General features: G+C 43.6%; 2 protein-coding genes and 1 non-coding gene across 12 annotated transcripts in view; all 3 read right to left on the bottom strand.

Moving 5' to 3' along the window:
* Window positions 1-22,131, bottom strand: part of LOC103697929 (Transmembrane amino acid transporter family protein) — a 28,409-nt gene extending 6,278 nt beyond the window's left edge. Inside the window, exons 1-3 of one of the 2 annotated variants that reach the window (XM_088706774.1) lie at window positions 21,993-22,131; window positions 21,539-21,895; window positions 20,518-20,748 (exon numbers count right to left, since the gene is read on the bottom strand). In XM_088706774.1, the coding sequence (XP_088562900.1) occupies window positions 20,518-20,748; window positions 21,539-21,689 (382 nt within the window). In that variant the 5' untranslated portion in view covers window positions 21,690-21,895; window positions 21,993-22,131. Of the gene's footprint in view, window positions 1-20,517; window positions 20,749-21,538; window positions 21,942-21,992 lie in introns of those variants that run through there. The other variant, XM_039118338.2, reaches the window with a different exon arrangement.
* Window positions 11,519-11,627, bottom strand: LOC148700648 (small nucleolar RNA R71). The gene has a single exon (XR_015971608.1). It is a non-coding gene; the product is annotated as a small nucleolar RNA R71 (small nucleolar RNA).
* Window positions 22,132-29,180: 7,049 nt separating the features above from the next.
* Window positions 29,181-50,165, bottom strand: LOC103715368 (OVARIAN TUMOR DOMAIN-containing deubiquitinating enzyme 4-like). Of its 9 annotated transcripts, XR_015971125.2 has the most exons (8): window positions 50,035-50,164; window positions 38,720-38,951; window positions 34,182-34,303; window positions 33,822-33,862; window positions 33,082-33,180; window positions 32,813-32,977; window positions 31,071-32,274; window positions 29,188-30,979 (listed from the first exon to the last, which is right to left on the bottom strand). XR_015971125.2 is itself a non-coding variant. In XM_039118337.2 (7 exons), the coding sequence occupies exons 2-7, from the start codon at window positions 38,750-38,752 to the stop codon at window positions 32,259-32,261; spliced, it is 513 nt and encodes a 170-aa protein (XP_038974265.1). In that variant the 5' UTR covers window positions 38,753-38,951; window positions 50,035-50,164; the 3' UTR covers window positions 29,187-32,258. The 9 variants fall into 9 exon arrangements, 8 of the variants coding, with proteins under 8 accessions (XP_088562899.1, XP_038974265.1, XP_008801193.1 ...); XM_039118337.2 differs by having other exon boundaries at window positions 29,187-32,274; window positions 38,683-38,951; XM_008802971.5 differs by having other exon boundaries at window positions 29,188-32,274.
* Between the last annotated feature and the right edge of the window lie 21,924 nt (window positions 50,166-72,089).

Here is a 72,089-nt window from a genome sequence, read left to right as displayed (position 1 = left end):
ATTAGGTTCCAAAAGAAACCATAATTGCTAATATGCAAGAATCTAAAAGAGTTTGGGTATATAAAATAAAAGCTTAAATTCTATGTTGCAAGCGTGTTCAGTAGCCCATGGAGCAAAAAGATAATGGTACTTGAACAATGAGTACTCTAGACATATAATATGGGATGAATCTTAATTTATTTTCTTTGAAAGAAAAAAAGGAGTGATGATCACCTTTGACGACAACGACAAAGAAAAGATTATTAGAGTTGGTAAAATTTATATCACTCCCTCCATATTTATTGAAAATATTTTGCTTGTAAATTGCCTTAAGTATATTTTTTTAAGTATTAATTAATTATGCGATAAAAATTTTAAAGTTATTATTTTTGAATTATTAATATATTTTGTGTCTAGTTCCAATAATAATAGTAGCTGGGTGAATTTTTTTTCTTTTATGTAGCCGGGTCTCATTAGTAGACACAATATTGAGACGTACATGTAAATCCTGATTCCTGATACAGCGTACACTTCTAACATTGGTTATGGCATGTCTTGCCTGACGTGGCTTTGGTCCCATCAATACCAACCAAAGGGAGGCCGTGACATCTCCTCATTAGTTTAAGTTGTTTCTTCATTTTCACGTCTACGTGGGGACAACTGGAACCTTGGCCACATATGATTGCTATTGTGTCAAATTGCAGCCGTCCCTATTGTCGTGGCGTGGCAGAGGACCATCGAAGTATTGGCGAGGTAGGACCCAGTACCGTGGTCCATGTTAACGTCATAACAGTTGTTCTACGTGATGACCAGATTCCCAGGTTTCCAAGTTCAACAAAGTGCTTGGCCGCTAAAACTTTGACTGTGAATAGGACAGATGGTTAGAAGATTAAAAAAGGAAAGGCAAGGAAAAGATCTTGTGCCTCGTTTGAAGATGGAACTTCCTTTTTGTTTTTATCTCAAAGTAAAACCTAATCGAATCAAATTCTTCTGCCCTCACAGGAGATATTCCTGACTGGAAGAAGTCCGGGATGCCGTGGCGTCCCATTCGTTGGACGTGATGCCGGAATGCCCCCTCAGTTGCCTCTCGTTTCCTCATGAACGCGGAAAGAGGGGATTGGTTTTTAAATGAGGTTGTGCCATGAGGAGATAATCGAGGTATTAGAGAGTCATTAAATTTTGCTTTGTACTAATCATCTCTCCACATGGTATCTATTTATTACACCTCCAAGTCAAAAAAACAAACAAAAAAAAAGAAAGCACTAGGAATCCAAAGACATATTCCACCAAATGCAATAAATACAAAGAAAAGGTCAAACGGTCGTTGTTTGCGCAGAATAAAGAACAAAGATGGATGAATTGAAGCCGTATGACCTAGGTGCATAACATTGGAAACGTTTAGATTGGTAAGAAGGGTCTTACTATACGGATTATCTATATTACAAAAGCAACGGGTAAAGCATTTCTTCGAAAGAGCGGTGCTATGTAACTCAGAAATTTAACTCGAGAAGCCAATCAGCTTGTGTCCAAGTATTGCTTTTTGTGAATCACAACATGACATCAATATAAAAGTGCTATGGGGCGCTAGTAATGACCTTAAGCTAGTATCTTGATCTTCATCAGTTGATAGGGTTAGTTCAAATTTACAATTGCAGCCTTAAAGATCCTCCCATATAAGCAAGTCCTCTAAGGATGCTTGTTATATGGTACCTTGTAGACAATCCATCTTGGATCGATTAAGAGTATAACCATTTTGAGACCATCAGTCATCACCATAAGAATTAAGAGGAGATATACTCTTGATATAAAAAATAGTGCTCAAACATGATCATGTGGTTAGCTTTGTTTCTAACATTAATTTTTTTTCAAAAGATCTCAAGTTATAGAAGTTGGGTATCCACTAGTTGTGACCATATAGCTGGCTTAAACCATGTCCTTTGATAAGGATCAAATTCAAAATCCTCCAGATTTGGATTCAATTAAGGCATCCTCGGTCAAGGCACGATCTCCTCCATGAGGATCAAATTCAAAATTTAAAATCCTCCAGATTTGGGTTTAGATTTGGTTTCAATTAAGGCATCCTCAATCAAGGCACGATCTCCTCCATGAGGATCAAATTCAAAATTCAAAATTCAAAATTCTCAAGATTTGGATTCGGTTAAAGCATCCTCAGTCAAGGCACAATCTCCTCCCTATTACCCATGATTGTAGGATGTCAAACCAAATCACATTTTTCCATAATTATAGAAATTCTGGTATACATTCCTTGTAAACAATAGTTTTTTCATTTTCAAATGTAATCAACAGATTTACGTTCAGACTATATAAAGCCGAGTCTCTCTACTAAGTTGGCATGAGAGTTTTGCAATATCTTCTTTCTCTTTTATGGTATCAGAGCTTTTCGTGACCACTGTCAATTTTTTTTTTTTCAATGGCCTCCGAAACAACTGCAACCTTCACCACTCCAACCTCCACTATCCCTGTTAATATCCAAAGCTTGGTGACAGTCAAACTCACCAAGGACAATTATCTCTTGTGGAAAGCACAAGTCATCCCCTATTTGCGAGGCCAACGCCTTTATGGCTATGTTGATGGGACCATCTCTTTTCCTCCTATGTATGTGCCCAACCCCATTGCTGCATCGTCTTCCGCTGCACCAAACGAGGTTCTTAATCCAAACTATTGCACCTGGTTTGAACAAGATCAGATTGTTCTGAGTACTTTAGTATCATCATTGTCCGAAAGCATCCTCGCTCATATGGTGGGCATAACCACCGCACACGATGTCTGGATAGCCTTGGAACGAATGTTCTCCTCTCATTCCAAGGCTCGTGTGCTACTGATTCGGGCCCAACTTTCCACCATCAAAAAAGGAAGTCTCTCCATATCTGATTATTTCCAAAAGGTAAAATCTCTCTCCAATACCTTGGCTGCTATTGGACAACCTTTGCAAGACCATGAAATCACCTCTTATCTCCTTGGAGGTCTGGATTCTACCTATGATGCTCTTGTAACCTCTATCACCACACGCACTGATGCAATGCCTTTAGAAGACATGTTTGGCCATTTACTTCACTTCGAACTGAGGCTTGAACAACACAACTCTGCCTTTGACACTATTGTTGGCTCGGTTAATGTGGCCACACGCTATGATAATTCCTATTCTCGTGGAGGTAGATAGGTTTCACAACCGCGCTCATTTTCAAACGACCGTCCTCAACACAACAACAATCGTGGTAGAGGTCGCGGTGGTGGTGGCCGCGGCAGAGGAGGCTCTTCCTCATCCACTCTCGTCCTGTTTGTCAAGTATGTGGAAAGGTTGGACACACGGCAATAAAGTGCTACTATCGTTTTGACCATGCCTATCAAAGTGTTGCACCCAACATGTCTGCCTACTTCATGGCCCAACAATGATCTGCTGACGCAAATTGATATCCCGACACCGGATCTACCAATCACCTTACCAATAATCTCCAAAATTTAAGCATTCATTCCGAGCCTTATGCAGGGGCAAATCAAATTCAAGTGGGAGATGGGACAGGTTTGACTATTGCAAAAATTGGTTCTTCTACACTCAGCTCTCCTTCACACTCTTTTCAACTGTCAAATTTATTATATATTCCTCAGATTCAAAAGAACCTGATTTTTGTGAGCCAATTTACACATGAAAATAATGTCTTCATAGAGTTTCACTCTTCTTATTTTTTGGTGAAGGACGAAGCCACGGGAAACATACTGCTGTGCGGCAAGACTAAGGATGGCTTGTACTCGTTCCCCTCCTATGTGTCTCCTTCCGATTCTTCCCACACCTTTCTCTGTCAATGTGTTCCCCTTGAAACATGGCACTACCGCATGGGACACCCATCCTATCAAACTGTGCAGCATGTTATCTCCAAGTTTTCTCTTCCCGTTTCCTCAAATAAAATTTCTAGTGTTTGCTCGGCATGCCAACAAGGGAAAAGTCATCGTCTTCCCTTCTGTGAGTCTCGGTCAGAGTCTTCTTCTCCTCTTGAGTTAATTTTCTCAGATGTTTGGGGTCCATCCCCTATTATGTCTTCTCATGGAAATAAATACTATGTGTCATTTGTGGATCATTTTAGCAAGTTTGTTTGGCTCTATCCTATTCCCAGTAAATCTAATGTCTTAACTATCTTTCGTTCTTTTCAAAAAATGGTTGAACGATTGTTTGATTGCAAAATAAAATTAGTTCAAACAGATTGGGATGGTGAATATCGCTCTCTCCACAAATTCTTTATAGATATTGGCATTAACCATCACATCACCTGTCCCCATACTTCTCAACAGAATGGCTCTATTGAACGAAAACATCGACATGTTGTCGAAATGGGGTTGTCTCTCTTATCTCATGGTCTTGTTCCTCATGCTTATTGGGATGACGCTTTCCTTATGGCCACATATCTCATCAACCGACTTCCTACATCTCCTCTTGGCACTTCTCCTTTTGAAAAATTGTTTAACAAAACTCCAGATTTTTCTCTTCTCCGTATTTTCGGTTGTGCATGCTACCCATTCCTTCGCCCATTTAACAAACACAAACTTGACTTTCGGTCAAAGCAGTGTGTGTTTATTGGATTTAGCAACAACCATCATGGGTATAAATGCTTAGATCTCACCTCGGGCAAGGTGTATGTTTCTAGGCATGTTATTTTTGATGAGAATCTATTCCCCTTTTCTTATCTAAATTCAACACCCACTCAACCATCTGCTACCACACCAATGACACACCTTTCTTTTCCCATACGCCTACACAACACTCAAACACCCTCCACCTCTATGTTGTCCTCTCTTCCAAACGAGTCCACATCATTGAATGAGACGACGTCGTCTCCTGCTCCTTTGATACGTGTCTCTCCTTCCTGTGACCAGTCTCCCTCCTTTTCCTCTGCATCTCCCACAACATCTGAGTCTTGCCGACAAATCTACATCCTTTGCCTCCTGAATCTACTGTCGTTGCTGATGTTCCCATGCCTCGTTCTCATCCTATGCGGACTCGCTCTCAGAATGATATTGTGAAACCAAAGACATTTACTGATGGCACAGTTCATTATCCTTTGCCCAAAGCTCTTCTTGCTATGAGCACGGTCTCTGAAGATCCCTCTTGTTACACTGAGACAAGTAAGCATGCTAAATGGCGCTCTGCCATGGATGAGGAATTTTCAGCTCTCATGAAAAATGGCACTTGGTCCCTTGTGCCGGCTACCCCAGGTATGAACATTGTGGGTTCTATATGGGTTTACAAAACAAAGAAAAAGTCTGATGGCTTTATGGAGCGTAGGAAGGCTCGGCTGGTTGCCAAAGGGTATCACTAACAACAAGGTATCAACTTTGATGATACTTTCAGTCCTGTGGTTAAACCAACTACCATCCGCTTGGTTCTCAGTATTGCAGTTTCACATCATTGGAAAATTCGCCAAATAGATGTACAGAATGCCTTTCTCCATGGTTTTCTTTTGCAAGATGTTTATATGCGCCAACCAACTGGGTATGTGCATCCTAATTTTTCCAACCACGTCTGCAAATTACACAAAGCTCTCTATGGCTTGAAGCAGGCCCCACGTGCCTGGTACTCTCGTTTGAGTGAGCAGCTCTTGTCTCTTGGATTTGTGAATTCCAGTTCTGATACTTCTCTATTTATCTTCAAACATGGTTTGGTTACTGTATTTGTTCTTCTGTACATGGATGACATTATTATTACCGGGTCTGATGATGCTGCAATTAATAAACTCATTTCTGATTTAAGTTGTGAGTTTGTTGTCAAGGATTTAGGGGATCTCCATTATTTCTTGGGCGTCGAAGTGTTGCGTGTATCTACTGGTCTTCTTCTCTCTCAAAGAAGATACATTTTCAACCTTCTTCAGCGCACTAATATGCTCGACGCCAAGCCGGTCTCCTCACCAATGTCATCCTCTCAACCACTATCCTTGTTTGTCGGGAATTCATTTTCGGATCCTTCTCTTTTTCGTGGCGTCGTGGGTGCACTCCAATATCTCTCTCTCACACGTCCAAATATTTCATTTGCTGTTAACAAGGTTTGTCAATTTATGCACAAACCAACAGATGTTCATTGGATGGCAGTAAAACGCATCAGGTTGGGCTGGATGTCCCGACGATAGAAAATCCACATCAGGTTTTTGCATCTTTTTTGGACACAATCTCATTTCTTGGAGCTGCAAGAAATAGCCCACCATTGCTCGTTCAAGCACGGAGGCTGAATATCGTGCCGTGGCTCATGCTACTGTAGAATCTATTTGGCTCCAATCCTTGCTTCACGAATTTGAAATTTTTCTCCCCACTCGGCCTGTCTTATGGTGCGACAACATAGGGGCAACATACCTCACTGCAAATCCGGTCTTTCATGCTCGCACTAAGCATGTGGAAATCGATTATCACTTTGTTAGAGAGAAAGTTTAGCAAAAATTTTTGGAAGTTCGTTTTATCTCCAACAAAGACCAACTAGCTGATGGTCTCACCAAACCATTGGTCTCGACTCGTTTTGCTCATCTCCGCATCAAGCTCAACGTGATCTCCTCCCCGTTGATCTTGTAGGGGCATGATGAGGATCAAATTCAAAATTCTCCAGATTTGGATTCAATTAAGGCATCCTCGGTCAAGGCATGATCTCCTCCATGAGGATCAAATTCAAAATTTAAAATCCTCCAGATTTGGGTTTAGATATGGTTTCAATTAAGACATCCTCGATCAAGGCACGATCTCCTCCATGAGGATCAAATTCAAAATTCAAAATTCAAAATTCTCAAGATTTGGATTCGGTTAAAGCATCCTCATTCAAGGCACAATCTCCTCCCTATTACCCATGATTGTAGGATGTCAAACCAAATCATATTTTTTCATGATTATAGAAATTCTGGTATACATTCTTTGTAAACAATAGTTTTTCTATTTTCAAATGTAATCAACAGATGTACATTCAGACTATATAAAGCTGAGTCTCTCTACTAAGTTGGCATGAGAGTTTTGCAATATCTTCTTTCTCTTTTATCCTTCATGATGATTCTAGGACTCCACTTCTAAATAGTCTTTTGGTCAATCAGTCTACCAAGCTCCTTTTATGACTTGCCAAATTTTAGTTATATCACAACATGGTATTTAGATATCTCTGAAACTTATGTCTCAATGGAATGTGCCGGTTCATCTTTGAGTTCTTTTTAATTTATCAATTTAATTGTTATTTTACTACCATGATGATTGGAGAAATTAGTTTTAAAATCAAAGAAGTTTTGATAAGAGATTTTTGATCCACACTACCATTTTACAAGTAGTATCTAGAGCAAGTTGTTTGGCCTCTATAGTGCTTCAAGATATATTCATTTGTGTGAAGATTCTTAAGCAATGGTAGCACTGCTGAGAAAAAGAGAATATCTAGTAATAGATTTGATATCAAGAGAATCAATAGTCGATTTAGCATCATTGCAACCCTCAACAAACTTTAACATTATTCGTATGTCTAGTCAATCTTCTGACAATATAAGCAATATCATATCTAGTCCAGCTTTCTATACAGAGAACTAACCCTACAATCTAAGAATATTTAAAATATGATATTGCTTCACCAAGATTTTTCTTGAGATATACACTAGGGTCATAAGGAGTGGATATAAACATCATAATACTCAAATAGCTTGAGCATCGTTTTGATGGAATAAGAAAGGGAGAGAGCTATCTGTCTGTCTGGTGAATTTGATTAACTTCATCTCGAGAATTACAGTGGCATCTTCTAGATCTTTCATGTCTGTTAATGTGCTTACGATGATGTTGGAAGTATTTCTTGGAAATAGCTTTTCGCTTATCAAAATTCTAGAATTTATAACAACAAGATAATATTTTAGATGGAACAAGGAAGTTGCAGATGTCTAATCAAGACGGTTGGTGTTTGCTACAACCTACAAGTGCTTTTTTGCACATAAAACAATATAAAATAGTAATAATTTTTGAAATCTAGTGAGGTTTGTAGAATACAGAACTGATAGAAATTGATTCTACAAGTATCTAATACTTGATTTACGGAGGAATATGTGGAAATGTATTTTCTCAGCATATACAGAGAGAATTAAATTTCTAAATGTAAATCAAAACCTAAGATTACTGATGAGAGTACAAAAGTATGATCTACATACTACTTAAATTAGTATTATTGCCAACGGATAACGATATTATCATTAATTTAATATTATATTTTTGATTGGGTGCAGGTGATCAGAAATCAAAATTACAATGCGCATTTAGTATAAATTGGGCCTAGACAAATGCACAACTTAAACCACATACGCCCAACCTCGTCATGGTCTGATCGAACCCACCATTCATCAAGCACACTTGCACTCGAGGGATATATGACAGCCATCCTAAGGCAACGCGCAATGGGACATCCGAGGGCTTAGATTTATCAAGCCGAGAAGATCCAAAAGGAAGAAAGTGGCCACATTAGCGATCATCCCGTGATCAACGAGTCTCCTCCACGTCGTCCGCTTCTCCCGTGCCTACCAGCCGTCCGCGCATCTCCCTCTCCCGTGATCAATGTCCGGTCCAAGGCCCTGCTACCAGCTTCTGTGATCATCCCCATTCCATGTGCCCAATTTCCTCCTTGATCCTAGCATTCGCGATTCACCCGTTCACGCGTCCATTCCTTCTTCCGCCCGCGATCACTTCCACAGCGTTCGAGCTCGTGATCCCCTTCTTCCGGACCCGCATCAAATCCCCTACAAGCTTCCGTTGCCGTGTCGGCATCCCAGAATACCCAGCCGACTGTGCCGTCCGCCTCTTCCACAGCGTCCGCGATCCCATTCCTTCTTCCGGAGTCCTCGTCTCAGCCGAAGACAGCGCCCAAGATCACCCCCCAGATCCATGATTTGATCTTCCGTTACCATCTTCAGCCAGCGTCCGCTCCTCATCACGCCTCTTCCGCAATCCAAGCACTCTCCCGACGTCACAGCTGGATCCGGCGACCGGGCATCCCGCGGCCAGCTGAGATGGGCATCCCGGACGACATCCTCCTCCCAGCAAAATTCCAGCATCTTTAGTTTGGAAATTTTGGTTTTAATTTGTGAGGAAATCTTGTTTTTGGGGAGGTTTTCATTGTATAAAACAGGGGAGGGGTCGGCTGGGAGGTGGTGCTTCATTCCCCACACACAAACAGGGGAGGAAAAAGAAAGGAGTCGGGAGGAAGAACAGTAGAGGCCTCTGCGATTGGAATAAAAAAAGGAAGAAGAGAGAAACAGGGGATGCCCTGTTTCTGTTATTAAAAAAAAAAAAAGAGTGAGAAAGGGAGAGATGTTGATGTTTGTAATGGTTTGCTAATCCTTTGGCAAAGGGTGATGGATGAATCCTTGTCATGTTGCTTTCATCAAGTATACTCTAAACTTTTATTCTAATTATTTTATATCCATTGGAATGTTTTGAATTCTTGAATATTTATTTATTAAATAGATCTTTTATGGTTTATATATATATTGATGCATGGATTGTTTCGATGTTTGATTTGTCGTAGACGTAACCGGCACGATAAATACTTAGATGTTGAATTCATATTTTCAGATTGTATACTCCATGATTAAAACTATTCTATCTAATTAATCCTTAATCGAGAATCGTTGAGTTTATTTGTTGAAAGTAATATTATCAAGGGAGATTCTGGATCCTTAGCCATCTCCATATTCTTGAACTTTGTTTAATTACCTATTATTCTCTGCTTTTGATTTCTGAAAATCAACTAAAAATTACATCTGAAATTACGCTAATAATACTTACACCGTTCCCTGAGGATTCAACCTCGAACTTCCGAGTTATACTACTTGTGCGACTCTCCTGCACTTGGAAGAGCAATTTTACTTTAGCATCAAGTTTTTGGCGCCGTTGCCGGGGAACGGCTGAGTTATTAGTATAATTTTAGATTTAATTTTTACCTTAGTAGTTAGTATTTTTCTTTTGAAAAAAAAAATTAAATCTTTACTACTATTTTTAATTCCCTGCACAGTCTGCATCAAACTCTGATATCATAGAAATTAGCCGTCTGATTTGACTCAAATTTGGTCAGCTAGTGCAAGACACATTGTTCGATAATCGGCACGGTCTGATTGACATTCTGACATTTTTAAGACCATCAGATTAATACGAAACCTTGCTGCTTTCTATTTTAAATTTTCTGCATTTAATTTTTTGTTAGAATCAAAATTTTATTGTTATCATATCTCATTAACCCTTGTTGCTAATTGAAAATTTAAGAAAAAAAAACTTTAAGAAAAGATCAAGGGTGATTATTCAAAAATTTTTAAAAAAAAGAGAGAAAAAACCTAAAATTTCAAATTTCAAATTTCAGAATTCAAATTTCAAACGTCAACTCATAAAATTTTAAAAAAAAATAAATAATTTGCTTGATCACCTATTCAATGAAATTTAATGTCATGTCATAAAACATTAAAAAAAAAATCTCTTGATTGTTGCATATAGTATAAGGCATTAGCATAAAATATTCTAAGGGCTGAACCCATTTAAAAAGATAAGGTCGGGATTTCATCACTCGTCCTTAGCCCAAAAATTACCCCAGTGCATAAATATCCTAAGCTTAACTAAAATCAACTAGACGTTGGCCCCTAAGGACATTCGAGCTCAATAAGACGAAGACCACCGAAAGTTGCACCAATTTCGCTCTGTGGCTTAGTTGATGTCTAGGCAAGCTTTGTCCCTATAAGGGAGACAGTTCATCTGTTCGAGGCAAGTGGATTTTAAGTGGAACCTTTGCGAACGCATCGTGACCCCTCCACTTATCTGGGAGCTTACCTGGTCAACTCGGTTCATTAGACCGGATTGGAGGCTTAGGTGCCCTCTTCAAACCAGTTAGGAGCTGTCTAGAAATTTAAGAAAAATATTAAAAATTGAGGTGTAATGTTTTGTTGCATGTTTGATTGTAAATAGATTTTCGTTTTAGGGTATCTTTAGTTGGTACTTATATTTATTTTTAAAAAAAAGAGAAAAATATTTTGCATGTTAAAGTGGAATAGGGACGACACCGGTCGATTAAGTCGTACAACTTTAGATCATCCCTTAGGACACATCCCTGAAATTCCTTCGCAGTATCTCACACCTTGTGAGATGGCTGATTTAAATGAAGATGCGGGGAGTCACCACAATCGAAAACGGGAACCCCATGTTATGACTCTAAGACAATACCTACAACCGGCTAGGACTAGTCAGCCTTCATGCATAATTTTTCCTGATAATGTAGGACATTTTGACATCAAACTAAGGGTAATCCAATTGCTGCCCAAGTTTCATGGGTTAGAGTCCGAAAGTCCGTATCTTCATTTAAAGGATTTTGAAGAATTGAGCAATACATTTAGAGTGCCAAACGTCACCGAGGATGTCCTCAAGTTGACATTGTTTCCTTTCTCTCTAAAGGATAAGGCCAAAACATGGCTAAACTCTTTGCGACCTAGATCAATAAGAACTTGGCAAGATATGCAGAGAGAATTTTTAAAGAAGTTCTTCCCCACACAAAGGACCAACTTTTTGAAAAGACATATCAGCAATTTCCAACAAAAAGATAATGAAACATTTTATGAATGTTGGGAAAGATTTAAAGACCTTCTTCTCTCATGCGCTCATCACGGATTCGAAACTTGGAGAACCATTAGCTTCTTTTATGAAGGTTTATCTCCACAGTTGAAACAGTTTGTAGAGACCATGTGCAATGGTAGATTCTTAGAAAAACAACCTGATGAGGCATGGGAGTATTTGGATTCCCTTGCTGAGACTGCCCAACTTTGGGATAACGGGGATAGAAACAACAAGTCTTTGCCTAAGCCTACTAGCTCTGTACAGGGAGGCCTTTACAACCTCAGAACTGAGGATGATCTTCACGCTAAAATGGCAGCCCTCACTATGAAGGTAGAAGAAATTGAGCTTAGGAAGGTTGAGCCTGTCAAGACTATAGAGCTTAGAAACGAGTGTTGTGGTATCTGCGATATGTCGGTTTATACTACTACAGATTGTCCCACCATACCGGCATTCAAAGAAGTCTTGCACAATCAAGCAAATGCTATGAACTCCTACCAAAAGCCTTATAACGATCCATACTTGAATACCTATAACCCTGGTTGGAAGAATCATCCAAATTTTAGGTGGAGAAATGATCATCCTCAACAGTCACACCATTCAGCTCCTCCACCTGCACATCCTACTTTTGCATCACCACCCTCTCAAAAGCCAAATATCGAGGATACCTTGCAATCCATACAAACTTTTCTACAAGGTCAAGCTAATATCAATGCTCAAAATACTCGAAATTTTGAAGACATAAGGAATCAATTGTCAATGTTGACTACCGTCCTAAGTACCCAAGAGAAGGGTAAGCTTCCAGCTCAACCCCAACCTAACCTACAAGTGCACGGTAGTAATAATACGGCTCCTTCTAGTTCGCATACAGAACATGCAAAGAGCATCATGACTTTGCGTAATGGAAAAGTCATTAATCAGACCATCCCATTGAGACCGCAGGTCACTTCTAATTCTGATGCTCCCAACGCCGATGAAAGGAACAAAGAAGAAGTTGAGGTCCCAACTTCTACCGAGAAAGTTGAATATCCTTTTCCTCCACCTTTTCCACAACGGTTAAAGCCGTTGCAAAAGCTCGAACCTAATTCTGAAATTCTTGAGCTTTTTAAGCAAGTAAAGATCAACATACCTCTTCTTGATGCAATTAAACAAGTACCCTCATATGCCAAATTTTTGAAGGACTTGTGTACTGTTAAGCGCCGATTAAATGTTAAGAAGAAGGCATTTTTAACTGAAAATATGAGTGCTATTTTGCAGCACAATATTCTCCCTAAATATAAAGATCCAGGTTGCCCAACCATCTCATGCATCATAGGTGACTTTAGGATAGAGCGAGCATTGTTAGATTTAGGGGCGAGTGTGAATTTGTTGCCATATTCTGTATATGAGCAACTTGGTTTAGGTGAGTTGAAGCCAATCTCCGTCACTTTGCAATTAGCTGACAGGTCAGTTAAAATTCCAAGGGGGATTATCGAGGATGTATTAGTCCAAGTAGACAAGTTCTACTTTTCTGTCGATTTTATTGTATTGGACACACATCCGGCTTCGAACTCACAGTCTCAGATTCCGGTCATTTTAGGACGTCCATTCCTTGCAACTTCTAATGCATTGATTAATTGTAGGAATGGCGTCATGAAGCTTTCTTTTGGTAACATGACCTTAGAACTGAATATTTTTTAATGTGTGCAAACAACCCAATGATCCCAAAGAGAGTAAGGAGGTTGATTGGGTTGAAACCATCGCAGAAGAATATTTGTTAGCTAAAGCAATTAACGACCCATCCAATGATAGCTTAATTGATTAGTGTCCTAATGGAACCGATGATGATGATTTGTCAGTCACACCTATTGTGGATAATTTGGATATCAAGATGGTCACTGGGTGGAGACCAAAAGTAAGGGAATTTGAGAAGTTGTCGCCTCGAGAGGTGAAAATAGTACCATCCCGTGAGCAAGCACCCAAGCTCGAATTGAAACCCTTACCAAAGGAACTTAAGTATGTTTTTCTTGGACCCGAAGACACTTTTCCTATAATCATCTCGTCTGGACTTGATCATACCCAAGAAAGAAAATTAGTTGGTGTTCTAAAAAATCATAAGGGAGCCTTAGGGTGGTCTATTGCCGACTTGAAGGGAATTAGCCCCTTAGTTTGCACGCACCGGATATATTTGGAGGACAATGCCAAAACCACAAGGCAAATGCAACGAAAGTTGAATCCTACAATGAGAGATGTGGTTAAGGCAGAAGTCCTCAAGTTGCTTGACGTGGGTATTATTTATCCAATTTCCGACAGCAAGTGGGTAAGCCCTACTCAAGTCGTTCCTAAGAAGTCGGGTTTGACGGTGGTAGAAAATGAACAAGGTGAACTAGTTCCAACTCGTGTCCCGATGAGTTGGCGCATGTGTGTTGACTACCGAAAGCTGAATTTGGTCACACGAAAGGATCACTTTCCTCTACCCTTCCTAGACCAAGTGTTGGAGAGAGTTGTAGGGTATGATTTCTATTGTTCTCTCGATGGCTATTCGGGATATTATCAAATTGAAATTTCACCAGAAGATCAAGAGAAGACTACCTTCACTTGTCCTTTTGGCACATTTGCTTTCCGACGAATGCCATTCGGGTTGTGTAATGCACCTGCAACATTCCAAAGATGCATGCTCAGCATCTTTGAAGACATGAACGAGAAGTTTTTGGAAGTGTTCATGGATGACTTCTCCATTTTTGGTGACTCATTTGATGATTGCTTGTCACATTTACAAGCAGTCTTAGCTCGATGTATAGAAAAGAATTTGATATTGAATTGGGAGAAATGCCACTTCATGGTACCAAAGGGAATTGTCCTAGGACATATTGTTTCATCGAAGGGCATGGAAGTAGATAGAGCTAAGATTGATTTAATTGCTAAGCTACCTGCACCCAAGACGGTTAGAGATGTTCGATCATTTTTGGGTCACGCCGAATTTTATAGGAGGTTCATCAAGGACTTTAGTGTCATAGCTCGACCATTATGTAACCTCCTATCCCTTGATACACCGTTCAATTGGACTGAAACCTATCAAGAGGCATTCGAAAGGTTGAAGTCTATGCTTAGCACTGCACCCATCGTGCGACTACCTGATTGGTCATTACCTTTTGAGATTATGTGCGACGCTAGCGACTATGCGATAGGAGCTGTCCTAGGACAACGCAAGGATAATAAGCCATATGTCATTTACTATGCAAGCAAAATCTTAAACGATGCTCAAATGAATTACACTACCACCGAGAAGGAATTGCTTGCAGTAGTATTTGCCTTAGATAAATTTCGCTCTTATATCCTTGGTGCTCCTATTGTTATCTTCACGGACCATGCGGCACTAAAATATTTGTTGGATAAGAAAGAGGCCAAACCACGCTTAATACGATGGATACTTCTACTCCAAGAATTTGACATCACTATTAAAGATAAAAAGGGAGTAGAGAATGTGGTTGCGGACCATTTATCACGGCTAGTTTTTCATGATTCAGTGCCACAATTTTCCATCAAGGACTCATTCCCTGAAGAGCAGTTGTTTGCACTTTCTAGTATGCCATGGTATGCAGATATTGTAAATTTTCTTGTTACAAGCCAGATGCCAGAACATTGGGGGTCGACAGATAGAAAAATTTTCTTGCGCGAAGTAAAGAATTATTACTATGACGAACCCTATTTATTTAAATATTGCAACGATCAAATCTTTAGACGATGCATACCGGATCATGATATACAAAGCGTACTCTCTTTCTGCCATACTGATGCTTGTGGTGGACACTTTGCTTCTAAGAAAACCGCCGCAAAGGTCTTGCAATGTGGTTTCTATTGGCCTACTATGTTCAAAGATGCCCACGAGTTCTGCAGGACATGTGATCCATGTCAACGTATTGGAAGTCTAACTCGTAGGCAAATGATGCCTCTTCAACCCATTACTATTATCAAAATTTTCGATTGTTGGGGCATCGATTTTATGGGCCCATTCCCACCGTCTTTTGGATATGAGTACATTTTAGTCGGTGTCGAGTATGTGTCCAAATGGGTAGAAGCTGTCGCTTGTAGGACCAATGATCACAAACTTGTCCTGAAGTTTTTATAAAGAAAATATTTTTTCACGATTTGGGATGCCTAAGGTTATAATTAGTGACGGTGGAAAACACTTTTGTAATAAGCCTTTTGAGATATTATTAAAAAAGTATGGTGTCACCCACAGAGTTGCTACCCCATATCACCCGCAAACTAGTGGCCAAGTAGAATTAGCCAATAGGGAAATCAAGCGTATTTTAGAAAAAAACGGTAAATCCATCACGAAAAGATTGGTCCTTGAAACTATCAGATGCATTATGGGCCTATCGGACTGCATACAAAACCATTCTTGGCATGTCTCCCTACCGGCTAGTCTACGGAAAAGCGTGTCATCTGCCTGTAGAAATAGAACATAAATCGTATTGGGCAATTAGAAAATTGAATTTTGATTTACAAGATGCCGGTCTAGCTAGAAAATTGCAATTGAACAAGCTTAATGAGATTCGCAGAGATGCTTATGACAATGCTAAAATTTGCAAAGAACGAATGAAGATCTTACATGATAAATCAATTTTAAAAAAATCTTTTGAACCTTTGCAAAAAGTTCTTTTATATGATTCCCGCTTACATCTGTTTTCTGGTAAGTTGCGATCGAGATGGACAGGTCCTTACATTATAAAAACTGTTTTTCCACATGGGGCGGTTGAGATTGAGAATCCACGGGATGGTAGAATTTTTAAGGTAAATGGACATAGGTTAAAACCTTTTCTTGAGAATTTTGCAGATGAAGAGGACTCCTTTTCCTTGGGGGAGCCTTCTTATGACTGAGCATGAAGGCAAAGGTATGTGTATATTAGTTAGGATTATTTTTCTAGTTTTGTAGGTTTTATTTTCTGGATATCAACAGCTCAAGGTATTCCTCTTCTCTTCAATATTATTTTCTCTACTGTCTTTCATTATAGCTTTCTTGTATCTATTACATTGAGGACAATGCAATATTTAAGTTGGGGGAGGGAAGTATTTTGATTAAAAAAAAAATTTGCATTCTTTTCTAAGCAAATGCACATGTATTTTCATATTGAGTTTGTGCAACTATTAAGGCAAGGAATACATGCGTACTATGACTGATCAGAGACCTATTATTAGATCCCCGCACATGTATTTAATGATTATAGGAAGGCCTCAGGACTTCACATTTGTTTAATACATTTTTATTAAGCCATATCTGTAAAAGAAGTACGAGTATCCTTGTCCGTATTAAAAGGTTCATGATTTAATTTTCACATAAAGATAGAAGTTGAATACCTTGGCTAGATCACCTAAGTGCCTTATGATCCGACCTTGGTTGACCTATAGTCACGATGCAGTCACATATATAATAAAAATATCTATATGGTTCAGTCTACCATCTCTTTTCTTGCATGATAACCAAAAAAAAAAAAATCCTTATGATGACAAGTCTGGCCTCGTGGCGTAGTCTGGTTCGAGCAATTAAGTCCGAGGGGTGTTTCACCTAATGTCTTGAGCCAACTGGATCAGGGGTCATTGGCTGAAAGCTCGCTATATGGACCGTACTAGAGCCTAATGGGGTTGGACTATTGTAATCGTCATATGTGTTTAAAAATAAAAATAAGCATGAATAGGGTTGGTCGGACTGAACCTAGTGACATGTGGTAATGACTGGTTTGACTCCATTGTGTTGGACCTCTGTGTACCCGGGTTGTTTAGTTGGGATTGATAGCTCTTTCTTTACATGCGAACCATCCTTGACAAATTTAGACAACATGTGATATTCTGAAAATGTGATGGATCAGGTTCTAATAAATTGTAGAAAATATTTGTGGACTTGAGTAGTGCACCTAAAACTCAGGTGGTACCCTGTTGTGGTGGAGGTATTAGTACTCTGAGAAAGTCATGCAACTTTATGCACACTACATAATCATATTTTTCTTGCTTTGATAGTTGCCATGCTAGAAAATATATATCAATTAATTACATGTGTATTAGCTTAGGATTTATTTTTATTAGAATCCCATGTCATATCATTCATGATGTTTGTGGGTAACATCCCTGAAAACTCTCACGAGACAACACTCGTCTACTAGGGTAACCTAAGGGTTTAACGGCTTGTTGCACGTGCTAAGTGTAATCGTGATTCCTACGAAAGTGAGCACTTATCTTAATTTTATGCAATTAGTTCTAATAAAACATCAAAGGATCAACCAACACTTTTTGTACTCTCATGTTGTTGTTTACTCTGAATTGCTAGAGACTAGCAATAAGCTAGTTGGGGGGTGTGATGAGAGTACAAAAGTACGATCTACATACTACTTAAATTAGTATTATTGCCAACGGATAACGATATTATCATTAATTTAATATTATATTTTTGATTGGGTGCAGGTGATCAGAAATCAAAATTACAATGCGTATTTAGTATAAATTGGGCCTAGACAAATGCACAACTTAAACCACATACGCCCAACCTCGTCATGGTCTGATCGAACCCACCATTCATCAAGCACACTTGCACTCGAGGGATATATGACAGCCATCCTAAGGCAATGCGCAATGGGACATCCGAGGGCTTAGATTTATCAAGCCGAGAAGATCCAAAAGGAAGAAAGTGGCCACATTAGCAATCATCCCGTGATCAACGAGTCTCCTCCACGTCGTCCGCTTCTCCCGTGCCTACCAGCCGTCCGCGCATCTCCCTCTCCCGTGATCAATGTCCGGTCCAAGGCCCTGCTACCAGCTTCTGTGATCATCCCCATTCCATGCGCCCAATTTCCTCCTTGATCCTAGCATTCGCGATTCACCCGTTCACACGTCCATTCCTTCTTCCGCCCGCGATCACTTCCACATCGTTCGAGCTCGTGATCCCCTTCTTCCGGACCCGCATCAAATCCCCTACAAGCTTCCGTTGCCGCGTCTGCATCCCAGAATACCCAGCCGACCGTGCCGTCCGCCTCTTCCACAGCGTCCGCGATCCCATTCCTTCTTCCGGAGTCCTCGTCTCAGCCGAAGACAGCGCCCAAGATCACCCCCCGGATCCATGATTTGATCTTCCGTTACCATCTTCAGCCAGCGTCCGCTCCTCATCACGCCTCTTCCACAATCCAAGCACTCTCCCGACGTCACAGCCGGATCCGGCGACTGGGCATCTGTGGCTAGCTGAGATGGGCATCCCGGACGACATCCTCCTCCCAGCAAAATTCCAGCATCTTTAGTTTGGAAATTTTGGTTTTAATTTGTGAGAAAATCTTGTTTTTGGGGAGGTTTTCATTGTATAAAACAGGGGAGGGGTCGGCTGGGAGGTGGTGCTTCATTCCCACACACAAACAGGGGAGGAAGAAGAAAGGAGTCAGGAGGAAGAACAGTGGAGGCCTCTGCGATTGGAATAAAAAAAGGAAGAAGAGAGAAACAGGGGATGCCCTGTTTCTGTTATTAAAAAAAAAAAAAGAGTGAGAAAGGGAGAGATGTTGATGTTTGTAATGGTTTGCTAATCCTTTGGCAAAGGGTGATGGATGAATCCTTGTCATGTTGCTTTCATCAAGTATACTCTAAACTTTTATTCTAATTATTTTATATCCATTGGTATGTTTTGAATTCTTGAATATTTATTTATTAAATAGATCTTTTATGGTTTATATATATATTGATGCATGGATTGTTTCGATGTTTGATTTGTCGTAGACGTAACCGGCACGATAAATACTTAGATGTTGAATTCATATTTTCAGATTGTATACTCCATGATTAAAACTATTCTATCTAATTAATCCTTAATCGAAAATCGTTGAGTTTATTTGTTGAAAGTAATATTATCAAGGGGGATTCCGGATCCCTAGCCATCTCCATATTCTTGAACTTTGTTTAATTACCTATTATTCTCTGCTTTTGATTTCTGAAAATCAACTAAAAATTACATCTGAAATTACGCTAATAATACTTACACCGTTCCCTGAGGATTCGACCTCGGACTTTCGAGTTATACTACTTGTGCGACTCTCCTGCACTTGGGAGAGCAATTTTACTTTAGCATCAATTACAAAAAATTAAACTAACGTGATTTTCAAAAAACATATAAATTGTTTTAACCTAATAATGCTCTTATACTATTTAAGGTAATTCGCAAATAAGTTAGAAAAACAAAAATTTATATAATTAAAATCATGCATAAAAACCAAATATTGATAAATTAAAAAAGTTTCAAAATAATTTAAAAATTAAAATAGAATAGAGTATAACCTAGACTAGAGGCATGTTAGGCATTCTGGTAAGACAACTACTACACATCTCTTACACTTTAATCCTTCCAAGATACAACTAATCGGCGGCTCAGCTAGACTCCTCCCTAGCATAGCACAAGTATGTAGAAGTCGACTTGATTATCTCCTTCAATTACTTGAAAATAATCCTTTCTAAATTAAATAAAATATGGGGATAAATAGTAGCAAAAGAGAGAAAAGTGTAAAGATACGAGATCATTATAGCCAGTCTTCTATAAGCTATCTTAATTAAAAGCCAGTCTGGCTATAAATATTAAATACACGTCCAATGCAGCTGCTCTGGCATACGTTCACACATGTTTCCAGCCAATCAAGCTAGGCGCATGCTGAACAGTCCAAATGCCTATGCATCCAACTAGAGTCCACTAAATGGAGATGTGCTCAATACAGCTCAAGTTGCATTAAATATTCCAACATGGGACTAAAATAAACTAGTTGAGAGTGAAGGCTTTAATTATTAAACTTTTCCAACCAAAAAAATAATATTAAATAATTAAATAAGATCTAATAGGTTGTTTATGCATGGCTATTGTTTGATGCAGTCAAGCTAGAAACTAGGGTAAATTGTCCGCATTCAATCATCTACATTATATATAAATATATATGTGGTGAGACTCATTACCAAGAATATCATTAGCCATGTCCCTGAAACGTAGTTGTCGCCGTCCGAGCTGGGCATGGTGTTCGAGGACCATGGAGAGGAGGTTGTAGGAGTAGAAGGTGACTACAGCTCCCATCACTAGGCAAAGCACACCGGGCGCCCAACCCATCGATGCGAAAGCATACGGCAGACTGAGCAGAGCCGGCGCCACAATTGAAGTCGTCAGATGGTAGCCACAGTGTAACCATGAACCTGTCTCGATTACACATTCGCATAATCATGCATAAGCAATTAAGCATATGTAGCTTATCATGTCAATTGCTTTCTCTAATGGAAAATAGAAAGCAAAATTAAAAATATAAAGCTGAATAGTGCTAAGTGGTGGGAACCCACGGCCACTTAATATTGTTGCTGGTACCACTGTGAATTGGTGATAGCAAAGTGAAAACAACAGCGAAGTGCTTGGTTTGCGTTCGGACAGCATGCCAGAAAGTTGTGTGCGAGGAAAAGGAAATAAGGACAGAGGACATGAAACAAATGAGGATCACTGATATCCATGCTTCTCTCTCTCTCCCTCTCTCTCTCTTAAGAAAAAGAACAGAACCATCATATAGACATCACATAAAGTTATTACATGAAAATTCTGAACCATGAGCTGAGGAAAGAAGGTAATAAAGTGAATAAATAAATAAAATTGACAACGAAGATGGCTCCCTTGCTCTTCTATCTATTGTTTGCCATCCATCTCTAAAAGGATGACAAGTATCATGGAGGACTGGCCAATATCTGTCAAAGACTGATACAGCATAACCCTATGGAATATTCTGGTGGTCTGTAAACAACAAAATTTCCAAGAATCGTAAATTAATTTGATCAGAGAATCCCCGGCAATCATTGTGATGTTTCTTTAATCCAATACTGTTTATTCGCATCAAAAGTATATGCAAAGTTTGCATGCTTGTGGCAAGAAGGTCGAGAAGACAAGCCGAATGCCGAGGGAGTAGAGGAGAAGAAGAATATGATGGTTGGTGAGAATCATCACCTTTGGACTTGAGAACAAAGAGAGCTCCAGCATCGAGCTTTGGGACTCCCGTTTCTTGAGAGTTTCCAGCATTCATATCAGCACCATGATTGATGCGATCGTTCTCAAACTTCTCTCCTGAGCCCATGGAATTGGGAGGCAGTGTTCCCATCTCCTCTCACTCTCTGTAGATAAAGGAAAAGGAAGAGGAAGAGGGGGACCAAATTGTGGAATCTCAACCAGAGAACTAGGAGGGAAGAGCAATAGGAAGAGGGGATATTTTCAGGTCTCTTTCAAAATCTGGATGCGTGCCCGTGGGAAGAAATGAAATAGTGGAGGAGCTTATAATTTTCATTCCTAGCTGGAGTTCCTTTATGCCTGCATTTGAAAAAAAAAAACATGTGATCGCGAGCTTAGAATAACCTCGGTCAAACCGTCGCTGGAGTTGAAAAGAAGGCGAATAAAAGCTACGCACGCAAAGCCGCTTTCATTGGACGTTTTGTCGCGATGTCATCGTATCGTGATAGTTTGATAATCTGGCGGAGGACATCAACGTCAGAATATAGCTGATATTAAGAGAATATATCTCGCTTGTGTATAAAATGTTGTTCTGTAGTATGAGAAGAAGCAAGAGACTTAACTATACCTGTACCTATTTAAAGGCAAATGTCCCGTGTAAATTAATGCCCAAGAGTTCTGGATGGACACGGATAAACGACAATTCCAAAGGCCATGAAACTCGTGGCACCTTTCCTATCAAGGTAATCCAACCATTTATGTTGTTATTTACTACTTTGATCTTCTTCTTCTCAATTAAAGGCCTTTATAGATAATTTGGATTCTTCTTTTTTTATTTTGTGCTGCTAGCTACGAATCTTTCCGCCTTTTAGCTTTGATTTGATTTGAACGAACTACCACTGAATTTAACTTTGTTAATTATTAACTTTCATAATTAAGCCACACCAAAAGAATAGAAAAAAGGAGTAGTGTAACGAGCGTCCGTTTTATTGTGGTTTCTTCATGTATTTTCAGAGATAATAGAAATTTTGCTGCAAGAGAATTTAACAACACATCAATGAGCAACAACGAATAGTGTTTGTAGAACGCAAAGACATGTTGGTCAAGGTGCTTGCCAGCCAACTATTTTAGAATGACATCCGGCAATCCAGATCAGTTGTTGAACTGGAGCCGGTAAGTTGGACTTTTCTTCAAAATGAAGACGGGTGACAATACTGACATACAAATGAAAGCATGGCTGATGGACAAACTATACATAAAATAATAAAACTGACGCTTGTAGAAACGTTAGTTTATTTTCGTATACGATGAAGTTGACAGAGCGGCCAAGGCCGTCAGGGGAACAGTCCAAAAACATCTTTCGCACCAAATTCGGTCGGTAAGTAGTGTGAAGCAGATATTCCAGTGTAAACGCACCGTTCCATTTATACGACCCACGGCAGCACACGATAGCACCCTGCCAAAAAGATGATGCCGTCAGGATTGTACAACGACGTAAATTCAAGTGATTTTCGATTCTTCCTCATCATTTTGTGTCGCTGGTCTGAATCTTTTTTTTCTTTTTTTTATGAACTTTCTTTATTAAAAATTTTGATTTGAAAAAAATTAGCCATTAACTTTCTTAATTATAAATTTACTTAATTAAGCCATTTAAAAAGAACAGATAGAAAAACAGTATGCTGGATGTCTCAGCTTTTATAGAAAATAAAATATCTCTTGATGCATAGCATGAGCCCGAGCATGAGCTGTCCGTAAAGATTGAGTCCTTTTTTTGGTCATGCACCAAATTATATTAGGTCTAAGAGTTTCAGCACCAAAACATATCGGGTCCAAGAGTTCCAGCGCCAAACTACATTGGGTCCAAGAGTTTCAATGCCAAATAACATTGAGTCCATGTGGCGTTAAAGACTCTTAATTTATTAGGAGTCTTGAGTCTAAAATTTTCAGTCCAAAGTTAGGAAGAGTCTTTGATTATTTGTTGGCTTATTGACTTGTTCCAAAAAGGTCTAAATTTAGAATGGAATTAAGGGTGTACATGAAAACTTTTTTTTGTGGCACGGGTGAAGCCCTTATGGGCATGCATAACTAAGAAGTCCAAGTTTATTTGAAGTCTTGTGTGATGAGTCCATTGTCATTTAGGGAGAGTCCTAGCTAATTTAGACTCTAGTTCCATGTGCCATGAAGAGTCCTAGCCGAGTAGGAGTTTCATTTAATTTGTGATTGAATTAGTCAAATATTTGTAAGAGTCCATATTTAGTTGGAGCCCTAAAATTCTGATTGTAAGAGTTCTAATTTTTTCAACCTCTTACTCTGTATAAAGAAAATTTTGAAGAATAAAATTCAGAGAATAAGATTGAATTGAGTTAGAAATTATTTGAGAGTTTTTCTTGTAAGAAGTGAGATGCTTCTTCCCTTAGTGTGATGCCAAGCCAGGGTCGGCCCGAGCAGTCGCCTAAGGCCTCGGGCCAATGACCAAGGAAGCAAAGGCCCCGAGCCAATGACCAAAAGGAAGCAAATGCCCCATATAAAATGGAAACAGGAGCTGGCTACGGGTCGTCCCCCTTGATGAAAGGGACGTGGAGAGAGTTTCGGCCTGCAGAGGGGCAATTTGGAAAGTTGGGGACAGTAGTTTTGTTTTGGGTGGAGAGAAAGAGAGAGGAGGGATTTGGTTGGCTTGATACACGTCTGAAGCCACTCGTATCTTTCATCCCTTCTCTTTTTTGGTTTTGGTCTTGGTCTTGGTTTTCCTTCCCTCACATTACTCCTGATCCAGCTGGGCCATCAGGAAGAAAGATAGGGGGATTGGAGATGGACTTCTTGGAGGGTGGAGATTCTTTTAATTTTCTCCTCTCAGTTTCTTCTTCCCTCTTGGTTGGTAGAGAGAGAAAAGGAGGGAGGTTGGAGATTGAATGGCTGCCGTGCTGTGAGGTTGCAGTTGCTGCTTGGGTACTCGCTTGAAGGGGAGATGGTGGGATGGGACTTTTATTAATTAGATGGAGTGAATTTCCCATAATACCCTACTTTCTCTTATAGAGAGGTCCCTTTCTGGACAAATTCTTTCCTTTACCTTGACCATGAAGTGCCATAGCATAACCTTTTCCTATTTTGCTCTTGCTTGACATGGTAAACATTACTGCCAAGCATTATCTCAGATATTTAATTAGTTTTATGGGCTATTCCTTAGCATAATTACTTTTCCATACCTCCATTCAAAAATTATATTAAACTAAAAAGACTTTTTATCCGTCTTTGTTGCATTCATGTATCTTCCTTGAAATAATGTGCTTGATAGCTATCTATTTTCATATCTTTTTTTAAAATATTTTATATTTATTAAATAAAATTATTATTTAAAAAAATGCCTCATTCAATGAATCCGCCTTAGGTCTCCAAATGTATTGGGCCGCCCCTGTGCCAAGCATTGGTAGAAGTTGGTGAAGGTGAGACTCCTTCTTCACACCAACTCTTAGATTTAAGTTAGCATGAGACTCTTTCACTCAATTCCATAGTTATCTTTCTCTTATCATGCCACATACCTCCTAGAGTCCTAGTTTCGTTAGGATTCTTAAGCCCCTTTCATACCACCAAGTCATCATGCCCAAACCCAATGCCAATTTGGGTCCCAACCAAATCCCATCCACCCACAATCTTTCAAGTACAATCCCCATTTGGCCACACCCCATTGAACACCAAAAGGCCATCTTCATCATCTCCTTTCTTCCACTACAAGGAAGAAACCTTAGCCACCATTAAAAAAAGAGAAGAAAAGAGAGGAAGCTACCGCCATCATCTTCAAGTTCCACCTCCTCCGATTTTCCATCTGCGTCAAGTGGTATCAGAGCGAAGTTCCTAATAAGTGCTTAATAATTTATAATTTAGTTATATTTCCATAGCACTTATCAATGTTTTTAAACTGATAAATACATATTTTACCATGAAATTGAATAAACATTGAATTAAATTTAAATTATGGTAAGAGGTAAATAATTCTTTTCTTAAACCAGATTTTGAACTTGTCTCTCTCTTGATTGCAATCTTTCATGAAAATTACAGGAAAACATATAAGGAGGAGATTGTGTTGACCCGGTTTGGTAACCTAATAGAATTGTAGTCAAGCTAAGGTTATAATTAAATGGATTTTGGTACTGATTCGATCGAAAGTTATAATTAATTTTGTATGGGGTAGAGGTTTGATTAACCCTTTTTATTAGGTCACGGTCCTGTTTTTAGTCTTGTCTGGTTGAGTTCGATCTGAAGCAGCTTAGCAAGAATTAAATTTAAATAACAATGGGCTCAAGGACAAGTCAACCATCATGACCCACCTCAAACCCAAAGTCAATTCCCAACCAATTCCTTACCTGCCTTCATATAAAATTTATAAATTTAAAACAAAAAAAGGGAAAATAATGAATATAATAAAATAAATAAAAATAATTTTGGGGAGAATCACTTATTCACTGTTCATATGAACAGTGTCCCGTAAAAACACTGTTCATATGAACAGTGAGAAATAATATAATAATAAATAAAAAAATTATTAAAAATGTTTCACTGTTTATCTCCTTCCTCCCGTTATCTATCCTTCCCGTGATCCCGCCTCACAGAGCGCCCCCTGCCCGTTCCAGCCACGCGTCACAGCCGACGCTCCAATCCTCCACGCGGTGCAGCCGGCGACCAGATCCTCCGCCTCTTCATCCGCCTGCATCTCCGCCTCCGCACAGCGGCCATTCGGAGCGATCCTCCCAGCGCATCAACCGCGTGCCATCCGCCGCCCGTTCCACCTCCCAGCAGCCGGAAATCACTCCTCCATGATCAACGCTTCCAGCATCCCATGAAATCAAGCATCTAGCCGTCTCCCTCTGCCGAATTTGAGCCATTCCAACCGTCCGCGATCCCATGGAATTGGCAAATCCTTCTTCTTTAACTCCACATTAATCCCGCAGCCAGCTCCCATCGGATGAGCATCCGGGATTCGCATCCTCACCAGCGTACTCCCAGGGGATCCATCACCGGTGAGAGGGTCTATATGAAGAAGCCATCGGCAAAGAGAAGGGGGGAGGGAGGACGGTGAGAAGAACCAAGGAACAGAGCATGCTTTGTTATGGTGCCGAGAAGAATAAAAAAAAAGAGGGATGCTGTGAGCGGATGAGTTAGAGAAAGAAAAAAAAAAAAGGAAGGACTTGAGACGGATGGCGTGGAGCATTTCAGCAAGCCGATCAAAGTCGCCGAGCATCATGAGCAGCTAAACCTCGGTTTAGGGGTTTGATGAAGCCATAGAGGAGTATTCGTTTCATTTTTATTGATTTGAGTTTGTATTGTAAGAGTGTTGCATGATGAAGAATTTATCAATTGATCTTTATGATTTATCCAATTTATGTGAATCATTTATCTTGCATAAAATATTTTACATAGATTGATCTATTTCATCGAATCCAACACTTGTGGTTTGGAGGAGATATTCATGTGACATCGATTTCATGTTTAATGATTTAATGATCAGATGCATCATGCTAGGTTAGACAGGTCATGCTTATCGTTAGAGTAGATGGTTTGTGCTAGACTTAGATGATTCATGCTGGGAATTAGTTATAATTTTCTTTTATGATTGCTTTGGCTTGTAGTCGGAAGCAATCAAGTCTTAAATACAACTCAATCATTGAAAGCGTCACGAATATAAATCTATCGGTGGATTCTAGCCCTAAACACCTCCCTCCATAGATAATTCATACTATTACATCTATATTAATTCTTAGTTTTTATCATTTACTCTAGCTTATACCCTTTGAAGTAACTATTCAATTAGGAAAAAATAACTTGTCTCCAATCCCTGTGGACCGACACCCGTAATCACTATCCTACGGGATACGTGCTATTGCGTGGTTTATTTTTGAAATTGAAATAACCGATCAATTCCTGCATCACCATGAGTACGAGAAGCGGCCATCCCTACAATGCCTATCGACATCAACTTGGATACTCTACCATCGTGAGTATGAAAAGCGGTCATCCCTATAATGTTGATCATCAGTTTGGATACTCTACCATCATGAGTACGAGAAACAACCGTCTCTACAATGCCGATCATCAACTTGGGCACTCTACCTTCATGAGGTCGAGAAGCGGCTGTCCCTACTATGCCAATCAACAACAAGAAGAAGAGATGCTGGCTAAACTCGCCAATCAAATTGCTGCTATAAAAGCACAAATACAAAAGCTTCGCGCTGTCAATCCACAAGTTGGGCGACGCTCTCTAGAACGCAACAACAATGACGTCCCTTTCTCTCGAGGTAATCCTTCTTTTACGAGATTTGAAATTTCTGCAAATAGGGGTACATATCCAAAGCGAGGAGCAGCAAGGGCCAATGAAAAAGAAAAGGTCCTATGCTGCAAAAAGGATGCCAAAATGATTACTACAAGTGCGGTGGCTAAGAGAACTTTGCTATTGTTTGCCCCACCAGAGACCAGCGCTTTGTGTTGGCGTGTGAAGAAGATGAGATTGCGAAGACATTTGCTGTTCCTCCTAAACCCACTGAGATCGAAGAAGAGGAGAAAGGCCACAAGGAAGAAGTCGACGCGGTGGATTGGTTGCACACCAACATCTTTCACACCCATGTCGAATACAACAACAAGTTAATGAACCTCATCATCGACAACAGGAGTTGAATGAACATTGTCTCCTATGATTTGCTAAACAAGATGGAGCTGAACCCGGAATCTCATCCCAAGCCATACCGACCACTTCGGATTGCTGATTTGAAGCCTCAAAATGTAGTAATCCAAAGGGTTTTATTTGAGGAGACTCGAGGAGATCAGCATTAAGTTGGAGTCATGCATGTCATGTACGCATCAGTTGTGAAAGAAGTCGGTTTTGAAAATTCAGAGGTGATGCCATCCGATTTCAAGGAGGATAATTGATTGTTAGTAGAAGTCGTGAGGAGCACAAGCAGCGCCCAGCCGATCCACGTGTGGTGCCACGCCCAGCACCAGCGCGCAAGGCTGCAACCAAGCGCAGCAGTCGCATGTAGCATGGCCTCTTGGCGTTCGCCCAAACTCGCATCCCGTGCACACTGAACCCGAGTCCCATGCGCATCAGACCCGTATCTGTGCATGCCCATCCAGTTGGTGGCCCGTCGACTCACCAACCTAAAGTCCCAGTTCCACCAAGACTCTCCCAACGTGCACCAGACTGCACCCATACATGCACCAGATGGCGGATCCCTGCGCAACCACATGTCCAGCAAAGTGGCAGCAGCCCAAGTTCACTTGGGCTAGGATTCTTCAAGTCAGTCCCAACTCAACGGAGTCGAGTTCTTCTCAGCAAGGAGAATTGATGCAGGAGCATGAGCCCAAGCATAAGGTGTGCGTGGAGATTGAGTCATCTCCATGGTCATGTATCGAATTACATTGGGTCCAAGAGTTTCAAGACCAAAACACATTGGTTCCAAAAGTTTTAGCGCCAAACTACATTAGGTCCAAGGGTTTCAACGCCAAATTACATTGAGTCCATGTGGCATTGAAGACTCCTAATTTATTAGGAGACTTGAGTTAAGGATTTGGGTCCAACATTGGGTGTGTCCAATGTTACATTAAGTCTAGAATTTTCAATCCAAAGTTAGGAAGAGTCTTTGATTGTTTGTTGGCTTGTTGACTTATTCCAAAAGGGCCTGAATTTAGGATGAAATTAAGGGTGTACGTGAAGACTTTTTTTTGTGGCATGCGTGAAGCCCTTATGGGCGTGCACAACTTGGAAGTTTAAGTTTATTTGGAGTCTTGTGTGATGAGTTCATGTGCCGTTTGGGAAGTGTCCTAACTGATTTGGACTCTATTTCTATGCGCCATGAAGAATCCTAATCGAGTAGGAGTCTCATTTAATTTGTAGTTGAATTAGTCAAATGTTAGAAAGAGTCCATGTTTAGTTGGAGTCCTAAAATTCTGGTTGTAAGAGTTTTAATTTTTTCAACCTCTTACTCTATATAAAAGAGAGGTTGAAGAATAAAATTCAGAGAATAAGATTGAATTGAGTTAGAAATTATTTGAGAGTTTTTCTTGTAAGAAATGAGACGCTTCTTCCCTTAGTGTGACGCCAAGCATTGGTAGAAGTTGGTGAAGGCCAGACTCTTTCTCCTTCTTCACGCCAACCCTTGGATTTGAGGAGAGTGAGAATCTTTCACCCAATTCTATAATTATTTTTTACTTATCACGCCACATACCTCCTAGAGTCCTAGTTCCATTAGGATTCTTAAACCCCTTTCACGCCACCAAGTCATCATGCCAAAACCCAATTCCAATTTGGGTCCCAACCAAATCCCATCTGCCCACAATCTTTCTAGCACAATCCCCATTCGGCCACACCCTATTGAACCCAATTAAACACCAATTAGCAATCTTCATCATTCCCTTCCTTCCACTGCAAGGAAGAAACCCTAGCTGCCATTAAAAAAAAAGAAGAAGAAAAGAGAGGAAGCTATCGCCATCATCTCCAAGTTCCACCTCCTCCCCATCCCCGTCTGTGTCATCTCTCTTCAGAAAAAGGAAAATAAAAATGATTAATAAATTTCATAATATTTGATTATTTCTGAAATGCTTACTTGGTCTTATGAGTAGCAATTAGGTCAGATCAGATTGGATACATATTGGGTTGAATATAGGTGAGACTTAAAGATTTATCAATCCAATTCTAAACTATTTATTGAACATATCAAAATTCTATATTCGAAGCTAACATATTTATTAAATAGATAACCCAACCCAATTTACATAACTCATTTATTAAATGGGATAAATTAAGTTTAATAGTTAAATAGGTTAAGTAGGCTTTTAATGGGTGAAATGTATTTAAATAGATATAATAAATTAAACAGGTTGTATTAAACAAGATAGAAACTGGCTAAGTTGGATTTAGATGGGTTAAACAAGTCTTAAACAAGTTAAGTGGGTCGGCTCATGATTTGACCCAATTTATAAATGTGTCAAGTAGAATAAATGGTTCAGAGGTCTAAACTTGAATCTGACTCATTAAATAATCAAGCTAATCAAGCTAGGCCTGTGGACGGTTTTAATGGTCGTTGTCCATCGGCAACAGGTTCCACACCATTGTTGTTAAAGTTTGTACCGGTTGGACCAGCAGGTTATGCTCGGAAGATACTGCAACCACAAACTAAGGATACAGGCGATAAGATTCGAGGGACTCCAGGTCGTTTTTTCTGCCTGTTTTACCTGTTGCTACCGGTCTGGTTGGTCCTCCTGGGCTTCCTTTTTCTGGTCTTGTTCTTCCTTTCCCACAGACAGGCCGTTCTGTCTCACTATAAGCCCAATCTGGTGGTCGAAAGGCTCCTAGCTAATCAAGCTTCGGGAAGGTGACCATCCGCGGCACATCGACTACTCCGCACATAGAAAAGAGCGGAAAGCTCAAAGGTCGCTGAAGCTACTACAACCGAGGGCCCTCTGATGTTAAATCAGAAAGAGCTTTGGGTAACAACAGAAGCAAGAAGATTAAAAAAGCAATAAATAGAGAGTGCTTGATGTGTCTGCACACCTGATACCTGAACCTTCTTTTATAGACGAAGAGTTGTTGTCCCACTAGATTCGAGCTCTAGAGTATCTGGCTTAATGAAAAACTATCCAGATCTTGCTTATATGCATGAGCCCATGAATTTGAATCTGAACAAGACTGAATCTCTGTTATCCCATGCATGGCCTCTTGATTGGCTGATTCATTTTGGGCCATATCATCAACGATGTGTTGGAGGGAAGAACAAGCAAAATATAAATGCCTACCATCATGTATGCTTGTTTGAACGCCTGGTGTCATCTATCCCTGAGATATCACCTGTGGGAAGAGTGAAGGAATAAAATCCCAAGGATGTTATGATCGTGAGATCTATATGCCCCTACAATGTCTTCGTTCTTCCGTCTGGTCGGCACCTTCACGCGTCAGCGCGCGCGCACATTAGGCAGAGAGGTTCATCATAACACGAACGAAGTTAAACATGTACCCATTCTAGAAGTGATACTCTGATGATATGCCTTCCACATACAACCAATAATTTGAAAATAAATATTTCAACAAAAAATAAAATAAATAAAAATGAATTAAATCTATTCTAAGACCATTTCAAGATCACGTGTACAAGGTAATTTAGAGTGTGTGGCTATTAACCATATGGTCACACTTCTGAACATTTCCTCTACGATGAACTCACTCTTTCTTTTATTGGAAAACAAAAAAGCATGCGTGTTACATGTGCACATTCTAGTGGTAGGTAATTGTGTAGCAGTCATGACAAATGATAGTTTCTTTCTTTTCAAAATGTCCACTTCAACTACTTGGTTTTAGAATATTTCAGAACCTAGTGAACAAGGCACAGCTTTTGCAGAAGACAAATGCAATAAAAATAATCAGTTTTGTTGCCAGAACAAATTTAACAACACTACCATTACTAATAGTAACCAGCAAGAAAGTGATTGTTTTGCCGTTTCGTAGTTCATTCAGATTGAGTGATCCATGACCAACAAATAGCAATAGAAATATATTGACTAATTATTCTCATACCATATTAGGTAGAAGCATGATAATTATAGATGCTAGATAAATTAGTTTAGAACAAACAGCCGAATTTAAGTTTTTAAGTGAAATTTCTTATTCAGATTTCTGCAACTTGTCGCTGACTTTACAATTACCATAAGCTGCAAACCCACTGAGTCCTGCAGTGTGCATAGCTGTTTATCTTTTCACATACCTGCCAAAGTCCAAAAGTCCAAAAAAAACTTCTCAATTTAGTCACAAGAATAACATAATGGGAAGTTTCTCTCACCGCGCTACAAAAGAAAAGATAAGTCGCTCCACATTACTTTGTGGCAACTATTGAGGAAATATAAATAAAGGCCATTGGTCAATATATGTATCTAGCCTTCACTGCAAACTAGGTTAATGTGTATTTTAGTTCATGCAAGTATGAATGTTTAGTGGTATCAATATGCCATCTAACTGTCCCCGATTTATCCTTTGCTTTTCCTTTTTTGTTTTCTCGTTTAAGCATTGTCTATCTCACATGCAACAAATTATGCATAAACAAAAGGAAGAGAAAACTTCACAAGACACATTTATTAGAACTGAATTTCACGTCAAGATGCAAAGTGTTAGCAGATATACGGACACTTATTTATGTAATGTCACAAGTTACTGGCCGCAACAATCATCGACCTTTTAAATACGAGAGTACTGCTAACTTCTACCCTCATCGAACTCTCAAAATGACATTGATCGACAAATCTTACGATTTCAACTTTGTTCTTCCAAGAGGTATCTGCAAAGCATCATAATGCCCATAGCCATGATAGAGCACACGAATTGGATCTTCCTTGCCATACTCCTGACCATACTCTGATATAATTTGAAGGTCATCAGAACCTCTAGTATGCATGTAAACAGTAATTGGCATCCTGGAAAGCCATTTATTTCATGAGAAACTTTGGAAAGCTATGGAGACCCTAATGTGAAAGGTGTTTGGAAGCAATCAGTACTTCACAGCAGAAATGTTACGAACCGAAGAACATGCGAACACATGAGCAGCTCAGGCTCTCCTCCCCACATATGAGGTTTTCTGATCTGCGTAACATATGTATCAAAATCACCTTCAAGAAACCTACAAGCATGACAAAATTATAGGTGAAATAGTTACTAATACTGCAACATTACAAGTTGATTTAAATAAATCAGTGCATAGGTAGATGAGGCGATAATGCAAATAGAAGACTATAATCTCTTTTGGGAAAACTGTAAGTTGACACAATCTAATAAGGAGTTTGACAATATTTTCATCCACCTGTTTCCTTTCTATTCTCTTTTTTTCTAGAAATCCAATGATCAGACCACGTTCCTGACAAAGGCTAAAAGGTTTAACATCTTTCAAGAGAATGAGACAAAGGTCAAAGCCAACCTTGACTTCATCAACCACCCATTAGTGTTTTGAGTTTGTCTGGTCATTTTAAGTTTGGAAAATAACCAGGTTTTTTTCTTTCCTATCCAGAGATAGATCGGTGCAGGCCAGATAGCACTTTAAGCTCTTCCTCATGCAAGTCCTACAAGAAGTCCATGTGGTCTAGAAACTTTTCGCTAGGTTTCTTGACAAATTAAAACATAACCTAGCATGGCTACAATCTATCATGAAGAAACCTCTTTTATCAGCTCAGATGTGCTACACTGTGTTTATCCCAGTGCTAGCTTGTGTAAAAGAACTAGTTGTATGAGGCATCAAATAAAACAATCAGAATAACAAAAACTGACCACTCGGTGTCCGATCGTCTTGTGATAAATTCATTCGCAACCTACTCATACAGAAAATGCAATTATCAGAGGAAAATGTTATTGACTCAGAATTTAGAAAAAAAGAAAAGAAAAAAAAAAGAGAGAACAAACTATAAACAACAGCAAGTTATATAGGAAATGCAATGGCAAAGATAATTAAAGTGGACAGTCTATATGAATTGGGCATAAGGCAGATAAAGCATGGATATCAAGAACGAAACCAAATAAGTTTATTTGAAATGCATACTTTAGTTCGATGTTCTAATATAAACATGGGATGGGTCAGTTCAGATATCGTGACCTAATGGCAGAAGGAACAAATAAAGGCCAGTTTATTACTTTTAGTCTCAGTTCATCTGCTAATTCTTTCTGAAGGTTTTCACTTGGAGATGGTTTTCCTGTTCTCAGGCAGGCACCATGAGCCACAGATCTGAACAAGCATCTTCCATCCCCAGGTATTCCTGAAACATAAATGATGAAATCATGCCTAATATCTTCCACAGAAAGTAGTGCTAACTGTTAGGCAGTGGAAACCATTAAGCATATAATCCATGCACCATTGCATTGCCTATTGATAAAGTAATGGTGAAACATAGGAAATCAGGAGTTACGAGCTAAGATGATGATTTGCTGGATCAATATGTGGGGTACAGCCATAGAAGAAGCAATACAATTCTAAAATTTCAAAACATTGTTCAAGGAGAAAAAGATGTCATGTCTAAACTAGCAAAGAATTAGGACCAACATAGCTGGTCAAGTATTCACTCAATTGTGAATTTTATTATTATACATACCAGCCGATAATGTAGTGTGAACTTTGTCAATGGCTCAATTTAGCATCCTGGAATCCCTATCAAATGGATAGGCATAATATAAACGTAATATAAATTTCTGACTGGACATCAAGCTTATTTTTATAATCAAAACAACGTACAGTCAGTTAAATTGATCTGTAGCTTCATTGTTATTCATTATAGTTAGTATGCATCAAGTCAACAAAAATTACTACTAGACCTTGACATGTGCACTGCATATTATAAGATGTTAATTTTAGGGTTTCTAATTTTTTAAGATATGTATCCTTTTTCCATACAGTCACCTTATTTAATTCGGAGATGGGAGTTCAACTTTTTCAAAAGAGATAAGGTAGGCATTAAAAGAAAAAAAGGTAAAAATAAATGACCATGGTCCTAGAAGCATAGTTGAAATACCCATCTCTTCTTTCCACATGCCAGTTTGTTGAGAAAGGGAATAGCCAGCTTTTTAAAATAGATGTCTTTATTCTTTTCTGCACACTAGTTCGGCTTTCTAAGATACATGCTTTTTCCTCCATTTTGCATGCCAATTTTTTGGGAACTAAGGTATCCTATTTCCAAGACATGTGATGTGGCCTAAAATCAATCTACCTATCATAGGCCGACATATGGCATAACAGAAGGCTCTTATTTCTGGGTGCATCCAGATAAAGAAAGCGAAGAGATAATCTTCTACTCGGACTCTAAAGAGTCCAACCCTAGTGGGACAACGACTCCACATCAATAAAAGAGGGCCTAGGGTACTTGATTTGCATCTCAGATTGTTCTACACCACTCTTCTCTTTTCTTTTTTCTATTGTTCCACAAAGTTGTCTAACTTAAGCATCAGAGGCCCCATGGACGGATCGGCTTTGGCAAATTCTGTTGTTGTTCTTTTTTCCTATGGGCAAGTTGATCAATGCTCTCTAGACCTCTAGCAAGGTCAGACCAACTTTTGGCAGCAACAGATTGGCACCGTCTGTAGGAAATGAGAATATATCCCATCTTCTTCCTTCGATGGATCTCAACATCTTCAGCAACGGTCTTGTAGTCGATGCATTCACGAGCACCTCAACGGCCGACTCCTCTTCTGTAACCACCCCCAAGCACCACCTTTTCTCCGTACGGGCATACTGGGAGACTATGATGGAATCCCTAGTTCGCAAGTCCCCCTCCATGCTGCCATAATGCAAGTGTCGTGCGCATGGGACGCACAACCGTGCATCATGTCGGTCAGAACCATCATCGCTGCAGCCACCATGGCGTCCACTGCTGCAAGCCGCCTCAACCTTCATCAATACACCATCATCAAGAGCACCCGTAAGTGTCCTACTTCTTCGTCTTCATGGGTGTCACCCTCTTCATCATCACTATCAGAACCACCAGTGGCCCTTCGCTCCTCGCCGGAGCCTCCTAGCTCTTTTTTCCACTTTTGGCCACTGTTTGCCCTAATCCTGCCTCTATTATTCATATTTTGCATCTGTTTCCTTGGTTCATCATCACATACTTGCAATTATGGATACATTTGATGCCCTCTGCCAATTTTTATCATTTCGGATGATCCAACACATCAACTGCTCCACTGCCATGCAAAACAGCTAAATCTGCTGAGTTTAGTGACTCGGGTTTGAAACCCAAGAGGGGCAACAAGATGATGATAGCCAGACCGGGCTTCAAAGAATCTTGCAGGCTTCAAATAGGTATGCACACATATGCCATGTGTGAATTGAATATTCATTAAACTAATTTCTCTTTAATGGTTTTAAATGCATGAGACCTAGCTTTATAGCTCAACTCTTCCCCAAATGACGTGCAAATATCCCCAAGAATTCAAGTCTTCAAGGGCGGACTATAAAAATGGCCCTCCGCAGTGTGAGAACTACAGGACCCCCGACCTAAGGTGGGAACCACGGAGGGACCACCACCCTTGAATCATAAGTGGTAGCTTAACACTAGCTGAGGTAAAATCCTAGCTGTGGCCAAGTTGAATTAAAGTGGTATGCCCGACCTCACCTATTGCAAGCAAAATCAACCCATGGAGGAAAAACTAGCGCTGGCTAGACTTGGATTACAAGTGGTCCTGCCCGGACTAGCCAACCAGGCATAAAACCATCCAAGGAAAGAAGATCCTAGTTTCGGCTAGGTCAAACGAAAGTGGCAGCCCAGCCTAATCAATCGCGAGCTAAAGCCTACTGAAGGAGGAAATCCTAGCTCTAGCTAGGTCGGACGAAAGTTGCAGCCCGGCCTAATCGATCACAATCTAAAGCCAGCCAAAGGATGAAAATCCTAGTTATAGCTAGGTCGGATGAAAGTGGCAGCCCGGCCTAATCGATCGCAAGCTAAAGCCAGCCAAAGGAGGAAACTTCTAGCTACGACTAGGCAGCCCCACGTACTCGGTCATGAACTAAAGCCAGCCAAAGGAGAAAGTCCTAACCAACCAAAGGAGGAAGTCCTAGTTCAACCTAGGCATGGACATCAGCCAATGACTTGTCCGAGCTCAACATGAGGGCAAAGGTCCGAACTCAATGAAAGGGCAAGGGCAACAGGAGATCGACCTCATGCAACTACAACATTCTAACATCGACCTCAAGAGGATCGCAACCACAGCAATACGACCTCAAGCACTTGGATAGATTCTTTACTCTAGAGTAAGTGTTAAAGAAAATTTAAGTTAATTCCCACTATTTGACTTCTCACATGTAGAAAAGACTTGGATCCATCTAGATGCGAGGGAAAAACAAGCTTGGTTCTCTTGTTTTCATTTTCTATTTTTTAAAACTTATTTTCATTATTTCTAGAAAATGAAAGTAGAAAATTCTTACTTTCATTATTTTCAAAACAAGAAACTTATATTTTTTACCACAATCACTAACACCACTTATACAACTCCACCGCCACAATAGTTGTTGCCACCACCACCATCACCACTACTATCGTCGCCATCATCATTACCGCTACCACTATCATCTCCACCACTACACACCACCCCAACCACCTCTGCCAAATCGCCGCTGCTACCATGGCCTCTACCACACCAGCACCATTACCATTACCACCACTACATCGTGGATGCCCCCACCAATACAGCACAAAATGTAGCCAATAAATACTACGACTAGCTGGACCATGCCAGGCAAAGTCGGTGAAATTGTTCCGAACTGAGCAGTTCTGGTCGTACCGAGCTATCCCAGCGGTGGACCAAGACAGCTCCGGCAATGGAAACAAAATTCGTTGCCAAAGGGGGAGGAGAAGAAAAGAGAGGAAAAAAGAGAGCGGAGGAGAGAGGGAGGTGCCGGCCGGCCGGCGAGCCGTGCGGAAGACACTCCTCCGAGCTCCAAGACTGGAAAACAAGTCGGGTCTCCTATTTCATTTTAAACAGGGATATGGCCCCTTTTTCTTAAAGACTTCACTTAAAAATCGCAAAAAAAAGAGGTCAGACCCCTGTTTCAAATGAAACAGAAGACCAGCCTATTTTCTGGCTGCGGAGCCTTCCTCCGTCTCCTGCCCGGATCACCGGCCTCCGACGGCTCTCTGCCACCCGCCCTCTCCCCTTCTCTTTTTCTCTCCCGTTCGCCCTCTCCCCCGCCTCCTCTACTGTATCGATGTAGGCCCGGCACGGCACAGTGCAGGCCCATACCGACTCGTGCCGCAAGACAACCGATCCGGAGTCCAGTACCGGCACAACAGACCATGATACCAGGCTTCGAAGGAGCTAGCAAATTCGTCAAAGAAGACTTCAATAAGAAAATATTTGATTTTATTTCTTCTGTAAGTAAGTGTGCACACGAATGAGATTTAGAGATTTTTGCTGGATTTTTCTATAAATTTTCCATTAGAGACATCATCAAATTTTAGCTTAATTTCTATATTTTTTTTAAGAATAATTCTAGCATGTTTCTTTACTGTTGCGTCCTAATCGAGCAAGAGTCCTAATTCAACCATTAAAGCCAAGACAAAAGCATACTTGAAATAGGACTAAGTAAAAAGAAAATATGTTAGAATTATTCTACTACATATATACAAACATGGCTAAAATTAGATACAACCTTCAATAGAAAATTTATAGAAAAATCCAACGAAAACCTCTGAATCTTGCTTGCTCACATGCGTGCTCATAGGAGAAATAAAATAAAATATTGTCGTTGAAGTCTTCGCCCATTAATCTGCTAGCTCCTGCAAAGCTTGACGTGGTCCAGCTAGTCATTGTACTTGTTGGCTACACCTTGTGCTGCATCATCCATCATCACTGCCGCCACCACCAACATATTGCAAGCACCCTCGCCACCACCGCCACTACTATGACCACCTCATCCATCTGTCATCATGTTTATATTTTTAAAAATAATTAATTATACCAAACATATATTTTTAAAATTTAGAAATAAAATAGAAACAAAATTTTTATTTTTTATTTTCAAAAATAAGAAAAGTGAAAGTGATGCCAAACAACCTTAGCTAAGGCATTATTGGAGGCACCTTCTCTAGTTGCAGTTAGTATCGATATCCACTTCTTAGTAGGGTACATTTATTGAAAGAAAATCATAAGCATGTTGGTTGAAGCTATTGGATGCATATCAAGTCAAATATTTGAAACAATTCTTAGCAAAGTCCGCTGAACCAGTACCGAGATCCGTACCAGTTGACGAGCAGGTCGGTATGGTTCTGGCCATTCCCGGCTCATTCTGGCCAGTTCCTATTAGTTTGGGACCGGTCCACCCAGTTCGGAGCCAATTTTGAAAAAAATAGGTGAACCGACCCAGTCCCCCACCGGGTCGGCTCGGTATGGCTCAAACCGAACGGTTCGGCTCGGTTCAACAAACCTTGATTCTTAGTGGACACCAAGTAGAGAAATATGGACTCTCAATATTGTCTCCCTGACCAAGGATGAGGCCCACCACCATATATTATTAGATGGGCTTGTTATCATGATTAACTATTATTAGAAAAAATATGCTTACATGGCTTGTGTCTTTGCACTAAGGTCCATAACAAATGAAAATGATCACGATATGCCATAAAATTACATATGTAGAAAGGTTAGTTTGATATCATGGGTCAATTCTATGTTGCGGATCAGCTTCATCTTAAATTTCACAATAGACACTAGACCGGCAACCATGTTGCCAAAATCATGCAAATTAAATCCTCAATATAGCTAAGAACTATCACTATCATCCTAATCATCAAATCAAATCAAACTAACTTATTAAGTCATTTAAATTGGGGAAGAGTGCCCGCGTGGGTGCTCGGCCGCACAGGGAACAACGCCTGCAAGCTGGGAACCGTGCGCCCGGTTTAATGCCACTCTGTGGCATTTAACGTGGGGGTGCGCGCGTCCGCGTACGCTCCAGCGTGTCTATGCGCGTTTAGCGGTTCGACACTGGTTTAAGCCGGTATGAACTAGAACCATACCGGTACTGGTGCCCACTCGTACATCGGTACGGTCGATACGACAGACTTTGAATAAGACCATAGATTAAATTAAGATATTGGGGCATGAATAACCAATGGGATGCTTGTACCCTTTTTCGGTACTTGGCTAATCTTTTCACTCACTCTATCTTTTTTTTCTAATGGATTTGCTGGGAATACCATCACCATCTTCTTTTACTATTGTTATCACTCAAGTCCACAAAATCATTTTAGGGAAGGGTTCTTAATTCTGCCTTCATCAATCAATGATCTAGGCTAATGTTATTAGTGCCTCACAACTCTGTGGCCTTCAACATGGTGTTGGCTTCCTTCGGCATTGTTGCAACTCCATTGGCCCAAGCCTCGGAGGGATTTCAATCATGATTCAAGTACAAAAAAGCCTATTGCCATCAATGGCATCCCAACGAGAATAGGCAAACATTAAGTTTCATGTGTCTTTTAAACATCCCATTGTGGAGAGACTTATTCTCCTCAGCAACATGTTGTTGACAATAATGGCTCCACATAGAGCAAATTTATAAAAGCTTTAAAAGGAGAATCCAGTTCCTTCCTCCTTGCGTTGCAAGGCAGCCTCTATTCTTTAGTATAAGTAGGTGTTTCTTGATAATGATCCTAAAAGGAGCGTAAGCTCCATCATTGGTTTTAACAAGGGGAAGTATACAAAAGCATCTGAGAAAAGACCCAACAAACCCTCTATTAAAGAGAAGACATGTAGATGTACCCAAAAAAAAAAAAAGGAGGATAGCGTTCAGGTTTTTTCAGCCCACAATGCTAAGGGTGCCCCAATCCCATTCATTATCACAAGTGTATGAAAAAGAGTGGCATATATAGCGAACTTATCCCTACGTCCTCCTCTACCAAGAAGATCATAAAGAAGAATAGGCACCATTACCAGCAACAATGAGTCTGCTAGGCTAAGCTTTAAGGCCTTAAGCCAAACAAATTAGTTTAGAGTCAAGATGTTAAGCTGGTGGTCACTGTTCCAACAACAAACACCTCTAGCCTGCCAAAATAAAAAGCTCTCCAATCTAATTCTGCTAAATTTAGAGAATGAAGGCGGAAAAGGAAAACCTCATAAAGACGAGGATCTTGTGAAACAGATTTGCAAGGCTTTTGTATCTCTTAAGAAGCGCATGGCCCAAAACCTAAGGATCACCAACCAAGGACTCAAGCCACCAAGGGCCTGGAAATTTGCTACCTATTAGTCATGGTCTTTTCAATTCTCAAAATTATAAAGAAATGAGCTAGTGTAAAGGCCTCTACCTTCCTTGTCTCACCAAAATCAACCATAAGAAGGATGGTACCTAAAAAAATTAAGGGAAAAAAAGCTCGAAGCTCACAATTATCAGGATGATTGGAAACTACAAACATGACAACCTAGCACAAAAAAAAAAAGCAAGATTATTTTTGGAGCTGACATCTCCATGCAAGAGGTTGCACGAGTGAGAGAAACTATGACAAAAAGCTCCTAGGCTCGGGATCATCATTCCTAACAAGAAGCCAAGAACATTAGAATCCTAATTAGATAAATTTTTAATTCATTTCTTGAAGATATCATTTATGAATTGGGGGCAAGAAGACATTCAATACCATTATTTGGGCTATCGCAAATTGGGGGGCATGAAAGGTGTTTTTACGTTAGAAGAGGGGGAACATGTTTGCTTTGCTACAATGCACGATAGGCCCATTTACCCGCCCCACAATGGCATAATGTGGGATTTCATTACAAACTTTAGTACGTCTAAATATTTTACATCAACTAGTGAGATGTTGAGTAAAAAAGTGAATAAGAATAAAAGGAAAATATAACAATAGAAGGTGAAGGACATGGGACTTGTAAAGGTACCATGAGTAAAATACAAGCCATTGAAAGATTCGTTGGCAACCTAAAAGGATGCTCGGTGTAAAAAGGTCAACTCGTAGTTAGGGTAAAAGCCCATATGGGTATTCACAAACAAATTTAGGAAACAATGCTAAGAAAAACCTGGGATGACTCATAAGAAGGATTTTAACTTAGCAAAAACCCAAGTGGCAGCAAGGTTATCTAAGGAAAGTAATTCATGTAAATGTAAGTCTATGTAACATGCTTTGGGCCTAGTCATTCTTAAGTTGATACATTCATGTGCTGGCTGGGAAATATATATGCCTCAATACAAAACATCATAGTAATAAAGCCAATCATTCCCATCGCTTGCTCCAGTTATGACAAACTCTTTTCTTAAAGTTCACATGTTTTGAGGCTGAGAAATTGTCATTAAAGCAAAAGTCAAATTTCAGCCCATCTTGGGATAACCAAATTGGGTCATTCATTACAGGTGGCCACCTTAGCTAGAGCATCAGTCCAGACACCTCTTATGCAGCGAGCCATGCATGTGCTAATCAATATGCATGCCCACTTGGGCAGCATTTTTGGAAGGCACAAGTGTAACTAAAATACAACTCAACAACCTAACTCATGAGCAGATTGGTCCAAGACTTTCTGATGCACATCAAGTCAAATGTTTGGAGCAACTCTTGTAGTGCATACCAAAGAACAAAAATATGGAGTCCCAATTGACATGCTAACCAAGGGCCCATGCCAACATTTTCAAGTGAGCTCCTAACCATGATTGACTGTTATGGGCATGGTCTGCCGTACCGATCGGTACGGGTTTGTACGGGCCGGTATGTACCGGTACCGGACAGAACCGGTACGATACAGTTATATTTTTCGGTTTCAACTATTTGCAATCTGTAACGGTCGGTATCGGCCCGTAATAATGGGACTGACCATCATAACTCATTGCCAAGTAGCTAATTAAGAAATACCATGATAGTTGTCTTGATTTGAATTAGCAATGCCATGAAAATGCATCACTTACAAAATGCTACTAATTGGATCCCACTTCCAAATCATTGATTATTAAGTGGAACAACTAGTTTGATGTAATGAAATCAGACCACATCGTGCAAGTGGTTATCTCATGTTACAACATGGTAATTACAACCATGTTGTCATAATAAAGCAAAAACTAGTTTCTTGAAATGACTAGAGATCACCAGCATCCTCCGGTGTTCACTTGTTCCATTTGATGCAGAAGTTCAAACACCACTTCTCTTGTGCAAAGCATGTGATGCAGAAGACATTTACAGTTTCCATACATATGCCAAGGCTTGTTGTACTAGTCAGTACCGTACTGCACAGAGTATACCGTACCGCACAGAGCGTACCATACCTACCGGTATACAGTCTCGTATTATACCAACACTTGGTATGCTTCGCCGTCTCGTACTGTATTACATACTGATATTGCAATAGGATGGTACCAGTACGGGATCCAGTATCAAGATAGTGAACCTTGATTGCAAGCATGTATATTGAACAAACACAAAGTCGATGTGCAAGAGAACATATATGCCCATATTCCCAAGTGCTAGCAATGTGCTAACAAAGGCCCTTTTTTTCGAATTTTTTTTAGCTTCTCATACTGGGTTGTACCCTATTGCTCTGCACCACGCACATACTAAAAACCCCATGTATGTAGTGTGTGCCATGAGTAGCTATATACCATCCAACTTTGTCCAATATATTTAATGATTCGGGATCCACATCCTATATTGTGAAAAAGTCCTAGATATATAAGGGTCCTAGAGCAGTGCATGACATCTAACCATAACTACTAGGGCCAACCAACAAAGTTAATGAGCCAAGCCACCCTATGTATGAAAGTGCTAGAAAAAATAATTAATAATGAACAAGATCAAAGAAAGAGAAATTGTTCCATTCCCTTACCTCATAGTCCCCAACTATTCTCAGGCCTCTTTTTAGTTCCTCCACTCTCAACTATGGTACGCTATACCATACCAAACCGGATGGTATAGAGCCTACCATACAGTATCAGTTTAGTACCGATACGTGATATAGGGGTGTACCAGCATACGGTATGTTGAATCAATCCCATATCGTACCGTACCAACACAGTGACCGGGTAGCACCAATATGGAGCCCGGTACAGAAACGGCGTACCTTGCCCTTAACTTTCTTTGTTTAACTTTCTTACTTCTCTAGCTTCTTCATATCTAAGGGTTCATTCAGTTGGGGGTAATCTAGCATAGATTACCATATCTGGTACGAAAAGAGGATGAAAAAGATGGTAAAATAAATCGTGCATCCCATACCTATTTTACTGAGAGAGAAGATAAAACAAATACCGCCATGAGGTGGTTTTTTTTCCACACCAGATTACTGAACAGGGGTAATCAAAAATTGTCATTGCTTGACAAAGGTGCATCTGCTTTTTTTGTTGAAGCAAACAAATGCCCCCTTTTAAAATAGTCAATCCCATAGTGGTCCCGACGCAAAATAGAACACTAGCTAGCCATTAATAAGAAAATGAAAATGCTGAAATTTATTTATAATAGAAAATATATTTTCTAATATATGCATAATTAATTTAAAAATATTTATTCACTCACGTAAATCCATTTCAAAATTTGAAATGGCCCATATTGACAACCTTCATATAAGTGGGCGATAAATAGCCAACAAATGGATTGAACAAAAATGATGTTATTACTTTAATTGTTTATTCAAGGGCATTGTTAATAGATTACCTTCAACTACGCATAGTAATAATCTTTTTCCAATGCCATTTTCTAGAGTAATTTTTCCGCCAACAAAATATAGTTAATTTATTTTTTCCCACATTCATTTTTCCAGATACATGATTCCTAAGAATCGTTAAATTACCCTGTAATCTGACATACCTCAACCAAACAAACCCTAACATCCTATATAAACCAAATGAAGCCCTAAGCAATGGCTAGCCCAAGTCCTGAAAGTGTGCCCTCCTTTCCATCTTATTCTATGGGTCACCCTTAATGAAATTGTCCCTATCTCCCCACCATTCGAGCTAAGAATCTATATCCCAACTGAAGCCCTTCTTCATTTCTTTACCATCAAAGATCATAGAATCTCATCCAAATGTAAACTCCATGTCTCGGTTCTCAAAATCAAAGCTTCCACATTCAAATCTCACAATCCCATTCCAACAAAACCTCCAAACCTTAAATCAACTCCCATTTTTGACCCTCCAAAAGCCCATTCATGCACCAATTCAATGCGTGCATTATGCCTAATCTCCATAAAATGGGAGAAGAGAACCCCTTTTTTCTCGGATCCATATAAATGAAGTCTCTAGCTCCATCTTTACCATAAATGTGCTTTGTGGGCAGAAAATTAAGATCATATGAAAAGTTTTTAGCGATAGTAACATCAAGAACTTGATCTGGTCATAATGCAAAAAGATCCAAGGGTCAATTAAGGAGTAACATGTCCATTTGGCAGCAGCCTGCCATTTTACAAAGCTTCTTAGATGATTGTCTAATCAAGTTCAGAGCATGTTGATACACCTCGTGTAGAAAGACAGTTTGTGGCCATTGCCTAGGATTAGGACCGAATTTAGAGAAATATGAACAAAGCTTATGGCCATCACAATTGTGCATGATGAGCCTTTAAAAAAAAAAAAAGATAATGTTTTCCGATTATGAAGGCAGAGTTCTTAACTCTAAAGAGGTAAAGAGTTTAAAGTGCATAGTGTTTGCCTTCAAGATTTCTCAGCTTCAAAGAAGAGAAATTTGAAGTTGATAACCTTGAAGTTCAAGGTTGGTTGAACTTTAAGGAAATTAAGACTACTAGTGCATGGTCTTTGCTTTCATTCATAGCCTGAGAGTAAAGAACTTAAGAAATGGAGATCACAAGGTCTTGGCTAGCAGGTGTGGCCTAAATTTGATGTAATGAAAAGGGCATGCCTCCAAAAAGTTGAAGGTTAGAATGAGTATCCTCGATCCTCTAGGATGTTTAAGCCCAAGCGAATCAAGGTTTGAACTGCATGGCCTTGTCATAATAGCTTGGAAAAAACACAGAATTCACATCAGCTTCCAGTGCAGCCTCTTAACATGACAAAGCCATAAAGTCAATGAATTTAGCCTTTGGTTACAGCCTATCTGTAAAAGAATGAATACCAAGCTTGTGTCCTCTGCCCTTGGCTATTTCTTAGTTCCAAAGGAATCAAAGCATGGAGTTCTTAGACCTAGATCTTAGGAACTAATTCCAAGAATGAATAACATAGAGTTCATGCTTCCACCATTGTTGCTGACCCAATTCTAAAGGAATTAAAGTTTAGGGAAATTGCTTGTTTCACCTTTAGGTCAGCTTACCTCCAATAAAAGATCCACAATATTTTTAAAAAGATTCCAACCCAAACGTAAAATCTGAATTGGCAAATTAAATAGAATGCGACTTTAAGTCTTTAAGCTATGTATTCTAACTTCCAAGTCCCCAAATTGTGCCAAGCAAATCAAATTGAACTTCCAATCACTAAACTAGTTGAATCAAAATAAATTGACCATCAGATCATCAAAAAAACCATGCAAATCAAGTCAAGATAGGCTCTTAAGAATTTAAACCAGCCATGGTGACCTTCAGCCCTTAAACTGCAAAGAAAATTTCAAGTCACTAGGAAAATTAATTTAAATTGACCTCCAAGTTGTTCAACTAAGCAAATCAAGTAAGATTTATCTCTTAGTTTTCAAACAAGGTAAACTGACCTTTAAGTCATAAATGGGTAAATTAACCTCCAGTTCATGAAACTAGGCAATCCAATCAATTTGGCCCCTAAGATGCTGAAATAGATAAACTGACCTCCAAGTAATGAAACTGCAAAATCAAAACATTTTAAACTCCATGTGATTAAATTGGCATGTAAATTCCTAAACTGGGCTACTCTTCCCTCTTTATCCATGAAAATACATTAAATTTATAGCATATTCATAAAACTATACATGTATGCTGGAGTATGCCCCTGCTTAAGCCATGTAAAAAATAATAAACAAGTAAATTGATTACATCAAAATTTTAGTTTATGTTGTGGACTTCCTTTTAGTCCTTGTGAATAAGTTCTTTTAATAGAAGGTGCTCCAATTCCAAGGTATTCAATGGTCAAATCCTTGAATACATTGAAAGAGGGGGAACTACAATCAAAAGATCCTCTTCCATAGGATGAACTTTATGAGCTCAATAAACATTACATTGTGAATCCTTTATTGACCTTGAGAGATGTCAAATCATTCTCAAAGAAACAGATATATGATCCCCTAGCTTCAATCTCTCTGCTTGCTTACCCATCCAAAAACTCTTCATGGAGAATTATATCGAAATGATTAGTGCATTAGGGTAAAGGCCAAAAATGTTACAACTACATAATTCTGCACCAAAAGGCAATAATTTACCATATCATCCAATTGCTTTTCTTCCCAGTCCCAATATATATATATATATATATATATATATATATATATATATATATATATATATATATATATATATATATATATATATAACTCAACTTTTTTTAAAATACTAGTTATATTGCCCAAAGATTTTGAATGTTAGGCAAATTTAACTATATTTAAAATATTTAGGTTTAAAATTAATTATCACTATTTTTTACAAGAAAACCTATTATACACAAATAGTTGTGGATCATCAAACTGATAGAGCTGAACTAAAAAACTTTAATGATAAAAGTTTGGGTGGGGTCGGGGGAGTGGCAAAGGGAGAGTCCCATACATGAGGTTTAAAAAAGAATTCTAACCCTACCATGCCTAGGATGAGGAAGAGTTTGTCTAGTTTAAGAGCGGAGACATTGTTTAATGGAGAAAACTAATGAAGACTATACTATGAATTGAAAGTTGGCATAATATTGCTTTGAAAAAAAAAAAAACAGTTCGGAAACATTCCCACTAGTAATACAGTGTAAGGATTATGAACCAACAAGTCAGCAACAAAGTTACTCACTTGCCCAATATAGTTCTCATCGTGGTCGGAAAAACCATCCCAAATTGCCCAATTCGGGGCGTCCGAAGCCGTACCAGCGGCGAACTGGGACTGCTCCAGCAACGAAAACGAGACTGGTGATGGAGGAGAAGAAGAAAAAAGGAGAAAAAGAGAGAGAGAGAGAGAGAGAGAGAGAAAGAGCGAGGGAGCGAGAGAGAGGGAGATAAAGGAGGAGAGAGGAAGGTGGAGGCCAGCCGACAGAGGCCGGGGAGCTGCGAAAGAGGGGCTCCACCTCCGATCCCTTGTTTCGTTCGAAATAGGGGCTCGGAAGGGGCCTTATTTATTTTTGCAATTTTTAATTGAAAATCGGCAAACCCATTGAAAAAGAATTAAGTAAAGTCAACAATGGGTTTGCCGACTTTCACTTAAAAATCGCAAAAATAAAAGAGCCCCCCTCTAGGCCTTTGTTTCAAACGAAACAGGAGACCGGAGGTGGAGCCCCTCCTCCGCCTCCTCCATGGCAGCTCCCCGGCCTCCGCCTCCTCCGTGCGGCGATTCTCCGGCCTCCGCCTCCTCCGCGCGGTAGCTCCCCGACCCTCCGCTGGCTCTCCGCCGGCCTCCCTCAGCTTCCCCCTTCTCTCTTTTTTCCTCTCTCCCGTTTTTTCTCTCCCCCGCCTCTTCTACTGCGTCGGTACAGGCCCGGCACGGCACAGGCCCGTACCAATCAGTGCCGCCAGGCAACCGGTCCGAAATTCAGTACCGGCACGGCAGACACTGGTTCTCATCAAAAAAACTTCTAAAAAAATTGCTCATAACCCTAAAATCAATTCAGAATAAAAGAACCAGATCGAAATGTTAGCTTTGTCATTCATTGGAGTGGCAACTAAATAACCCAAATACATGGATAAAGTCATCAGCGTAATGAAAATATCCAGTAAAGCTACAAACCTCTAACTGATCACTTCCAGCATAATCATGAAAAAAAGAAAGTTGCAAAGCCCTTGTCCTCATTCCTTTATCCAATGAACAAATCCACCGATTAAGTAAAAGTTTGGAAGCAATTCGTCAACATTAGGGATTAAGCATTTATAGTTCAGTTTTCTCACCCACTCAATCCACCTTCACTCAAAATCCATATCATAAGCCATCTCATATGAATATTCCTATATGTAGATATTTCAATTCCTAAAGCCCTCCATAATGATCTTACAAATTATCAGTAAAAAGAATAATATGCCTATGACCTTTGTAAATCATATCTTTCTTCTTTTTTCACCAGCTTACCATAAACATATACTACTCAAGTTGTAACAATCACAACATTGCGGGTTGATCTTAATTTGCACCTAATATTGCCCATAGGTGCACTGTGGACCAACTTCATAGTTCAAAGTATATTTATATTTATAACAAGTCACAGAGGATGATCTCATGACTTGTCACATTCATGACTTTTATGATAATTAATGCTAAATAGATAATAGCGGAATCTTCTTCTTCCCCATGTTCTGGAATTTTAAAAGTGTTGAGTTCCATTCATCAAAATATTTTTTTAATGATCTGGTTATAGAAAGCACACGAGTATCCTGCTAAAGTAAAGCATGCAAGCTAGAAAGTATCAAGAAAATATTTATTGTTTTACGAGAAATTTCTCCACCGAAAGCAAAAATCTGTAAGGACAACCAGATAAAAGAAGAAACAGAAGAAAAAACACCAGAACACATCATTTAACAAACCTAAACCACTTTCCATATAAAACTCTAGAGAGATCGAAGGAGAGAACTCAATCCCACAACACAAGTGCGGCTAAAACTGGAGCCAGCAAACTCAATCAGGAAAGCAAGAGGAAAGAAAAGAAAACCATTTTAATGAACAAATACCACAAGAAAGGAATCGAATGGATCACGAAACGGTAGTAAAAAAAGAACAGAAGAGAAGGCATCGGAATCTGATGAAGTAGGATCCAATCGGACGGAACAACATACGAATCGACCGCAGATGAGGGGGATCGTTACCGAACGCACGGCCCGAGCTCGACATGGATCGCAGAGCACGGCACACAAATCGGTAATCGCGTTTGAGGGTTTTTTCCCAAATTTGGGAAGGGGAATTGCAGGGGATTTCGAAGAGGAAGGGACGGTGGAGTTACCTGTCTATCGAACTTGAATTTAAGTAGAGGAGACGAATCCATGGAACGATTTTTCTGACGTGAGAGAGCAGTATGAGGGGAAGCTAAAGTAGAGGGCGGCGAGTCGAATCGAATTCCATACCTCCTTTTCCGCCTTTATTTTTCCTAATTCTTCTGGGCACTCTCGGAATTAAGGATTCGAGCACCGCGCGCCACGTCCGGTCCTAGGCACCACGTGTGATCGGCAATGACAGGTTGGGCGCGGTAAAGGGCTGGTGGATCCGGAAGCTTTATTTACCAAGCGGACCCGAATATTGGGGCTTGGAATATAGACGGGCCCAGCTTGACGTTCGTTCAACAGTTTAATTGTAACTCTGTATAGCTTGAAATTTTCAAAATTAAACTAGTAAAATTATACATGCGAGTGCATGTAGAGTAGGATCGGAAGAGCTAGTAAGTTATAGATATATATATATATATATAGCAACTTTAGTCAAAATCTTATGGTAGCTACTTTTAGTGGTGAAGATCTCTACCCAGGGCCAGCCCAATTTTCAGGCGACTGAGACGGTCGCTTAAAATTCCGGCCCAAAAAAGGCCCACTACAGAAAAAACCTCAAAGATAAAATGGAAAGTAAAAAAAGTTCCTCCTTGTGAGTTCGTCTTAAGCCGACCCACAACAAAAAAAGATCTCAAAGACAAAATGGCCTTAAGCCTCTAAATATGTTGGGCCACTTCTGTCTCTGCCTCCACCGCTGCAACCTCGCACTCCAATTGCTTCATATCATTGAGTAGAGCTTGGAAGATCTCATAACTCTAGAGGAGCAACAATTTTTAGCGGGCAAACCACTTTATCCCACTAAGAGATCATGGCCCTGAAAACCAAAAATTCAACGTGGAATCTTCTCAGTGAATGACAAAACAGTTGCATGATATCATCACATTGTCAAGAGCTAGTGAGACTTGCCAGAAGAATCTGGAAAGGGTGGAGAAATAGTAGTGGTAGATCCTACCACTTTGAACCTTCAAAGACTTCCATTATTGAGATCCTATCCACTCACAAGAGGGTGGAAACTAAAAGTTAAAAGGATAAAAAGCATGATAGGTGTTCTGAAATTCTGAAATCACTAACAGTTGGATAGTTGTCTTTCTTCTTTGTTGACACCGAACTTCTTCGGTTAACACCACTCTAACCACTCTTTTCCCTCACGGTTACCACATTCAATTTTAATTCCTGGATCGTTATATCCACTCCTCATATTTTGATTCCTGGATCGTTATATCCACTCCTCATATTTTAATTCCTGGATCGTTATATCCACTCCTCATATTTTGGCAACCATTTTAATTGCTTAAAACCTAGTCATATCATATCTTGTATGAGGCCAACAATATTTGTTTATAGCTTAGCCATTTTAAGTCAAAGGATAAATAAATAGACACTAATCAAGAGGTTTTTCCTCTACATCTATAACTATACACTAAAATAGAGGCTCTATTTTTGTAAAGCTCTCCATTAGTCATGTAGACACCCATAATAATAATGTTACTTATAGGGCTCTTTATTTTAAAAAATAAGTAAGGTTCTTATTTAATATGGCTACTTATCAAAATATAATCATACAATATAATTAATGAGAACTTTTTATTAGTACTACAAAATAGATGTAGAAAATAATGACATTATTAACTTAAACATCAGAGAGCCTGGCCGGAGTCAATCCGACGAGCTCTTACCCTCATTGTTGTCTCGCAGGTCCCTAGAGACCGTCCACATTGGCATCTCAGGATCGGCAGCAACACTTATCTTTGTTTATTGTCTTGTATTGGTTTATTCATATTCTATATTTCATAGCTTAATTCAGTAGCCTAGCTACCCCTTTTTGAGAATGTAATGCCTTGACGGTGAAAGTTCTAAACGCTCAAGACAGTAGGACCTACTACCACTTTTACCTCTTTCCGATTTTAAATACTTGTAGTATGCCCTGCAATTGTAAGACATGACTGCACCAAAATTAAGGAAAAAGATGCCAATAAGCCTTTTTTAAGCATGCCTAGTAGGACATGGGTTGTTGTTAAGATGCTTCCATGAAGGAGAAATGATGCTCAATCATCGAACTAGTAGGAAGCTATCACAAGCCAAGTGGGGCACTATTCTTAGCCATTTATGGAACAACATGAAGCATCCTCAATATTAATGATAAAGCAAGTTGAGAGGTTTGTCTCTATAATCTTAGATTGATACCACATGTCATAACATGCTCCAGCATATCGTATGTTGAACTTGGCAGATAACAACATATGGTAAAGAAATATGTCGATAAACACCTATAGTATGCAATTGTTGAAATTCTTGAGAAGGCTGACCTTCAAAATGTCATGGTCTATGATAAAGATAAGGCTGAATATTTCTCTGGAGAGCCTTCAGAATCCAAAGATCGAGGTAAAGAGCATGGTAGTCTGCATCTAAATATGAGATCAATAAGTCAAATTGAACATATTGCCACTGACATTTCAGTCAATGTCCATCAAATACCTGAGCTCAGGATGTGTTTCAATAACCCTGATCTATGTATGTTTGCTAGAAGAAACCATGTTGATGGAGTCACACTGATATAGGTTCCTATAAATAGGTATTTGGTAAAAATTTCGGAAAGCTCTTTCAGCTTTTTCAAAAAGCTAAAAACAACTTTTTAGGAGAAGCTCCATTCTGGAGCTTTCCGAAAAAGCACTTTTAGGCTACGCCGGGAAGCTATTTTTTTTGACCAAAATACCTCCATTTCAAAGTCTCTTTTTCCTCCCAAAACACTCCATCATGTTGCCTCTTCCTCTCCCACCCATCCCCCTCCCTCCCCCTCTTTAATGCCACCCTCAAGGCCCTCTCCCTCTCCCCCGCCGCCGCCCCCGATGCCCTCCACTTCTTCTCCCTCCCTGCCACTTCCCCTCCCCTGACCGCCTCTCCTTCATCCCCCTCCTCAAAGCCGCCTCCTTTCTCCCCGCTGCCCTTGGTCACTCCGTCCACTCTATCCATGCCCTCACCTTCGTCTCCGGCTTCACCGCCCACCCTCCCGTCGTCGTGCCACCGGCCTCGGCTGGCCCTCCCGGGAGCTTAATCACCCCTTCCATTACTATGCAGGAGAAGTGGGGCAAGGGAGGAAGAAGGGAGAGGGGAAGAGAAGAAAGAAAGAAGTAAAGAGGGGAGAAGCTTCGGGAAGGAAGATAAAGAAAGAAGAGAAGGAAAAGAAAAAAAAAGAAAAAAAAATAAAAGAAAATAAAAGAAAAGAAAATGAAAAGAAGAAAAAGAAAAGAAAAGAAAAGAAAAAAAAGTAAAAAATAAATTAATTTATTAATTTATTAAAATAAATATTAGTAATTATTTAACCAATTTTATCACCTAGCTAGAAAATTTTTTAGATAGATAAATGGTCATCAGAAGGATAAAAAATTAATTTATACTAATAATTATAATATTTTATAAGTTTATTATTTATTATACTATAAATATAATGTTATATTACATTATATCATAATACATGATATGCTATGTTAAATAATTTAATATTATAGTAAATTATTATGCTATAGTATACAATATTATATTACTGTTGCTGGTGGTCCAAACCGAGAACGATTGACACGACGGTGTGAACGGGGTTCCGCCTGAGTTGTCTTGGTTGGTGCTGGTTGCGCTCCACCTTCCGCCAAGGAACCTGCAAACAAGCCTTGCACCACCACCAGGGTGGTGATGGCCCTCCGACGGTCAAGTCAGAGGAGATTGGAGGAGGAGAGATGATAATCACAAGTGGGAGAGAGTGCTCTGGGAGGTATTGCTTACCCCCCCCCTTCTCCCCCCAGCCGCATATATACCTGGCTGGGAGGTCTCTCAGGGGGGTTTGTCGTCGTGGGGCACGATAGAATGGCCACTGACATGGCCGTTACGGGGCGTCGTGGAGCAGCGCCGGGTACGGTCATGGCAGGGCGTAGTGGAGCTCCGCTTTGTACGGTTGATACAGGAGATCGTGGGCAGCATCGGGTACAGCCGTTGCAGGGAGTAGTGGAGCAGGAGGCCGCGGCGTGCCTCTGGAGAATAGCCTGTCGTTATCAAAAGATCTCCGACTCGGGGTCGGAATGCTGGATCATAGGGCAGCCGACCCGGGGTCGGGCTGCGAAGCCGGGGAGGTCCGACTCGGGGTCGGAGTGCTGGATCATAGGGCAGCCGACCCGGGGTCGGGCTGCGGAGCCGAGGAGGTCCGACTCGGGGTCGGAGTGCTGGATCATAGGGCAGCCGACCCGGGGTCGGGCTGCGGAGCCGAGGAGGTCCGACTCGGGGTCGGAGTGCTGGATCATAGGGCAGCTGTAGCTTTCCTGGATACGCGTGCCGATCACATGGGGCATGGCGGCTCAATTCCCCCATAACAGTAGCCCCCCGCTTCCGAGCCTGGAACCAGAAGGGGAACAGGTGAAGGGAGTGATGTTTCGAGATTGCCGCCATCCTTCGGAGAGGCGCGCGCGCTTCAAGCTTCCCGCCTTCTTTATGGCGTATGGCGGTTGCTGCTGACCTGGCAACCTGAGGATTTCGGCGGACATCCTTCCTTAATGGTGTCGATTCGCCTTTGGGGTGCGAGCGACCCTTCGGCGGCCAGGCGTCTTCTGGCGTCATCGAGGTGTCACTTGCCCTTTCGCCTATTTAATCGGGGGCCCTCCCCCGTCCGTCTTCTTCTTTACGGACATTTTCGAGTTTCTCCTTTGCGCTACCATTGTTGCCGCCGAAACGTTCGCTTGCTTTTCCTTTGACGCTCTCGGAGCCGTTCTTCCTCCTCTTCAAGTGAGTTTCCCACTCTTCTACTTTGAGCTCTTCATACTTTTTCTTTTTGTACTAGTGCACCCCAGTCGTTCCGGCCTTTCCCTCCTTCTTGACCCCGTCCTGACCGTAGATTGGCCATTAGGGATGGGCGAAGTGGGAGCAGATAGCATCAAGTCAAAACTGGTCGCCGAGGACTTAGACGGATTTGTGGCTCGGTACCACCTTCCCGAGGCCTGCAATGTCACGCTCCCAGGGCCTGAGGAGAGGATGTCTCATCCTCCTCGAGGGAAGATCGCCATCAATGAGGGCATCCTCCAGGCCGGGTTCCGCTTTCCCCCTTCAGACCTAGTCTTACAGGTGCTCCGGGGTTTAGGAATGGCACCGACACAACTGGTGCCGAACTCGTGGCGTGCTCTGACGGTCTTCCAGGTTCTCTGTCGCTTGCATGCGATTCCCGCCACCTTGAACGTTTTCTGGGAGCTCTACGGCCTGAGCGGCCACCCCCAGGACAAAGGGTGGTGGTGCTTCGCAGCGCGGCGAGGGTGCGGCCTTGTCAAGGAGGGTCCTACCTCCATTCACCACTGGAAGGAGCGCTTCTTTTTCGTTGATGCAGACCCCTCCTGGGAAATCAGGGCAATCTGGGGGACGCCGGTGAAGTCCCCAATTGGCCTGTCGAAGTTGTCGAGGGAGGAATCCGAGGGCGTCGCCGCCTTGAAGGAGTTGGTCGCCGAGGGCCAGCTTCCCCCGGTGGGCCGCCTTATTTCTGAGGATACCTTGGTGAACGTCGGTTTGAGCTCGGTCCCCACCGACCGTGAGTCCGCCATCGTTTCTTTAGCTCTTTTCTTCTCTTTCGTTCCTTCTTCCTTTCGGTTTCTCAGTCCCTGACCATCCCGTCCTTCTTGCAGAGGTCGACGACGTCATGCGGTCGGTGAAGTCGAAGGCTGTTGGTAGGGCGTCCCTGCTGGAAGCAGTCCGGAGGAGGAAACGAGCTCCTCCGAGCGGGGCCCCACCGGCGAAGAAGTCCCGTAAGGAGATACCTCCGATGCCGACCGACGAGTCCGGGCCCACCGGTCAGGGAGATGTCGTGGGCACCGACCGGCAGCTGACGCTGTATCAGCCCTCCGGTGGTAAGGTTGCCGCTACTCCGGAGGTGCCATCTGAGCCTGCTCAAGACGGACGGGTCGGACGTGATCGGTCCCCAACCCGGCCTTCGACTCGGTCGGCTCCTGATGACTCGAGGAGGGACGCGCCGAGGCCCCGGCCGAGCGGGACCCTATCAATTCCTGGGGCGACCCCCGCCCCGAGCGCGATCAGCCGGACTCTTCCCCAGGCGATGGATAAGGGTAAGGCTGCAGAACCACCATCCGGCTCCGGGGAGAAATCGGGGTCTGCCTTCACTACCGATGGCGCCCGAAATCTCATCGAAACAGTGTTGCTGGAGAAGGACCGTCGGCGGGTCCGGGAGTTGGATGTCTCTGACGTTGGGGCCGCCAGCTGCGTCTGTCTCATGTCGGTGAGTGTTCTTCTGGCCGTCTTTCACCATTTATTGGCTCTGTTGTTCTCCGCCTGACTCCCTTATTTTTCCTATTTCTTAGCTCGCCCAGTACATGATCCGTCTGGAGGAGTGCTACAAGGAACAGGCGGGGCTTTTGGCGAAGGCCGAGGACCGGCTGAAAGCAATGGAAGAGGGAGGCCGGGCTGCGGCAGGCAGGACGACTGGGGACCTCGAGGCGAGGCTCCGGGAGGCCGAAGAGCGGGCACTCGGCTTCGCCGCCCTGGAGGAGCAACTGTCAGAGGCTCGGGAGCAACTCAAAGCCGCCTCGGGCCTCGAAAGCAGGGTCAAGAAGGCGGAGGAACGGGCTGAAAAGCAGTCCCGGAAGATCGCGGACTATCGAGAGCGGTGGGAGAAGGCCCAGCGGTCTGCCGACAACGCCTGCGACCGAATCCGCTCTTTTGAAGCCAAACTAGGCGAACTGGAGTCGGCCCTGGAGAAGTCATGCACGGACGTCCAAGAGCTCCGTTCGCGCCTGAAGGAAGCCGAGGCCGCTCGGGTTGCTACCGAGGCGAAGCATAAAGAGGCTCAGGCTGATCTGCTGAGGGTCTCCTCTGAGGCCGAAGGCCGGATTGTGGCGAAGGTCTTGGAGGCCAAGGCTCAGATTATGGAGCGAGCTGAGGCGGAGCTGGCCGAGAAGAGGGCGGAAATCGGGCGTCAGGCGGTAGAGGCTTATCGCCAGTCCGCCGAGTTCGCCCATGATATGTCGGAGGCAGTGCGGACCTATCGCCAGTCTGACGAGTTTGTCCATGACGCGTCGGACGCGGGGGCCGAAGCCTTCACCTTGGGCTTCGAGGAGGGCCTGGCAAGGGTGTCGGCTAAGTATCCCGAAGTTGACCTGAGCGAGATCTCCCTCCTGGACTCCTCTCCGGCGCCATCGCCTGCTGGTTCTCCTGCTGCTTCCCTACCTCCCGCGGACGAGCCCGGCGTTCCCGACCCGGGAGTTCCTCCAAGCTGACCTCTTGTACCTTTCATTGTCTTTTTTATTTTTGTATGTCGGCGTTTTGCCCAATTGTATGGGCCTCGGCCCTGAAAATTAATGCACGTTGAATATTTCTTCATCTCGCCCTCGTCCTCTTTTTTTTTTTTTTTTTAGCTCTTGGTTGCTTCTTGTGACTTTTGATTCCCGAAGTTCTTCCGGCGCTAGGCCAGGCATCCGAGGGTTAAACCTCAGGAAACTCTTCCGGCGCTAAGCCAGGCATCCGAGGGTTAGGCCTCAGGAAATTCTTCCGGCGCTAAGCCAGGCATCCGAGGGTTAGGCCTCAGAAAATTCTTCCGGCGCTAAGCCAGGCATCCGAGGGTTAGGCCTCAGGAAATTCTTCCGGCGCTAAGCCAGGCATCCGAGGGTTAGGCCTCAGGAAACTCTTCCGGCGCTGAGCCAGGCATCCGAGGGTTAGGCCTCAGGAAACTCTTCCGGCGCTAGGCCAGGCATCCGAGGGTTAGGCCTCAGGAAACTCTTCCGGCGCTAAGCCAGGCATCCGAGGGTTAGGCCTCAGGAAATTCTTCCGGCGCTAAGCCAGGCATCCGAGGGTTAGGCCTCAGGAAACTCTTCCGGCGCTGAGCCAGGCATCCGAGGGTTAGGCCTCAGGCAACTCTTCCGGCGCTAGGCCAGGCATCCGAGGGTTAGTCCTCAGGAAATTCTTCCGGCGCTAAGCCAGGCATCCGAGGGTTAGGCCTCAGGAAATTCTTCCGCTCGCTGGTCGGCCAAGGCTGGCGCAAGCCGAAGCGACCGGTCGGGGCTTCCGGCTAGTCTGCTCCCGGGATGATCATCGGGTTAGCCAGGCATCTGAGGGCCGAGCCTCGGGAGATTCCACTCGTTGGTCGGCCTAGGCTGGCGCAAGCCGAGGCGACCGGTCGGGGCTTCCGGCTAGTCTGTTCCCGGGATGATCATCGGGTTAGCCAGGCATCTGAGGGTTGTCAAGCCTCAGGGAAATTCCACTCGTTGGTCGGCCTAGGCTGGCGCAAGCCGAGGTGACCGGTCGGGGCTTCCGGCTAGTCTGCTCCCGGGATGATCATCGGGTTAGCCAGGCATCTGAGGGTTGTCAAGCCTCAGGGAAATTCCGCTCGTTGGTCGGCCAAGGCTGGCGCAAGCCGAGGCGACCGGTCGGGGCTTCCGGCTAGTCTGCTCCCGGGATGATCATCGGGTTAGCCAGGCATCTGAGGGTTGTCAAGCCTCAGGGAAATTCCGCTCGTTGGTCGGCCAAGGCTGGCGCAAGCCGAGGCGACCGGTCGGGGCTTCCGGCTAGTCTGCTCCCGGGATGATCATCGGGTTAGCCAGGCATCCGAGGGCCGAGCCTCAGGGAAATTCCGCTCGTTGGTCGGCCAAGGCTGGCGCAAGCCGAGGCGACCGGTCGGGGCTTCCGGCTAGTCTGCTCCCGGGATGATCATCGGGTTAGCCAGGCATCCGAGGGCCGAGCCTCAGGGAAATTCCGCTCGTTGGTCGGCCAAGGCTGGCGCAAGCCGAGGCGACCGGTCGGGGCTTCCGGCTAGTCTGCTCCCGGGATGATCATCGGGTTAGCCAGGCATCTGAGGGTTGTCAAGCCTCAGGGAAATTCCGCTCGTTGGTCGGCCAAGGCTGGCGCAAGCCGAGGCGACCGGTCGGGGCTTCCGGCTAGTCTGCTCCCGGGATGATCATCGGGTTAGCCAGGCATCTGAGGGTTGTCAAGCCTCAGGGAAATTCCGCTCGTTGGTCAGCCAAGGCTGGCGCAAGCCGAGGCGACCGGTCGGGGCTTCCGGCTAGTCTGCTCCCGGGATGATCATCGGGTTAGCCAGGCATCCGAGGGCCGAGCCTCGGGAGATTCCGCTCGTTGGTCGGCCAAGGCTGGCGCAAGCCGAGGCGACCGGTCGGGGCTTCCGGCTAGTCTGCTCCCGGGATGATCATCGGGTTAGCCAGGCATCCGAGGGCCGAGCCTCGGGAGATTCCACTCGTTGGTCGGCCTAGGCTGGCGCAAGCCGAGGCGACCGGTCGGGGCTTCCGGCTAGTCTGCTCCCGGGATGATCATCGGGTTAGCCAGGCATCCGAGGGCCGAGCCTCGGGACATTCCACTCGTTGGTCGGCCACTTGTCGCTCGCCGCCCATCGGGGTTTCTCTGTGCCCAGCCGCGACCGTGTTTCTCCTCTCCTCCAAGCGTTGCCTGGGGGGAACACGAGAAGGGTATTAAACGCTAATTAATGCGTTACCTGGGAAATCGGATCGCCAGTTGCTGCTGGTGAGGAGTGTTAGTTGAGCGGCCGCGATACGCGGGTTCTTCGAGGAGGATGCGGCCTGGGCGCGAGCGGAGACACGTGGACCTAGGGGTATACGTCACCCGGATCGTCCTGCACAAAGAATGCGATTTAAGGAGAATGACGCTTAGGAAATCGCGGGGAGATACGCCTCGGGAGCCGGAACGGCTCCGGATTCAGTGCGCCTGCATTTATTGGAGCCACCCGTATCGGAACTACCAGGGGGCCGCAGCTTGGCTATAAATACAGGTGCAGGTACGATGGAATTTGCCAAGCCGGAGCTGCAGGTTGCCATGGATCGCGGACCTCCTCCTTGGCATATGACTGAGAGACTCCTGTCGAAGGAAAGGGGAGGCGCTCCCCTTACAACTTCAGCCAACTAGCCGTTTCATCTGGGATCAACAAGGAGGGTCTCCCCGGCGGAACTCCGCTCTAGGCGTTTCATCCGGGATCACATCTCCCCTCCTTGAAGTTCAGCCTCTGGGTTGAGCTCTGCGCCGGACGCTCAATCCGGGACCGCGCCTCCATATACTCTTCCCCCTCGAATCCCTTCTCTTCCCTACCACTGGGGAAGATGGGAATATCCTTTGGAGGCGGCGTTCCCCTGGGGGCAGCGGGAGCTTCTTCTGCGGCGGCTCCTCCTCTTTTTGGTGAGGTGCTGGATGGCGCCTCCGGTTAGAAGCACCCACTTCTGGTGGGACTGCAGCCGCCCTGGGTTGAGGGTTTGGGTCCCCACCTCTTCTTTACTTTCTTTACTCCCTAATTCCCCTCTGGGAATTCCTTGTAATCACACGAGCACGCCACTGTAACCAGAAATTATTGAAATGAAAAGTATTGCACCTTTTTAAATTGTCTTTCTGGCCTTGTTGTTCTACTGGTAATACATCCGCAGGTTAGCGGAATTCCAGCCCCTTGGAATTTCTCGGCCATCTAGGGCTTCCAACTGGTAGGAGCCAGGTCGGTTTACCCAACGAACTTTATACGGGCCTTCCCAATTTGGCGCTAGCTTCCCACCTTCCGTAGGTTGAGATGCCTTAGCTCGCCTCAGCACCAGATCTCCAATTCTGAAAAGCTTCGGTCGGACTTTGGAGTTGTAATATCGGGCCACCCTCTGCTGATACATTGCCATCCGTACCTGAGCCATTTCCCTTGCCTCTTCCAAGAGATCCAAGTTCCCTCGGAGTTGCTCTGAATTGGCCTCGGGTCGGTGCGCGGCCACCCGAGGCGAGGGGAGTCCGAGCTCCACGGGGGCAACGGCTTCCGTGCCATAGGTTAGGCTGAAAGGCGTCTCACCAGTAGGAGTCCGTTGTGTGGTCCGATACGCCCAAAGGACATTCTCGAGTTCCTCGACCCAAGCTTGCCCCGTCCGGCCGATCCGCGCTTTGATACCTTGGAGGATTGTTCGATTTGTGACCTCGGCCTCGCCGTTGGTTTGGGGATGCGACACGGATGTGAACCGATGCTCGATCCCGAATTCCTCGCAGAAGTCCCGGAAGTGCTTGTTATCAAACTGTCGACCGTTATCCGAGATGAGGACCCGAGGTACTCCAAATCGGACAATGATGTTCTTCTTCACGAACTTCCGGACTTGTGCCTCCGTGATGGTGGCCAGTGGCTCTGCCTCCACCCACTTGGTGAAGTAGTCGATGGCGACAATCAAAAATTTCCGCTGGGCCGAAGCGACGGGGAATGGTCCGAGGATATCCATTCCCCATTGTGCGAAGGGCCAGGGCGCGGTGATTGGCGCCAAGGGGACAGAGGGGACTCTCTGGACGTTGGCGTGGCGCTGGCAGGCGTCGCATTTCCGCACGTGGTCCTTCGAGTCCTCCATCAAGGTCGGCCAATAGTAGCCTTGCCTCATGATCTTATGCGCCAAGGACCTAGCCCCCAAGTGCGATCCGCAGATGCCTTCGTGGACTTCGCCGAGGGCGTAGGCCGCTTCCGCGGGGCGGAGGCACCTTAAGAGGGGGGCGGTAAACGAGGTCCGATACAGCCTCCCTTCATAAAGTACGTAGTGGGCGGACTTCTTTACAAGCCGCCGGGCCTGATCTTCGTCTTCAGGGAGGATTCCTTCGGCGAGGTAGGCGACGAGCGGGTCCATCCAAGACGGCTCCGGATCAATTGCCATCACCGCTCCAGCCCCGTCAATGCTCGGGGCATCCAGGGTCTCCAGGTAGATTGCCCTCGACAAGTTGTGCGTGTCTGCGTCCACTAGGCGGGACAACCTGTCGGCCCTGGCATTTTCGCTCCTCGGGACCTGCTGAATGTCAACACTGCCGAGGTCGGGAATGAGTGTTTGCACCTTCCGGACGTAGCTCTGCATGGTCGGGCTCCGCGCCTCGAACTCCCCTCGAACCTGCCCGACCACCAGCTGGGAGTCGGTGAAGACTTTCAGACGCCGGATGCCGAGCTCCTTGGCGAGTTTGAGTCCCGCGACTAGGGCCTCGTACTCCGCCTCATTGTTGGTCACTGGAAATCCGAACCTCAAGGCATACTCGGCTATCACTCCATCGGGATTGGTGAGGACCAACCCAGCCCCTCCACCTTCAGGGTTCGACGACCCGTCAATGTGGAGCGTCCAGATCGGGAGATCGAGGCTGGGTGTCTCCGGCGGCTTAGGTTCCGCCTCCTGCACAGTGCACTCAGCGAGAAAGTCCGCGAGTACCTGGGCCTTGATGGCTGGTCGGGGCTGGTAGCGGATGTCGAACTCACCAAGTTCTACTGCCCACTTCACCAGCCGTCCCGCATTCTCTGGATTGCTGAGAATCTGCCGCAGTGGTTGATCGGTCAAAAGGGTGACAGAATGAGCCTGGAAATAGGGGCGAAGCCTCCTGGTCGCAGTCAGCAGCGCGAAGGCGATCTTCTCAGCCTTCGTGTACCGCGTCTCGGCATCCCGGAGGACTCGGCTGATGTAGTATACAGGCTTCTGAAGTCTTGCCTCTTCCCGAACCAGTACTGCGCTGACTGCGGTTGGGGAGACCGCCAGGTAAAGGTAGAGCATCTCCCCCTCTTGCGGCTTGGACAGCAGGGGAGGAGACGCCATGTACTCCTTGAGCTGGTCGAACGCCGCATGGCATTCGGCCGTCCAGAGGAAGTCTTTTGGGCGCTTCAACACCTTGAAGAATGGTTGGCAGCGTTCGGCCGACTTTGCCACAAATCGTCCGAGCGCGGCGACCCTTCCAGCGAGCTCCTGAACCTCCTTCACTTTGGTCGGAGGGGACATATCTTGGATGGCTTTGATCTTGTCCGGGTTGGCCTCGATCCCGCGCTGGTTGACAATGAAACCGAGGAACCTCCCGGCCGAAGCACCAAAAGCGCACTTCGCTGGGTTTAGCTTCATGCGAAACTTTCGCAAGGTGGTGAAAGTCTCCTCCAGATCTGCAATGTGCTGGTCTGCATGGCGGCTTTTTACCAGCATATCGTCCACGTACACCTCCATATTCCGGCCGATCTGCTCCTTGAAGATTTTATTGACGAGGCGCTGGTAAGTGGCGCCAGCGTTCTTCAGACCGAAGGGCATTACCTTGTAACAGTACAGCCCCCGGTCTGTTATGAAGGCAGTTTTCTCCTCGTCCTGTGGAGCCATCATTATTTGGTTGTAGCCGGAGAAGGCGTCCATAAAAGACAGTAGCTGATATCCGGAAGTCGCGTCGACCAGTTGGTCTATCCGTGGAAGCGGAAAGCTATCCTTGGGGCACGCCTTGTTCAGGTCGGTGTAGTCGACGCACATCCTCCACTTCCCGCTCGCCTTCCGGACAAGTACGACGTTTGCCAGCCACTCGGGGTAGCTCACCTCTCTTATGAAACCTGCCTCCAAGAGTTTGTCTACCTCCTGGTCGACCACCCGGATCCGATCCGGGGCACAGTGTCTCTTCTTTTGCTTTACTGGTCGGTGGGTCGGGTCGACGTTGAGGGCGTGAGAAACGACCTCCGGGTCGATCCCAGGTACATCGGCCGCCGACCAGGCAAACACATCTGCATTGGCTCGGAGGAATTCCACTAACCGGAGCCGAGCTTCCAAGTCGAGGTTGGCACCGACCCGGACCGTGCGGTCCGGGCGGCCTTCTTCGAGGGGAACTTCGATTACGCCCTCGGCCGGCTCCCCGTGCCGCAAGGCCACTTCGTCTCTGGCGTCAAGTGACTCGACGCTTAGGGCCTCCATGGGCTTCTTCCCTTTGAGAGTTGCTAGGAAACACTGCCGTGCGGTCGGCTGGTCACCTCGGACCTCTCCAATCCCGGCCGCTGTGGGGAACCGCATGAGCAAATGGTAGGTAGAAACCACCGCGCGAAGGGCGTTCAGTCCGGGTCGTCCGAGGATAGCGTTGTAGGCCGAGGGGACACGGACGACCAAGAACCCGAGCCGCACCGTGGCTTCTGCGGGTGCAATGCCCGCGGTCACAGGCAGCTCGATGACACCTTCGGCCGAGATAGCGTCTCCAGTGAATCCTATGAGGGGGGTGGATGTTTTGTGCAACAATTGTCGGGAAAAGCCCATCTTTTGGAAGGCCTCGTAATACAAAATATCAGCTGAGCTTCCACTATCCACAAGAACACGCCTTACATCATAGTCCGCCATAGTGAGAGAGATCACCATGGCGTCATCGTGGGGAGTCTGAACCCCCTTTACATCTTCATCACAAAAAGTGATTACATTTCCGACCCGCTGCCTCTTCGCGACGGCCACTCCTGATACTTCCGCCGAGCCCCCTGCGTTCCTCACGGTCCGAGAGCAGCCCCCAGTGATGGTGTGGATCACTCCCGCAACGGGTCGATTCTGCTCCCGAGGCTCCTGAGGGGCCGGGTCGGCTGGACGCGGGTCTGCGGGGGGACGTCGGTCGTTTACATATCGACCGAGACGCCCTCGGCGAATGAGAGCCTCGATCTCGTCCCGAAGCTGGAAGCAGTCTTCGGTATCGTGGCCGTGGTCTCGGTGGTACTCACAGTACGCCCGAGAAGGCTTCCTCCCAGGGATCTTCTTCATCTGCCTCGGGACCGGGAGGTCCTCCCGCCCCTTGACCTCCATGAGGATCTGGGCCCGGGGGGCCAGGAGTGGGGTGTACCGGTTGAAGCGTCGGTGCGGAGAACGAGGGCGTGTGGCGCCGTGGTTCCTTGCTGGTGACGGGCTTCTGCGCCGGCGTTGAGGCGTCGGGCTCCTCCTCTGGGGTGCCTCTTTTCGCCTTTTCTTTCCGGGCTTTAGAGGGGCTTCGGCGGCCTCCTTGTTCCGGTGGGAGGCTGCCTCCTCGGCGTCTGCATACTGGTTTGCCCGAGACAACAGCTCCGGGAAGCTCCGCGGCAGACGTTTGTCCAGGGAGAAGGTGAGTCTGCCCTTCCGGAAGCCTCGCTTCAGGGCTGAGAGAGCCACCTCCTGGCTCAAATTCCGGACCTCCAGTGTTGCCTTGTTGAAGCGGGTGAGATAATCCCGCAGGCTCTCTCCCTCGTTCTGCCGGACATCGAAGAGGGAGTCGGAGACCAGTCTTCGCCGGCTACTGACGGCGAAATGGCTGATGAAGAGACGGGTGAACTGGTGGAAGGACTGGATGGAATTAGCCTCCAGACCGGCGAACCACGCCCTTGCCGGGCCGCGGAGGGTCGCCGGGAAGGCCTTGCAGAGGAGAGGATCCGATGCTCCATGGAGGAGCATAAGAGTCCTGAAACTCTCCACGTGGTCCCGTGGGTTCGCCGCCCCGTCGTAGGGTTCGATCGCCGGCATTTTGAACCCCGGCGGGTTTAGGGTTCGCAGGATCCTTGAGGCAAGCGCCGGCTGGGAGGAGATTTCCAAGTCGGCGAAGGGATCTTTGGAGTGGCCCTTCAGGACCTGGAGCTGTCTGTGGAGATCGTCCACCCGCCGGTCCAGGGAGCGCGACCGGTGGGTGGGAGACAAGGAGCGGCGCGAGGGGGACCGACTGGAGTGCGGGCCCCTCGAGGACTGGGGTGTCTGAGAACGCGCCCGGGTCCGCCTCTCGTACCCCGCGCAGCTCCGATGAGAAGGTCCTGGCAGAATGGACCGCACTCGAGAATCCTCCCCGCGCCGGCGCTCCTCTCCATGGGAGAGGAAGGAGCGCGGGTTGTGAGGAAGAGGCGAGTGCTCGGGGAGCAGCGGCTCCTGAGCCCGCTGCGGCACCCGAGAGATCACACCCTGCAGATTCTGCACTGCCTCCGCGAGGGTGCGAACCTGCTGGGCTAGCTGGTCGAACTGAGCAGGTTCGACCGTCTGAATGGGAGGAGAAGCGGTGGAATGCTGCTGAGAGTGTGTTGGGGACGCAGCAGCCTCCCGGCCAGAGGCGCGAGAGGCTCCGCGACCGGAAGCATTGGAAGCTCCGCGACCACCTCGCCGTGCCATTACGATCGTTCTGAGATTAGGCCCTCCTTCTAGCGCCAACTGTTGCTGGTGGTCCAAACCGAGAACGATTGACACGACGGTGTGAACGGGGTTCCGCCTGAGTTGTCTTGGTTGGTGCTGGTTGCGCTCCACCTTCCGCCAAGGAACCTGCAAACAAGCCTTGCACCACCACCAGGGTGGTGATGGCCCTCCGACGGTCAAGTCAGAGGAGATTGGAGGAGGAGAGATGATAATCACAAGTGGGAGAGAGTGCTCTGGGAGGTATTGCTTACCCCCCCCCCTTCTCCCCCCAGCCGCATATATACCTGGCTGGGAGGTCTCTCAGGGGGGTTTGTCGTCGTGGGGCACGATAGAATGGCCACTGACATGGCCGTTACGGGGCGTCGTGGAGCAGCGCCGGGTACGGTCATGGCAGGGCGTAGTGGAGCTCCGCTTTGTACGGTTGATACAGAAGATCGTGGGCAGCATCGGGTACAGCCGTTGCAGGGAGTAGTGGAGCAGGAGGCCGCGGCGTGCCTCTGGAGAATAGCCTGTCGTTATCAAAAGATCTCCGACTCGGGGTCGGAATGCTGGATCATAGGGCAGCCGACCCGGGGTCGGGCTGCGAAGCCGGGGAGGTCCGACTCGGGGTCGGAGTGCTGGATCATAGGGCAGCCGACCCGGGGTCGGGCTGCGGAGCCGAGGAGGTCCGACTCGGGGTCGGAGTGCTGGATCATAGGGCAGCCGACCCGGGGTTGGGCTGCGGAGCCGAGGAGGTCCGACTCGGGGTCGGAGTGCTGGATCATAGGGCAGCTGTAGCTTTCCTGGATACGCGTGCCGATCACATGGGGCATGGCGGCTCAATTCCCCCATAACAATTACTATATTATAATAATATTATATTGCATTACAATAATATTATACTATATCATATATTTATGTATTAACACATTATATTTTATTATACTCTATTGTATAATACTATGCAATGTTTTTTATGGTCATTTTGTCATACCAAAAGTACTTTCTCAATTTGTTTATCAAATATATCTTAAAGTAGCATAACACTTTAAAAAGTAGTTACTAAACAGTAAACAGCTTTTTATAAAAACTCTACTTTCAACAGCTTTTTATAAAAGCTCTACTTCCAATAGCTCTACTTCCAAAAGCTCTACTGCCAACAACTCCTCCAAACGGGCCTAAAGCTAACATTTGGTAAGTTTGGCCGAAATAGGAGAGCTGACTTTTTAGATCAGTCAAGTTTGCCACTTGACTAACTAGGAGGTTGGCAGTCTACGTCACTCGTGCTCTCGACTCCAGAAATGTTTCAAGCACTTGCAAGATCATCGAGGTCAAGGTCAATGATTCTTTGAATTGTCCTCTTTTTTTTCTTTTTTTTTGCTAGAAGAAGGTGAAGGAGGGAGGAAGGGACAATCCCACCCTCGCGTAGCAGCCTCCACTGGGCCCCCGCCCCGCCAGGAGAATGTTCGATGCGGGCAGAAATGGCCGTATGTTGGGCACCCCGACCGGTTTTACTCATACCCTCCCTATCCGTGGGCCCGGCTCAGCTACCCCTCTGGGCTCTGGCTCGAGTTCCACGTGTGAGTACGCCTGACACCACCTTGGCTACTAGAGGTCCAAGAAGCGTTCCTATGCCTCATGTCCAAGCAGTGGCCGAAGCCACATTTTAATCAATGCCGCAGCGACTCGAACTTGGGACCATGTGGATAGAAATTACGCCCAGTACCACTAGGCTACCACCTTGGTGGCTTTGAATTGTCCCCTTAGCCATCAAGATTTTGTTAGATTTTTATTAAATAATAATTAAAAGTTTTCATACTTAAAACATATATATTATGTATATATATGTTAAGAAGGGAGTGTGGTGTGGATGGTTGGTGTGCCCGCTTGAGGTGCTTGAGGTAGGTGGTTCGAATCTCTGTTCCCTCCTTTTTTAAATCTCTCATATGGAGGATTTATTTACGTGAAGGCTCGGTTCTGTGCCTGTGCTCGTCCGACCCGACGGTCTTTGCGCTCGAGCCTGTGCTCGCTCGGCCCTGCTCGTCCGAGGTTACTTGCGCCTCACAGGCCCTGCTCGTCCAAGATTCCTTGTGCCTGTGCGACCAGAGGTTCTTTGCGCATGTGCCCTGCTCGTCCGAGTTTCCTTGCGCTCGTGCCTCTGCTCGTCGGCCCTGCTCGTCCGAGGTTCCTTGCACCTGTGCGACCCAGAGCTGAGGTCGTCCAAGAGACTGAGGCCCTGCTCGTCCGAGGTTCCTTGTGCCTGTGCTCGTCCGAGGTGCCGAGGCTGAGGTCGGACCACAGGTGCAATGAGCCCAGAGGAGCCGAGGTCGGACAACAGGTGCGATGAGCCAAGAGGCGCATGAGCCGTGCTTCGCACCCTTAGCACGAGGAGCCACGTCGCTTCCTCGATAGCACCTCTTGGCAACCGACCTCGCATCCGCTAGCCATACTCCCAGTGTTTTTTCAAACTTTCTTACCGGTTTTGACCGTTGGATCGGTTTTGGGTCGCGTCTGTCCCGAAGAAGTCTATAAATAGACCTCTTCGGATTAGACAGAAAAAATATATAATTTGAAAGCAGAAAACTACTATTCTCCCTGTTTGCTATTTTTCTTTCAATCAACGGGCTTGCTGCATACTGATTCTGGGTTCGAAAGCTTCTTTGATCCGTGCAAATCATTGAGGCAGAAGGAACAGTGCGAGAGGCTGTTGTATCTCAGGAGTAGAACGCCATCCAAGCCTAGTGCACTGTAAGGCGGCGAAATCTACTTCAAGGAAAGTGACCAACATACCACGCCTCAGCATCTCGGGTTCCATTTTTCCACTTTCTCTATTTATTTTCTATAAGCCTATTTCTGCCTATTATTTGTTGAAGTAGAGTATTATAGATTTAAAATTTTCTGGGACAGTATATTCCCAACATTCTTGAAGTAGATTTCTTCCTACATATAATAGGCTAGTACTTAGAGTTACCCCAATGGCCAATGCAAGTGATCCGGTTCCTCCTGAAAAATTTAATGGAAATAACTTTAAGCGTTGGAGACAGAAGATGGAAATCTTCTTAACCACACTTGGGTTATTTTTCATAATCTTTGACTCTCCTCCAAATGAGGAAGAGAATGAACCAGCTAGAACTTGTAATTTGGAGGAATTTAAGAAGAAAGACTACCTGTGTAGGGGAAGGATTCTGTCCTATCTTACTGATCCCCTTTTTGATGTCTACTGCACTTTTAAAACCTCCAAGGAGATTTGGGATGATCTTAATAAGAAATATGGTATCCAAGATGCCGGAATGGACAAGTATGCTGCTAGTCAATTCCTGTCTTATAAGATGGTTGACACCAAGCCCGTAGTTGACCAAGCCCATGAGTTAACAGTGATTTATCATGAGTTAGGCTTAAGGGGAATGGGAATAACTGAGAGCCTTCAAGTTGTTTGTACCATTGACAAGCTCCCACCTTCTTGGAAAGACTTTGGGTTATCCCTGAAACATAAAACCGAGGATATGACAATGAAAACTCTATTGTTTGCCATTAGGATCCAAGAACAACACCTTGAGAAAGATAATGAGCAACTCATGAATCCTGAGCTTCTAACCAAGGTGAACTTTGTAGAAAGCCAAAATAAGACCCATAAGTTCAAGAACTCCAAATTTGAAAAGGGTGGACCTAGAAACAAAAGAAAACATATGAAGCCAAAACACCATATCAATAAGAATGATCGGAAGCCGATTTGCTACAATTGTGGGAAACTCGGTCATATGGCTCGAGTATGCCGGATGAAGAAGAAGAAGTATCAGAACTATGAACATGCGCCTTCTCAACCTGCAAATCCACAAACCAACATGGTGCTATCCAGTACTGGTCCTACTAGTACTGATGATCGGTATGTAACTTTAAGTCCAGAATTAAATTTGGCAATTTGCTCTACCGATTAGTTAGTGGATACAGGAGCGAATGTTCATATGTGTACTGATCATACCCTTTTTACTACTTATCAGGTCCGGAGCGGCCTAACAGTAACTATGGGGAACTCCACCTCGGCACGAGTGCTTGGAACTGGAAAAGTACTTCTAAGGCTTACGTCTGGAAATGTGCTTACACTATTTAATGTGTACCATGTGCCCGATGGAAGGAGGAATCTGATCAGTGGATCTCTTCTAAATAGAAGTGGTTATTCTTTGTTATTTCAATCTAAGAAAGTGATTATAACAAAGAATGGAACATTTGTAGGCAAAGGTTATGAGTGTGATGGCTTGTATGTAATAAATAATGTATCTTTGGATTTTTCTTCTAATAAAAATAATAAAATTGTGCTTTCAATATGTTCTTCATCTCTTTGGCATGCTAGATTAGGACATGTGAATAATAATACTATTAAAAGAATGATTAGCTCTGGTTTATTATCTAATGTTTCATTAAATGAAAAGAAAAGGTGCCAAATTTGTGTTCAATCTAAACAACCTAGAAAACCATTTAAAATAGTAAATAGAAATTCAACTTTATTAGAATTAATACATTCAGATGTATGTGATCTAAATGGAACTTTGACTAAAGGGGGTAGAAGGTATTTCATTACCTTCATAGATGATTATTCTAAGTATTGTCAAGTTTATTTAATGAAATCTAAAGATGAAGCATTTGAGATGTTTAAGACTTATAAATCTTTAGTAGAAAATCAACTTGACAAGAGAATAAAGATTCTCAGGTCAGACAGAGGAGGAGAATACACCTCTAATGACTTGAATGAATTCTGTAGAGTTAATGGAATTCTACATGAAGTTACACCTCCCTATTCACCTCAGTCTAATGGAGTGGCTGAAAGGAAAAATAGGACTCTGCAAGATATGGTAAGATCTTTGCTTGCCAACTCAAGTTTACTTGAGGTTTGGTGGGGGGAAGCAATGCTTACTGCATGTTTTCTGCTTAATAGAGTTCCATTTAAAGGTTCTAATGAATCTCCTTATGAACTTTGGAAAGGAAGAAAACCTAACCTAAACTTTGTAAAAGTTTGGGGTTGTTTGGCTAAGGTTAATATTCCTTTAATCAAGAAAAGAAAATTAGGACCTAATACTTTTGATGCTGTGTTTCTTGGTTATTCTCTTAATAGTGTTACTTATAGGTTCTTAGTCATTAGTTCTGATATTAATGGCATAGAAAAGAATACTATAATTGAATCTAAAGATGCTTCTTTCTTTGAAGACATTTTTCCATTTAAGGATAAAATAGAAAAGCATGTAATAGATAGATCTAATGATGCATCTTGTAGTTCGCCATCTAATTCTCTAATTATTCCTAATAATGAAAATGAAAATGAACTTAATGATATTAATGAACTTGGTAAAGGGAAAAGAATTAGGAAAAAGAAAGATTTTGGATCTGATTTCTATACTTTTATGGTTGAAGATGATCCTAAAACTTATAAAGATGCTATGAACTCATTAGATTCTATATTTTGGAAGGAAGCTATTAATAGTGAAATGAATTTGTTGCTGGTGGTCCAAACCGAGAACGATTGACACAGCGGTGTGAACGGGGTTCCGTCTGAGTTGTCTTGGTTGGTGTTGGTTACGCTCCACCTTCCACCGAGAAACCTGCGAGCAAGCCTCGCACCACCACTGGGGTAGCGGGGGCCCTCCGACGATCAAGTCAGAGGAGATTGGAGGAGGAGGAGAGACGATAATAGCAAGCAAGAGAGTGCTCTGGAAGATATTGCTTACCCCCCCTTCTCCCCCCAGCCGCATATATACCTGGCTGGGGGGTCTCTCAGGGGGGTTTGTCATCGTGGGGCGCGATGGAGTGGCCACTGACATGGCCGTTACAGGGCGTCGTGGAGCAGCGCTGGGTACGGCCATGACAGGGCGTAGTGGAGTTCCGCTTTGTACGGCTGATACAGGAGATCGTGGAACAGCATCGGATACAGCCGTTGCAGGGAGTAGTGGAGCAGGAGGCCTCGGCGTGCCTCTGGGAAGCAGCCTGTCGTTATCAAGAGATCTCCGACTCGGGGTCGGAGTGCTGGATCAGGGGGCAGCCGACTCGGGGTCGGGCTGCGGTGCTGAGGATATCCGACTTGGGGTCGGATTGCTAGATTAAGGGGCAGCCGACTCGGGGTCGGGCTGCGAAGCCGAAGATGTCTGACTCGGGGCCGGACTGCTGGA

The sequence above is a fragment of the Phoenix dactylifera genome, chromosome 11 (genome assembly GCF_051530095.1).
Source record: "Phoenix dactylifera cultivar Ajwa chromosome 11, Ajwa_hap1_PhDact_Kaust_v1.1, whole genome shotgun sequence".
Classification (NCBI taxonomy): domain Eukaryota; kingdom Viridiplantae; phylum Streptophyta; class Magnoliopsida; order Arecales; family Arecaceae; genus Phoenix; species Phoenix dactylifera.
This window is presented reverse-complemented; position numbering and strand designations above follow the sequence as displayed.

Bases quoted from the DNA above. Each gene is read 5' to 3' on its own strand.
- LOC103715368 (XM_008802971.5), bottom strand. From the start codon at position 38,840: ATGACTAGCTGGACCACGTCAAGCTTTGCAGGAGCTAGCAGATTAATG. The intron at 33,181-33,821 runs GTCAGTTTTTGT...TCATGCTTGTAG, and splicing joins AGACGATCGGACACCGAGTG to GTTTCTTGAAGGTGATTTTG. The intron at 32,978-33,081 runs GTTCGTAACATT...ATGGCTTTCCAG, and splicing joins ATGTGTTCGCATGTTCTTCG to GATGCCAATTACTGTTTACA.